The sequence below is a fragment of the Aplidium turbinatum genome, chromosome 15, assembly GCF_918807975.1.
Source record: "Aplidium turbinatum chromosome 15, kaAplTurb1.1, whole genome shotgun sequence".
NCBI classification, from domain to species: Eukaryota; Metazoa; Chordata; class Ascidiacea; order Aplousobranchia; family Polyclinidae; genus Aplidium; species Aplidium turbinatum.
Window position 1 is genome coordinate 17,147,262 of NC_137486.1, and position 56,230 is coordinate 17,203,491.

Genomic DNA, 56,230 nt, shown 5'->3' on the forward strand with positions numbered 1-56,230 from the left:
GTAAATAGCATTAAACTTGCAACAATGCTAAAATGATCACTTAGCGTTGTTGAAGTCTGGGCCTGGGCGAAGTCCTACAATAGAATCGTTGCACCACGCAATAACTGCTTTATCGGGATTGTAATCCAGTACTGCGGGACCATCTAACGACACTCGCACGAGTGTCTCCAATGTGGCTGATTTTAAAGAAGTTCACCACTCCCCTAGAATTCTTTTTAGCAACGAAAAACAACGTTCGACATGTGTTGACGCCGGGCAAGGTAATAAGTATTTCAATGATGTGAAAGACATTACTAAAAGAAGCATATAATTTTTGCAAAATATGATCAAAAAATGTTTTCCCCTCGGATGTCAACTAACCTAGTTCTCCTTTTTAACAACGATTCAATGTCCGACAACATCGAATCGACATAAAAACTACAATATTGCCAGCCGATGTAAATTAGCACTTCGGATTAAGACTTTGTTAAAATAAACGTCGGGAATTACAAACAAGACTTACAGCGCTAGTGATCGCAGATGGATATATTCCATCAATAACAAATATTCCCGCACAATACAACAGTGGCGATTATGACGGGCTGACCTAATTTTGCGTCACTCTTTGATACTACGGTACATATTTTCGATATTTAATCCACGATAATTCTATTGCGAAATTAAATAATTGGCTAGAAGAGACCGGCGGCCGAACTTGGCCGATTGAGGAGGTAGCACCGGCGGTCATTCAAGCACTACTTAGCGGCCATGGCCGCAGGCTGCTTTAAGGCTTGACAGTAGGTGACATCATTATAATATAGCATGATCCCCTTCTTTGTATACCGGACACTTGTAGGCTATCATTACTCAATACTTAGTGAGCTGATAGATTAGCCATGTCGCTATAACTTATCTTAAAACTTGAAAAAAAATGGCCTTTTAGTTAAAAAAGTGCCCTTTTTTCGTAATCCTGCCCCCCCAGTCAAAAATCGTTCCGGCGCCCCTGGGGAGGGCTGTCAATTCAACTTTTTTGTATCAACATTTGTATCTCTAAAACCACTAAGGCTGCGACTACGAGATTTCTTGACTTTTCCTAACTTTTATTCACCTCTATTGAGCTGAAATTTTGAGCGAATAAAGGTTATAAATTGAGAGATATAAGGCATTTCTCAGCACATCCTCTGAAATATTTCATATTCTATTGTTCAAAATTTTCCCACCAGCTGGATGAAAGTAATTAATTTGGCCCTCCTAACTGCATTTCACAGCGTGAAGGGAATTGGCTGTATGTTGCAATGCAATGCATGTTCTTCATTACCGGTAGGGTCAGTAGCGTAGCCAGGAATTTTGAAAGGGGGGGTTTTGACGACCCAACGGCGGGGGGTCTGGGGGACCTCCCCCAGAAAATTTTGAAAAATTACTTTGAATTTGGTGCATTCTGAGAGCATTTTCAACAAAAATGTAGTTACGAATATTCCTGTAAAATGGTGGTGTCTGGTGGCATAGCAAAAGGATAAGATCATGTTTTCTTCGGCATTTTTCGGAGTAAAGCTAAGTCTCTATATTTTCTTGTTGCTAATTCCTGGCTAAGATGTTTGGTATTGGCAAAACTCGCTCTTTTAATGCAATTTTGTTTAAAATTAAGCTATTTTTTTAGACTGAAAGCATCATTGTCAATATCGTGACGTCACACGCGTGCCAAAGGAGGGGTTGTAACCTAGGGTTACCATATTTGAAAAAGCAAAATTCCGGACAGTGCATGACTATTTTCATGAGACCATATATATGCGCTACCGAAATGCTAAAGCTGCAAACATTGTACGATACTCATGCTAAAGCGCCAGCTACCGAAATGAAAAGTATTGTCTTCTGTCACGAGCAGAATCTCACACCAGGCAGGGTAAGCACTCTTTAAATATAGCTACGGACCGTCACTGAAAAAAATCTCAACTTTAGAGTGAAAAATAATAATGAGAATTAGGTTGTGCCGAAAAAGGAAGAACAGCAATTACATGCTTAAAACAAATTAAAGACACGCTTGTAAATCAAGTCACTACAAATTTACTCTTCTGACCATGCATATTTTTCTGAAGATCTAATTCTCTTCAATAGGGCCTTGTGTAATTTCAAAATGAGAAAAAATCAGTAGGCTACAGCACATATCTTTGGAATTATATTGAAGAGTCAATATGCCTTTCATAGTCGCAGCGCTCAACTTGTTTCTTTCTTTAGTCCACTGACTTTGCATCAGTGAAAAGAGTCTCTCTACATTGGCATTGTGGGATGTAAGAGCAAAGAAAAACTGCACAATCCTTAAAATTTCTGAGTGGCATGTGATGTTTGTAGACTGATCGAAATATTTGCACCATTTCTTATGCGTTGGCAATTTAATAAATTCTTCGTCCTGTAGATAACTTTCCACAAACTGCTTCAAGTTACAGATTTGGTCAAAGCACTTTGCATCGTCCACATCAACCCCTTTACCAATCAGATATTCCAGGCAAGGCTTTACATCCTTCCAACTTGGTATCTCGTTCAAGGTCATCCATTTGAAACAAGCAAACTCTTCCATTGGTTTCATCCATTTGCACAGGTACTCCAAGCATCTCTCTTAGAGGTTTGCAACTTCGGAAAGAAAATTGTTACATTCATCTTCATATCCCTCTTCTCTTATTTCAACTAAAAGCCTTTTAACTTTCAAGGACATAAAATTTTCATTCTTCCTTTCCACAAGCACCTTATGAACCAGCTCCAAATTTTCTAGCACTTCTGCAACGGAATTGTTTTCTCTCTCAACTACTCGAATACGTCCATGAAACACGGACATTAGTGAGTGCATATGCCAAAGGTATAACTCGCTCATTTCATTCTCAAAGAACCGTTTAATAACTATTGGTGGATGTTCTTGTGACAAAAAGTAGAACTTCATGGGTGAAAACATTTGTAACAATCTTGAAATTCCAGGAAACAAGGAGAGCCAGCGAGTCTTGCTATGAGACTGACTTCTAAGTGGTAAACATCATTGATAAGGAAACCGCTCTGTTACATCATAATTCCGTACAACCTCGTAGTAAAAAAAATGCACACGGTACGAAATAACAATGTTCTGGATTGGCAGTGTGCACAGTACGATTGCAGATGCAGTAAAATGAGCTGGCTGAGCGAATTTTCTAGGACACCCCTAATTTACAGGATTATTCCCGCAATTTTAATTCCCCCAAAACGCCCATCATAAAATTCCGGACATTTGAGCATTTTTTTAAATTCCTCCCGGACGCAAAATTTAACCTTAAATTCCGGACATGTCCGGAATTTTCCGGACGGTATGGCAACCCTATTGTAACCCCCAAAACCCCCCCCTTGGCTACGCCACTGGGTAGGGTACTCTACCAAAAAATAATGTGTAAACTCACGCTACAATTACAGTCATAAGTCACCTCAACATTTCAACGTATATGAGCAGTTCTAAAATCCACATACGGTAGTTTAAATTTTCTGATATGCTCAGCGTGAATAATTTTACACAGTGAAACCCAAATTTTGAAACCGTGCCTTAATAAATAACAGAGATATCACTCCCATATAAAGCATAAAAAGAATCGACAGCCCTCCCCCCCAAACTGCAAACTGAGCAAGACTCCAGGAGCCCAACCTTCTAAGGGTTAAACAACACAAGAAAATCGGGTATAAAACTAAAAGTGAGCGAACAGAGCTAATTAAGATCATTTTTCCCACGAGGGCCAACATTTTTGCAGGGGAGTCTTTTCCCTCCTGCGCCCTTCCTAGTTACGGGCTTGAATATGAGTGCTTCCCATTGCAGAGGTAGACAGACCTCATTCGGGGGTTTGGAAAGCAGTAAATACGGCCTTGCATGATTTTTAAGCTATTGAATCTGTAGTAATTTTTTTATATTTTGAACAGTCAAAAAACATTAAACAGTCTAAAATAAGTGGGTTTCTAATCCACTGTGCCCTTCCCCCGGCTGGAGGTACGGGGAGCGGTTAACACGACCCCGGCTACATGAAAAAAATATCTGGTATATTCTTGAATATATATACCGTACCGTACGCATGTTGTTTTCAAGCTTTGAATTTGATCTGCGAAAACTTCTGAATGCTGTTCTGACAACGGTTCTGATCCTGCTTTTTCCGCGAAAATCAAGATCCTAGTCCTGCTGATCCTGCCAGATTCTGTCTGAGTCTGCATATTTTGCAAAGAACGTTTTTCGGTGTGCGGTTAGAGTTTCACAATTGATCAATTTTATTTTACCATCCCTGAAGTCAAAACAAAGACAGTGGCCTCAATAACATTCATTAAAAGATAGAAGTAGCAAAGCAACGACATTTAGACAGTGTTAAAAACAAGTCCAAAAACAGACATTGTTGCAACATCCAAGCAAGAAAAGCTGAATTCTGCGATATCAAGATAGAACATTCATAGTTGCAATGCAGGGTACGGTATGGGATGGATTATTATGGAAGACGTTTTTTCCATCTTCTAACCTGAAATCTTCTTTCGCCCCATCTTTCATTTCATCTCAAAAAGTTTCGGTGCAAGTATAGAATCCGCCACCCTGGTCAACATGACGTCACAAAACGGACGCAACTATTATTGGGAGGGTGAAAAAAGGGAAGGTAAAAAGCGGCGGAATGGAGGTGATAAGGCGGAATGGATATGGATTTTTTGACAATTTTACTGTGTTTTTACAATAAAAACATTAAACCAACATCGAGTGTTGAATATAACTACCTAGATGGACATAAACTTTACCAAATTGCATCGTTTGCAACTAAATGTGTTGTAGCTATCTAATTTCTGCTCGCATTTGAATTTATACAATAAAAGTACCAATCTAACGCAACTGCAAAGAGTAGCCTATGTCTTGCTTTATGCACGTGGAAAGTTTCAGGTTTATATCTTATCTACAAAACGGGCAATCGTCGTTCAAACGTAGCCGCTCGGCGACACTTTTTTCCAATGCATTGTAAAGGCGAATCGATCCTCATTCAGTACACGCCACCCCCTGTTTGCTGTGATCGGTAAATAGTGCTTCTACTAAACTTGCTGTAGTTTTTTTGTTTCTGCTCGGATTTTAAAAATTTTGCCATCGTTGGAAAGCACGATCATACATCTACACGAATCAATTAAGCAGTAGCACAAAATAAGTACTAGCTTTATCTTGTGATAACTTAAACTTCACCAAATTGTAACGATTCTCAGCAACCTAATTTTTGCAATAAATACATTAAATCTTTGCAAACTGAAAGAGTATGTCTTGCTTCATTCACCTGAAAAGTTTCAGGTTTATATCTCATCTACCAAACGAGCAATCGTCGTTCAAACTTAACCGCCCAGCGAAGCTTTTTTCCAATGCATTGTAAAGGCGAATCGATCCTCATTCAGTATCCGCCACCCCCTGTTTGCAGTGATCGGTAAATAGTCCTTCCACTGAAAGTGCTGTAGCTTTCTCATTTATGCTCGGATTTTAACAATTTTGCCATCGTTGGAAAGCACGATCATACATCTACACGAATCAATTAAACACAAGCCAAAAGTAAGTACTAACTTTATCTTGTAATAACTTAAACTTCACCAATTTGTAGCGATTCTCAGCAATTTAATTTTTACAATAAAATCATTAATCCTTTGCAAATTGAAAGAGTATGTCTTGCTTTATGCACCTGAAAAGTTTCAGGTTTATATCTCATCTACCAAACGAGCAATCGTCGTTCAAACTTAACCGCCCAGCGAAGTTTTTTTCAATGCATTGCAAAGGCGAATCGATCCTTATTCAGTATAAGCCACCCCCTGTTTGCTGTGATCGATAAATAGTGCTTCCACTAAACTTGCTGTCGTTTTCTCGTTTTGGCTCGGATTTTAACAATTTTACCATCGTTGGAAAGCACGATTAAATATCTACCCGAATCATTTAAATGCAAGCACAAAGTAAGTACTAACTTTATCTTATGATAACTTAAACTTCACCAATTTGCACCGATTCTCAGCAATTTAATTTTTACAATAAAATCATTAATGTTTTGCAAATAGAAAGAGTATGTCTTGCTTTATGCACCTGAAAAGTTTCAGGTTTATATCTCATCTACCAAACGAGCAATCGTCATTCAAACTTAACCGCCTAGCGAAGTTTTTTTCAATGCATTGTAAAGGCGAATCGATCGTTATTCAGTATACGCCACCCCCTGTTTGCTGTGATCGTTAAATAGTGCTTCCACTAAACTTGCTGTAGTTTTCTCGTTTCTGCTCGGATTTTAACAATTTTGCCATCGTTGGAAAGCACGATTAAATATCTACCCGAATCAATTAAATGCAAGCACAAAGTAAGTACTAACTTTATCTTGTGATAACTTAAACTTCACCAATTTGCACCGATTCTCAGCAATTTAATTTTTACAATAAAATCATTAATCCTTTGAAAATAGAAAGAATATGTCTTGCTTTATGCACCTGAAAAGTTTCAGGTTTATATCTCATCTACCAAACGAGCAATCGTCGTTCAAACTTAACCGCCTAGCGAAGTTTTTTTCAATGCATTGCAAAGGCGAATCGATCCTTATTCAGTATACGCCACCCCCTGTTTGCTGTGATCGGTAAATAGTGCTTCCACTAAACGCTGTAGTTTTCTCGTTTCTGCTCGGATTTTAACAGTTTTGCCATCATTGGAAAGTACAATTATATATCTACCCGAATCAATTAAATGCAAGCACAAAGTAAGTACTTTATTTATCTTGTGACAATTTAAACTTCACCAATTTGTACCGATTCTCAGCAATTTAATTTTTACAATAAAATCATTAATCCGTTACAAATTGAAAGAGTATGTCTTGCTTTATGCACCGGAAAAGTTTCAAGTTTATATCTCATTCACCAAACGAGCAATCGTCGTTCAAACTTAACCGCCCAGCGAAGCTTTTTTTAAATGCATTGTAAAGGCGAATCGATCCTTATTCAGTATACGCCACCCCCTGTTTGCTGTGATCGGTAAATAGTGCTTCCACTAAACTTGCTGTAGTTTTCTCGTTTCTGCTCGGATTTTAACAATTTTGCCATCGTTGGAAAGCACGATCATACATCCACACGAATCAATTGGCTACAAATCCAAAACAAGTACCATCTTTTTTTTGTGGTAACTTAAACTTCACCAACTTGTACCGATTCTCAGCAATTTACTTTATACAATAAAAGTATTAATCCGTTGCAAATTGAAAGAGTATGTCTTGCTTTATGCACATGAAAAGTTTCAAGTTTATATATTATCTACAAAACTGGCAATCGTCGTTCAAACGTAGCCGCTCAGCGACACTTTTTTCAATGCAATGTAAAGGCGAATCGATCCTTATTCAGTATAAGCCACCCCTTGTTTGCTGTAATCGGTAAATAGTGCTTCAACTAAACTTGCTGTAGTGTTCTCGTTTCTGCTCGGACTTCAACAATTTTGCCATCGTTGGAAAGTACGATTATATATCTACTTGAATCAATTAAATGCAAGCACAAAGTAAGTACTAGATTAATCTTGTAATAACTTAAACTTCAAAATGACAAAAACGGCTAGCATCTTGCTCTTTTCCTAGATGTGAGATGTATCAGTGTTGTCCAAATACCAACAACGATTGCTCGCTTTATAGATAAGACATGAACCTGAACTTTTCAGTTGCATAAAGCAAGACTTACACTTTCAGTTTGCTAAGGTTTAATGATTTTATTGCAATAATAAATTGCTGAGAATCGGTACAAATTGGTGAAGTTTAAGTTATCACAAGAAAAAGATGGTAGGCTACTTGTTTTGGATTTGTAGCCAATTGATTCGTGTAGATGTATGATCTTCCTTTCCAACGATGGCAAAATTGTTAAAATCCGAGCAGGAATAAGAAAGCTACAGCACTTTCAGTGGAAGCACTATTTACCGATCACTGCAAACAGGGGGTGGCGTATACTGAATAAGGATCGATTTGCCTTTACAATGCATTGGAAAAAAGCTTTGCTGGGCGGTTAAGTTTGAACGACGATTGCTGATTTGGTAGATCAGATATAAATTTGAAACTTTTCATGTGCATAAAGCAAGACATACTCTTTCAATTGGCAAAAGTTTAATAATTTTATTCTGTAAAGTAAATTGCTGGGAATCTGTACAATTTGGTGAAGTTTAAGTTATCACAAGATAAAGTTAGTACTTGTTATGGATTTGTAGCCAATTGATTCGTGTAGATGTATGATCGTGCTTTCCAACGATGGCAAAATTGTTAAAATCTGAGCAGAAACGAGAAAACTACAGCAAGTTTAGTGAAAGCACTATTTACCGATCACAGCAAACAGGGGGTGGCGTATACTGAATAAGGATCGATTCGCCTTTGCAATGCATTGAAAAAACTTCGCTAGGCGGTTAAGTTTGAACAACGATTGCTCGTTTGGTAGATGAGATATAAACCTAAAACTTTTCAGGTGCATAAAGCAAGACATACTCTTTCTATTTGCAACGGATTAATGATTTTATTGTAAAAATTAAATTGCTGAGAATCGGTGCAAATTGGTGAAGTTTAAGTTATCACAAGATAAAGTTAGTACTTACTTTGTGCTTGCATTTAATTGATTCGGGTAGATATATAATTGTACTTTCCAACGATGGCAAAATTGTTAAAATCCGAGCAGAAACGAGAATACTACAGCAAGTTTAGTGGAAGCACTATTTAACGATCACTGCAAACAGGGGGTGGCGTATATTGAATAAGGATCGATTCGCCTTTACAATGCATTGAAAAAAAGCTTTGCTGGGCGGTTAAGTTTGAACAACCATTGCTCGTTTGGTAGATGAGATATAAATCTGAAACTTTTTATGTGCATAAAGCAAGACATACTCTTTCCATTTGCAAAAGTTTAATAATGTTTATGTGTAATGTAAATTGCTGAAAATTGGTACAATTTGGTGAAGTTTAAGTTATTACAAGATAAAGATACTACTTGTTCTGGATTTGAGACCAATTGATTCGTATAGATGTATGATTGTGCTTTCCAACGATGGCAAAATTGTTAAAATCCGAGCAGGAATGAAAAAGCTACAGCACTTTCAGTGGAAGCACTATTTACCGATCACTGCAAAACAGGGGGTGGCTTATACTAAATAAGGATCGATTCGCCTTTACAATGCATTGGAAAAAAGCTTCGCTGGGCGGTTAAGTTTGAACGACGATTGCTGATTTGGTAGATCAGATATCAATCTGAAACTTTTCCGGTGCATAAAGCAATACATACTCTTTCAATTTGTAAAAGATTAATGATTTATTGTATAAAGTAAGTTGCTGAGAGTTGGTAAAAATTGGTGAAGTTTAAATTATCACAAGATTAATCTAGTACTTAATTTGTGCTTGCATTTTATTGATTCGGGTAGATATATAATCGTACTTTCCAACGATAGCAAAATTGTTAAAATCCGAGCAGAAACGAGAAAACTACAGCAAGTTTAGTAGAAGCACTATTTACCGATCACAGCAAACAGGGGGTGGCTTATACCGAATAAGGATCGATTCGCCTTTACAATGCATTGGAAAAAAGTGTCGCCGAGCGGCTACGTTTGAACGACGATTGCCAATTTTATATATAAGATATAAATCTGAAACTATCCAGGTGCATAAAGCAAGACATGTTCTTTTAGTTTGCAAAAGATTAATGATTTTATTGCAAAATTAGGTTGCTGAGAATCGGTACAAGTTGGTAAAGTTTAAGTTATCACAAGATAAAGCTAATACTTACTTTGTGCTACTGTTTAATTGATTCGTATAGATGTATGATCGTGCTTTCCAACGATGGCAAAATTGTTAAAATCCGACCGGAGAGAGAAAACTACTGCAAGTTAAGTGGAAGCACTATTTACCGATCACTGCAAACAGGGGGTGGCTTATACTGAATAAGGATCGATTCGCCTTTACAATGCATTGAAAAAAAGCTTCGCTAGGCGGTTAAGTTTGAACGATGATTGCTGATTTGGTAGATCAGATATAAATTTGAAACTTTTCATGTGCATAAAGCAAGACATACTCTTTCAATTTGCAAAAGTTTAATAATTTTATTCTGTAATGTAAATTGCTGGGAATCTGTACAATTTGGTGAAGTTTAAGTTATCACAAGATAAAGATAGTACTTGTTATGGATTTGTAGCCAATTGATTCGTGTAGATGTATGATCGTGCTTTCCAACGATGGCAAAATTGTTAAAATCCGAGCAGAAACGAGAAAACTACAGCAAGTTTAGTGGAAGCACTATTTACCGATCACAGCAAACAGGGGGTGGCGTATACTGAATAAGGATCGATTCGCCTTTACAATGCATTCAAAAAAAGCTTCGCTGGGCGGTTAAGTTTGAACGACGGTTGCTCGTTTGGTGAATGAGATATAAACTTGAAACTTTTCCGGTGCATAAAGCAAGACATACTCTTTCAATTTGTAACGGATTAATGATTTATTGTAAAAATTAAATTGCTGAGAATTGGTACAAATTGGTGAAGTTTAAATTGCCACAAGATATATCTAGTACTTACTTTGTGCTTGCATTTAATTGATTCGGGTAGATATATAATTGTACTTTCCAATGATGGCAAAATTGTTAAAATCCGATCAGAAACGAGAAAACTACAGCAAGTTTAGTAGAAGCACTATTTACCGATCACAGCAAACAGGGGGTGGCGTATACTGAATAAGGATCGATTCGCCTTTGCAATGCATTGAAAAAAACTTCGCTGGGCGGTTAAGTTTGAACGACGATTGCTCGTTTGGTAGATGAGATATAAACCTGAAACTTTTCAGGTGCATAAAGCAAGACATACTCTTTCAATTTGCAAAGGATTAATGATTTTATTGTAAAAATTAAATTGCTGAGAATCGCTACAAATTGGTGAAGTTTAAGTTATCACAAGATAAAGCTAGTACTTATCTTGTGCTACTGTTTAATTGATTCGTGTAGATGTATGATCGTGCTTTCCAACGATGGCAAAATTGTTAAAATCCGAGCAGAAACGAAAAAACTACAGCAAGTTTAGTGGAAGCACTATTTACCGATCACAGCAAACAGGGGGTGGCGTGTACTGAATGAGGATCGATTCGCCTTTACAATGCATTGGAAAAAAGTGTCGCCGAGCGGCTACGTTTGAACGACGATTGCCCGTTTTGTAGATAAGATATAAACCTGAAACTTTCCACGTGCATAAAGCAAGACATAGGCTACTCTTTGCAGTTGCGTTAGATTGGTACTTTTATTGTATAAATTAAAATGCGAGCAGAAATTAGATAGCTACAACACATTTAGTTGCAAACGATGCAATTTGGTAAAGTTTATGTCCATCTAGGTAGTTATATTCAACACTCGATGTTGGTTTAATGTTTTTATTGTAAAAACACAGTAAAATTGTCAAAAAATCCATATCCATTCCGCCTTATCACCTCCATTCCGCCGCTTTTTACCTTCCCTTTTTTACCCTCCCAATAATAGTTGCGTCCGTTTTGTGACGTCATGTTGACCAGGGTGGCGGATTCTATACTTGCACCAAAATTTCTTTTATCTAAAAATTTTGGGTGCTTCTATACTAGGCGGCCGATTCTATACTAGCACCAAATTTTGTTATTTCTGTGGTTGTATACCGGTATGCCACAGGTAAGCCCACAAACTACAGTACATGAGTACAGTATATGGTAAATTTGAGCTAAACATTTATTAACAGTATTGTTCTAACAATTAGGCTACTTACAGTCTGGTGTTCGAAGTTAAACAGACTTGTACAAGGAGTGCAGAGAGACGGAATGCATTAGAGTGTCTGTTTTCTGTGTTTTGTCAATTAAAGTTAAACATTATCAGAGGCAGCTCACTTAATGTCTATAAGTTTTCTTCAATGCCTCCAAATGTTTTTGCGGGTTGGCGGAGCATAGAATTGGCTGCATTTACAGTATATATGTGTTCTGTTTTCACGATGCTTTCTGTCTGGTATGTGTTTGTACTTTGTAATGGGGCAAGCTTACTCTCTATTCTATCGTTAAAGTTTTGTTTATATTGTGGTGGTACCTTGTTCTAGATAAGTGCATGTTTTTTGTTTTTTTTCGGTGCCTACAAGGAGTAGCTTCAATATAAATAAAAGTTGAGTTACCCGTACGGTATGTGTTTGATACAGCTTGACCGATATATCAATCAGCCGATATTTGTTGGCCGATATCAAGGGTACCAGTAGCCGATATCAGGGGTAGCCGATATATTGTATCAGCTATTTATCTATGATAAACATCGGCCAGCAAAAACTTACTCAAAACCAATCACGCATGCCTTTAGAAGAAACACACGTTGCTCAAACGTACTTGTAAAGAGCGCATTAAACTATCTCGTTTTAATTGCGTGCACACGGCTGCACACAATCCATTTTTCACACAGCACGTGGGTTGATATGTATTGCCTATCGGTATCAACCTGAAAAAGTGATATCGGTCGAGCTGTAGTGTACCGTATCATGTAGCCTACTATTTTTGTCTTAGACTTGTGTCAAATGTACTGTAGTCAGGCTGGTATGACGTGGACCGATACTAAAAATGAACTTGATTTATTATTATTGTCACAGTTGGGTGCAACCTAGTTCGTACCCTGAACAGTTCGTACCCTCAGTTTGTACCCTGAAAAGATCAAGAGAAAAAATTAAAAACAGCCGAAGTCGCTGATCGTAGTTTAATAGCACAAAGCCGACCTCGCTGATCGGAGTTTCCGCAAACAAACTCGAGGGTTAGGGTTAGCGGAAACTGCGGAAAAATGAAACAGCGAAAAAATATTTGCGTTTTACTGCAATTAGCGAGGGTTAGGGTTAGAGCATAGATTACGGTACTCTATGGTTAGGGTAAAGGTTAGCGGAAACTGCAGAAAAATGTTTGCGGAAACTGCGATCAGTGAGGGTTAGGCTTGATGCATAGATTAGGCTACTCTATGGTTATGGTTAGCGGAAACTGCAGAAAAATGTTTGCGGAAACTGCGATCAGCGAGGATTAGGGTTAGAGAGCATAGATTACTCGATTGTTAGAGTCAGGGCCAAGTTAAGGTAAGCAGAAACTGCAGAAAAACGTTTGCGGAAACTGTGATCAGCAAGGGTTAGGGCTAGAGCATAGATTACTCTAGGGTTAGGGTAAAGGTTAGCGGAAACTACGGAAAAATGTTTGCGGAAACTGCAATCAGCGAAGGTTAGGGTTAGAGCATAGATTACTCTATAGTTAGGGTTAGCGGAAACTGCAGAAAAATGTTTGCGGAAACTGTGATGAGCGAGGGTTAGAGTTAGCGGAAACTGCGATCAGCGACTTCGGCTTTGTGCTTACTTTTTCTCTTACTTTTCAGGGGGAAAATTTTAAAATGTTTGCAGCCATTTTTTTAATTTTTTCTTGATCTTTTCAGGGTACGAACTGTTCAGGGTACGAACTAGGTTGCATCCGTCACAGTTAGCCTTTCGGTTTTCAAAGCGCTCTGCTTGCTGCCACGTAATGTTATTGTTTCTTAAACTATTTGATTGATTCTTCACGTTTTCACACCATTAAATGATTCAAGAGTGATTTAGTGCATTTAAATGACTGAACTGAAAATATGGTACTTACGAGGAATCGAGGATGCTTGTTTCAATATGAATGTTGTCGACTTCTCGTAAAACAACCGTCCGGGCAATAGTCACGTTGGTTCTATACCAACCCAAAATCAAATTAAGTTTAATTCAAGAAATGTATTCCAACGGCAACTTTTGTTCAAGTTATTTTAACAATTTTTTCTTGTTTTAAACTGTGGTAGGCTAAAAAGTTAATAATGGAATTGAGACGGAATGATGGAAGACTAGAACTTTTCATTCCATCTTTGATATTTTCCATATTTTATTGCAAAGTTTGTCTTCCATTCTATCCTATTCCTTGCATAGTTATATAGTCACTGTTTTGGTACATTGACAATGTTTAGGTTGTGTGGTTACTGGTTAGTTTGGTTATGTGCCCATTTACAATTCACCGCAAATACTCTGATGTTTTCACAGCAATTAATCAATTTTAGGCGGATGACCAGATCTGGGGTTAATTTTAATTAGTAATTGTAACTAACAAAACCAATTGTTATATACTGTAGTTGTCATGCATGTATGAGTAAGGTGTATTGTGAGCAGCACACACTCACATTAATGACAATTTCTCAACTGGGACGACAATGTTGATTAAAGAATACCGAATACCAATGCCACTTAGTGTGGATGAATATAAAATTGCACAGCTGTATATGATACAGGTATGCTGAATAGTTATGTTCAGCCTAGGCTACTTGCCTAACTTATCTATCTTTTTTTCTATAACGTATCAGTGGATGAGCTAGAACTCCATTTGCTTCTAGACATTAAATTTTGCATCAGAAAGAAATGAAATAATTTTGTACTTAATACTTGTAAAACTTAACTTTACCATATGATTTTGCGGAGCTGGTGTACAAGTCTCCGCCCTGATCATAGGCGCCTAACTATTTTTTTGGCCGTGGGGGCGAAAGCGTGTTTAATCAGCAGCAACTTAAATTCAGCAAAATGTCACGCAGATGGATGACGTAATTATGTCGTCACACTAGGATTGCTTTTATTACCACACTCGGAGTTATCGCTACGTTCGACCTACCGTTAATTATTATAAATAAAACTTGACCAAAACACATGCTATGCGTCTGCGTTGGCTAGCGGTTGATGGTCTGTGACTCTTTAAGCTAAGCACAACATAAAGTTTAGCAACGAACTAGATTTATTAGCATGAAACAAGAGACGAAAAGGTTTACTAAAATGTATAATACTGTAAATGGAATTGAAAATACTAACTTGATCATACGCTTGAAAATGTACCTGTTGAAAGCAAAATCATTCATGTTTACATCAATCAAAGCGCATCAATTCAACAGCACGTCACCTTGATTAAATTTAAAAGTTGCTGACATCCGTAAACAGCTTTTGAAAAATAGTTACGGAGAGACGTTTGATTAAGTTTTCGACTTGACATTGCTTCCTTTTTACTACAATATCGCAACTTATGACTGACCTGCTTTCAATTCGCTGTAAAACGCCCGTTTTCGTGTGGCAGATGAAACAAAAGATGCGCACATTCCCGCCTTTGATCGGGTTTCTATGGCAACGGTCGTGTGTGCGCCATGCAGTTTGCGCGAGTCCGTTGTTGCGTTGATTATGCCGTGTGTGTGCAATGCGATTTGTACCAGCCCTTGTTGCGTTGGTTAGTGGTTACCTCGGGCCCAGACTTCAAGTTCATTTTTACAACGAGCGATTCACTGCCGCGACTATTCACTGCAGAGGTTTGGACTTTCGAAAGCGACATCGAGTCTGTTTGCAAGCGCATTAAGCCAAACGCACGCTGCGTCTACGTAGCAATTTATGTTGTTTTTGGGTGCATTCAACATCTGATGACATTGAATCGACGCAAAATGGTAGATTTTTGCTATGTCCCAGGCAGCAAATTCAGTCATTTTTACATTAATTCAACGTCTGCAGACGTTAAATCAATGTAAAAATGATTTTTTTTTGTCTGGGATGGGATTGTAGCATCGCTACTCGTTCTGGTGATCATTTATCACGAAGCTGTTGTGGTTTGCATTTAAAAAATGTTTTCCTGCTGCCGATCGCTAGTTCATCTATTGTTTTATGTATCAATACAGCATAAAAAGTTGCTCCCACGCAGAAATATGCGTGGGGGCCTGGCCCCCACGCCCCCACAGTTTAGGCGCCTATGGCCCTGATTATAAATGCTATGACGTGTAATACGTCAATAATTGGCAGCAACCAAGAGATAGGGTGAAATGTATTAACAGTAAAGCAAAAGTAAAGTGGTTTCACTTTATATTTTTGGTCGATTCCAATGTATGACATGGTATGTTTGACTAGGGCGCAGGCTGGGTCAGTGGGTCAAGGTCTTTTAGGTGCAAACAGTTAGGTGCCTGCCAAATAGGTGCGCTCACTATGGCGTGAGGATAGTTAGGTCCAGTGCACAGCGACGCCTGGTCATTTAGGTGCTATTCGACGTGTCAAATTACACTCATAATCATTTAACAGAAAGGCTTGATTATGTGACAGTTCTCCCACTGTGTTACAAAGTGAATTTAACTTTAAAACACATCAGTGTGCAGTGCCTGATTATGCAAGTGCGGCCAAGAACCCACTAAGGAAGCTCTTTTGTTTGAACAGATTTACGAGATGTAAGGATGAATATTTTAAATATACTGTTATGCCTCCCCTCTTGAGATAATCCTGCGTATGCCGCTGTCTGCAGTATTATCATCAAGCACCTAATGAAATACACTGTACTGGGAATAGCACCTAAGTGACCAGGGGTCTGCTACTATTCGGCAAGTCCGATTCGGCTTATCCAATTCGGCGAGTTCCCTATTCGGCGAGAGCCTTTTTCGGCAAGTGCCCTGTTCGGCGAGTTTTTGAAATTTTATTTTTGAAAGAGAATTATTGGGTACCGTAGCCTAATTATAATTGCCGTTTTTACATCGTTAAACGTTGAAATCGTGCAGAAAGGAATAAAAATAAAATGTTTGAACTAGAAATGTACCGATACCAATATTTTGGCCGATACCGATCCCGATACCGATATCACTTTTTTAGGCCGATACCGATACTGACACCGATATTTTGGCCGATACTTCGGTGTTACAAAAAGAAGCAATTTTGGTATTTGCAAGGAATTATGTCAAATGCTAAGTTTTACCTTATTTGCATAAAACTATTAAAAAAGCTTTCAATTGGCATAATTTATTAAAGATTCAAGAATCCAATCTCAACCACATTGTTGTGTCATAATGGTAGGTTGTAGTAATGAAAGGCCACCGTAATTGAGGACTGGGGTATAAGGGAAGAAACATTACATCATAATTGGGGTTTCTGAAAAATTAATGAAGTGTTTGCGCAAACTCTCCAAATAGGCTATCATAATTGATAATAAGATGTAAAATGTAAACCAAGTGATTTGTGTAGTCGTACAAAAACTATTCAACAAGTAATGTGCAACCTAACGGCGCTTGTCGTTCGGTTGAAAAGCTTTTGCCAGGCCAAGACTACCCAGGTAGCAAAAATGTATAATTTTGCATCGTTTTTACGTTGCTAAACGTTTAAAAAACTTGTGTAACTTGGTTGTTTTTTGTAAGCTGGTTCTATCAGTTTGTGATTAAATTTCCACCTTTCGTTGTAATAGACTCACCAAGCTTAAACAATGTCATGGCAGAATAAGTAGGCTCAAAATGAAAGCAATGGAACTACGAATCTTCACTAAACTAATCAAAATGGTCTTGTTGCGCTTAAGATGACCAAGGCCTATGAGAGAGAGGGTACGGCATACCCTTGACGGCCGAGAAACATATAGTTGGTTGGATGGTCTAAATGGCTAGCGTGGAAGCTACACCGTTATGGAAAGCGAATCGCAACAGCTTGCTGTACTAGTGAGTGCTCAGCCTTGTGCTGATAGCTGGGAAGAACGCTCCTGTCTTCACAATGAGGTTGTCATCTTAGGCGCAACAAGACCATTTATTGATTAGCTTAGTGAGGATTCGTAGTCCCATTGCTATCATTTTGAGCCTACTTACTCCGGAATGGCCCGTTTCGGTGAGTCCGATCTCTTAACGGGGGATTTTTTTCAATTTTTTTTTTTAATTATTAGGTACCGTAGCCTAATTATCATTGCCGTTTTAGGGTTCTTGGTTAGGGGTTAGAGGTTAGGAACTCACCGAATCAGACTCACCGAATCGGACTCACCGAATAGTAGCAGACCCTACTTACTCTGCCATGACATTGTTTAAGCTTGGTGAGTTTATTACAACAAAAGGTGGAAATTAAATCACAAACTGATAAAACCAGCTTACTAAAAACAACCAAGTTACATGGGTTTTTTAAACGTTTAGCAACGTAAAAACGATGCAAAAGTATACATTTTTGCTACCTGGCTAGTCTTGGCCTGGTTTTATCCTCTGCTGAGAGTAAAAAAGAAACACAAAGAAAAGAATGATAAATATTGGAGAAATTGAGTCTTCTTCACAACTTAAGAATCGAACAACGTAAAACTGCTGAAACAAAACGTTTTGTTTGAGTGAAAGAATCACTGTAAGCAAACAAATCCAAAAGGTGCGCGCATGAAGTCATGGGAGTGTGAGGTATCAAAAATTTGAACAGGTTTTTATTTTTCTACATCAATGTGATGTTAGTTACTACTTTAAAAAATCTATATTATATCTTTGCTTCTGCAGAAAATCCGCAGCAAACGCCTTTTTTACATGTTTAGTATCGGCCACAGTATCGGCCAAATTTTGCCGATACCGATACTAAAAAAATGGCCGATATCACCGATGCCGATATATCGGTACATCTCTAGTTTGAACTATTAAATTAAAATTCGTTATGTCAGCTCCTAGTTGTGTTGTTTTTATTTCTGACCATCATATGAAAAACAATACACGTCAACATAGCAAAGGTAGAAGCGACAAAACGCGAACGTTAAAACGTGCTTGTGACCGAATTAAGTTATTGAGTTGAAAGAAATTTGGCACGGTCGCAACACCTTCAGAAAAATTTAAGAAATGAAGGGAAAATAAAAAAAAAGAAAATGTTACAAAAAAAAATCATGTTTAATGTCTATAAGTTAGTAGCCTACTGTACTTTTGAATAGTTAAAATGATTAGTTTGGATCAACAAATGTGTGGCCTACAGCTTGGATTGAAAGGAAATTATCGGGTACCGTAGCCTAGTTATCCCGACCAGCAGAAATTGCCGTTTTTACATCGTTTTAACATCGCTAAACGTTAAAATTGTGTAGAAATAGGGAACTTTGCTGACTAGGATACGTTGAAACTGGGAAACATTTACAGAAGCCCTTCGATTTGTTCCAAGAACTTATTTAGCCTAACAGTTCATTTGTACATTGATTCAACATCTGAATACATTATCTTAAAAATGCATAATCTTAAAAATGCAACGTATCGATACTATCGAAGGGCTTCTGTGAATGTTTCTCAGTTTCAACGCAGGCATTAAAACTCGTGTTTTTTTCCGGCAGCTATCGTGGCCTACCGAGAGCTCCTTCTCGGCGGCCAAATCTGCGTGCTTGGAGGCCAAAATACAAAAGAAAATCATTTTAACTTGCAACAATGTTAAAATGATCACTTAGCGTTGTTGAAGTGTGGGCGACGTCCTGCTATAGAATCGTGGTACCACGCATTGAATGCTTTATCGGGATTGTAACCCGGTATTGCGGGACCATCTAATGACCCTAAATTGTTTTAACTGCTTGCAGCTCAGTAAATTGTTTCAACTGCATACCGCCTTTCATAAAACCTGACCATTTATTCCGTTATGATGTCACCATTGAGGGTGTGAAGTCACTAACCCACAGCGTTCTCAACTATGAAGACACGTGTTTTACCCACGAATGTCAACTAACCTAATTCTCCTTTTTAACAACGATTCAATGTCCGACAACATTGAAACGATATAAAAATGACAATATTGCCAACCGATGTAAATTAGCACTTCGGATTAACACTCCGTTAAAATAAACATCGGAAATTGCAAACAAGACTTACAGCGCTGGTGATCGCAGCTGGATATATTCAATACAACAGTAGTGACTATAATGCGCTGACCTAATTCTGCGTCACTCTTTGATACTACATATTTTCGACAGTTAATCCACGATCATTCTATTGCGAAATTAAATAATTGGCTAGAAGAAGCCGGCGGCCAAACTTGGCCGACGGAGGGGGTAGCACAGGCGGTCATTCAAGCACTACTTAGCGGCCATGATCGCCGGCTGCTGTAAGGCTTGCAACGTATCCTAGTATTCAAAGTTCTCTTCTCTACACGATTTCAACGTTTAGTGACGTTAAAACGATAGGCCACACATTTGGTTAGCCTTTTCATTCTGTTATTACAAACAATGTAAAAATGAACTGTTAGGCTAACTGGGTTCTTGGAACAAATTTTTGCTGGTAGGGATAACTAGGCTACGGTACCCGATAATTTCCTTTCAATCCAAGCTGTAGGCCACACATTTGTTGATCCAAACTAATCATTTTAACTATTCAAAATCAAAAATACTAACTTATAGATATAAACATGATTTTTTTTGTAACATTTTATTTTTTTGTATTTTTCCTTCACAACTTAAATTTTTCTGAAGGTGTTGCGACCGTGCCAAATTTCTTTCAACTCAATAACTTACTTCGGTCACAAGCACGTTTTAACGTTCGCGTTTTGTCGCTTTTACCTTAAAAACAACTGAACGGACATGACGAATTCAAGCACGTTTTAGTGTTTGCGTTTTGTCGCTTCTACCTTTGCTATGTTGAGGTGTATTGTTTTTGATATGATGGTCAGAAATAAGAACAACTGAACTGACATGACGCATTTTAATTTAATAGTTCAAACATTTTATTTTTATTCCTTTCTGCACGATTTCAACGTTCACCGACGTTAAAACGATGTGAAAACAGTTAGGCTTTGGTACCCGATAATTCCCTTTCAAAAATAAAATTTCAAAAACTCGCCAAATAGGGCACTTGCCGAAAAAGGCTCTCGCCGAATAGGGTACTCACCGAATCGGACTCGCCGAAACGGGCCATTCCGGTGACCAGGGACTGCAGCTAAATATCTTGACGCCACAATGTGTGCACCTATTTGGCAGGCACTTACAGAGTTGCCAGATTTCTGTCAGAAAAAGTAGCGAAAAAGTAGCAAAATGGATTGGAAAGTAGCCCAATTTCGCTGGGTGGCGCTAACCAGAAGAAAACTGGTCACAAAATTGGTTTTAACATCACTCTATTAGCTTTATTGTGCTACCATTGTTGCTGACTTAAAATATTACGGTATAAGACTGTTACAGCTAGCCTCCGTTAGGCTAATAAGATTTGCTACATTACTACCCATTACACCTCTAGTCTTCGTCTTATTAGCTTAGCTTGTTTTATTATTATCGTTATCCTGCATTGCGGGAAAACGGACTTGAAAACTATATCTTGTCTAAAGTTTACTAATTCAAACCTAAACCCAACTCTTAACCATAAAAATGAGTCTATCACAAAATTCACACTCCAACAATAGCAACTAGGCCTACTTGAAAAAAAACCCTGGGGAACTTCTGCCTTTCAACAAACACATAGAACCGGATAGAGGGCAGAGGCTACAATACTCGGCCAACTGGGTAACTCAGCAAGTCGCCCCTAGGCTAGGAACAGTATACATGGTCATCACGCCATTTTTACCAAAAAGAGAAAGAAGAGATAGAACATAAAAATGCTCGAAAGTGAGGGACGTGATGCAAGTTGATTATTCTGTGATTCTTTCCACTTTCATCTTTGTTGGGCATTATAACTTAAGAGAAGTAAAAAGTAGCCCAAAAAGTCGCAAATGTCAAAAAATCGCAAACCTTCAAATTCAAGTCGCGAAGCGAATTAAAAGTAGCCCAATTCGCGATAAGTAGCCCAATCTGGCAACTTTGGGCACTTAACTAACTAACTCGCAAAGGACAAAACAGAATGGAGATCCTATCAACCTTGTTGAAAGACTGATCGAAGCCAGCGGATGCCAAACGATTTGGCTACACTGGCGGCGGAGACAGTTACAATAATAATAACTACCTACATCTAAAAGATGTGCTCCGCAGAGACTTGTACACCAGCTCCAGTTTTAGTACGTTTTTAAACTTGTCTACTGTAATACCAGTAGTCCAGTACTAACAGAAATGAAAAACTAACCTTTGTTGTTGTATTAAATATATTTGGGTCGCAAATATGTCTTAAAAGCTTAAAGAATAGGCTAAACGTTTCTCTTTTTGAAAGAAGAGGTTGTAAATTCATGCAATGATAGCTCACATCTTCATCTAGTCATCCAGATTAAGGAAGTATTCTGTGCAAAAAGTTGGAAACCATGCTAAAACTATGCAATATTGTGCAGAAAAAAAGTAGGGAAGAAAGTCAAGGAACAGGAAGTGGAGTTGAAATTATTAAAAATGAGCCATACTCTAATGGACCTGGTGGAAACGGACAGCATACACAAAAGATTTATCACATTGGTAAACACATTCCAGGTTGGTAACTCAGCAAGCAATCTTTGTTCTTTTTGCATTGTAAATGTAAATGTTTAGTCTGTGGGCCTAGATGTTGAATACATTGATTCTATAGATGTTTAAGCAATGTCTATAGATGTTTAATCAATGTAAAAAAGAACAAATTTGGTTAACAAGAAAGTGTTATGTTTCTCGGCAGCCGATTTGTAGCAAGAATTGACAGCGATAGACACGTGTTTCGCCCATGAGGCTGGGCTCATCAGTATAGTTTCAGTTTCTCACTGCACTGCTGCTTTCAAACCTACTTAATGGCTCACACAGTAGATTGAACACGAATATATTTCACGTTTTGTGCATTTGTTTAAGGTTGGCTTGTATCTCTACTGCCTAAAAATGCTTTAATTGTTGAAGAAGAAGCATGGAATGCATACCCATACACGAGAACACGTTTTACCTGCCCTTTTGTGGAAAAGTTTTCCATTGATGTTGAAACTCGTTTTTTAAATGATCCTGGAACTACGGAAAATGTTTTTAATTTATCACCTGCTGATATGCGGAATATGGTTTCAGGTATATGTAGCCTACTGTTGAACACATAGGCGCCTAACTATTTTTTTGGCCGTGGGGGCGAAAGCGTGTTTCATCAGCAGCAACGTAAATTCAGCGAAATGTCACGCAGATGGATGACGTAATTATGTCGTCACACTAGGATTGCTTTTATTGCCACACTCGAAGTTATCGCTACGTTCAACCTACCGTTAATTATTATAAACAAAACTCGACCAAAACACATGCTATGCGTCTGCGTTGGCTAGCGGTTGATGGACTGCGATTCTTTAAGCTAAGCACAACATAAAGTTTAGCAACGAACTAGATTTGTTAGCATGAAACAAGAGACGAAAAGGTTTACTAAAAGGTATTGTCTGTAAATGGAATGAAAATACTAACTTGATCATACGCTTGAAAATATACCTGTTGAAATTAAAATCATTCATGTTTACATCAATTCAACAGCGAACAGCACGTCACCTTGAATACATTTAAAAGTTTCTGACATCCATAAACAGCCCTTGAAAAATAGTCACGGAGAGACGTTTGACTAAGTTTTCGACTTAACATTGCTCCCTTTTCACTACAATATCGCAACTTATCATTGACCAGCTTTCAAGTTTCAATTCGCTGTAATACGCCCGTTTTCGTGTTGCAGATGAAACAAAAAATGCGCATATTTCCCGCCTTTGATCGGGTTTCTATGGCAACGGTCGTGTGTGCGCCATGCAGTTTGCGCGAGTCCGTTGTTGCGTTGATTATGTCGCGTGTGCGCAATGCGGTTTGTACCAGCCCTTGTTGCGTTGGTTAGTGGTAACCTCGGGCCGAGACTTCAAGTTCATTTTCACAGCAAGCGATTCACTGCCGCGACAATTCTCTGCAGAGGTTTCGACTTTGGAAAGCGACATCGAGTCTGTTTGCAAGCGCATTAAGCTAAACGCACGCTGCGTCAACGTAGCAAATTATGTTGTTTTTGGGTGCATTCAACATCTGATGACATTGAATCGACGCAAAATGGTAGATTTTTGATATGTCTCAGGCAGCAAAATCAGTCATTTTTACATTAATTCAACGTCTGCAGACGTTAAATCAATGTAAAATTGACAGATTTTTTTGTCTGGGATGGGATTGTAGCATCGCTACTCGTTCTAGTGATTATTTAGCGCAAAGCTGTTGTGGTTTGCTTTTAAAAATGTTTTCCTGCTGCCGATCGCTAGTTCATCTATTGTTTTATGTATCAATGCAGCATAAAAGGTTGCTCCCATGCATAAATATGCGTGGGGGCCTGGCCCCCACGCCCCCACGGGTTAGGCGCCTATGGTTGAACAGATTATATTTTGAATTGATTGTGGAAATATGTAGTCTTGAAAGAAAAACGTTTTCTGATTCTTTTGTGATGCTTTTAAGCAGTAATAATGTAAACTTGATGCTCAAGACTGCCAGTTTGATGTTTCAAAGTTGTTAGCTTTGTTAATTAGAGGAACTGTGTTAAATTTGTCAAAACTTTTAAAAGTTTAGTATGTCATGTCTCATGGCAAAGACTAGTCATCTGGTTGAGGTAAAATTTTAGGTGTACCGGTATTTTTAACTACAAGCATTATTTGTGTCAAGTTTTGGCGAGTTTGCTGAGGTAGTAGCAGTTTGCACTAGCTTTTGCAACACAATCAAGACCGCAGCCTCAAGCCAAACAAAAGAACCGCATGAAACGACAGTACGACACACTGACTCCAACGCCATTGATCTTAACACATGAGTAATTGAATATTGACTATGGAACTGTTTTTCGAAAGCGAGTGCATACCGAGCTACTACCACAGCGAACTTGCAGTATCAGGCTAAGATCATTAGCATCTACATTTTAATAAGCAACAACCATGAGCTGCTAAATGCGAAACTCAATCTATTGCATTTTAAGATGTGTTGTACAGTGTTTGTTAAATTTTGAGCGTTTATCATGTAGTGTTAATATCGGGTCTGCTACTATTCGGTGAGTTCCTAACCTCTAAGCCCTAATCCTAACCCCTAACCCCTACCCCCTAACCCTAAAACGGCAATGGTAATTAGGCTATGATACCCAATAATTTAAAAAAAAAAATTGAAAAAATCATCGAATAGGGATCGGACTTACCGAATCGGACTCACCGAAACGGGCCATTCCGGTTAATATCGGTACCAGTAATTAAATTTTTGTATGAATATTTGAAATTAGATGAAATTGACATCGTAAAAGAACAGTCTCCAGATTATGATAAAAGAGAAGATCCCAAGTTGTATAAGTCAGTTATAACAGATCGTGGTCCACTATGTGAAAATTGGTTGGCAAATATTAAAAACTCTCCACCAGAGTCTCAAGGAAACATCATGTGTGCATATAAACTTTGTAAAGTAAGTGTGTTTATTCTCACTAATATTTTATCAAATTGTGTCGTGGTATTTACACATGGCTTTACAAGGCTGTGTTTTATTAGGCTGGCATGTTTAGACAAAGTTGTAGTGAAATTCTTGGTGATATGTCGAAAGGAATTGGTTGCATGATCCCAGGCAAAACCGTCATTTTTAATGTTTTACAGTCATTCAATGTTTGCACATATTGAATCAATGTAAAGATGGTGGAATTTTCTGTCTTGGAAGTTAATGGCACAATTTCACTTGTATGTTTTTTATCCACATGTTTGTGTGTGTTTTCAGGTAGAATTTAAATATTGGGGGATGCAATCCAAGATAGAAAAGTTTATTCACGACACAGGTAATTTTTGGAGCTTCAAGATTCTTGCAAAAGTGCTTCTGTTTGCACCCAGCAATACTTGAAGTATACATGACAGACCAGCAATGAACTATTTCAACTTGTTACATTAATCTGTATGTTGTACTCGTTTTCATATGCCACATTCTGGTCCGGACCCGCTTGATTTCTGTTTTGAATGTCATGTGCTACAGCTAAAGTGAGTCTTACATTGGCTGTGTAATTTAATGTGTTTTGCAACTCTGTAATGCAATTATGCACTAAACTTTCTTTGATATGCTTTCTTTCATATTTTCAGGGTTACGAAAAGTGATGTTGCGGGCGCACAAGCAAGCGTGGTGCTGGCAGGACGAGTGGTATGGTTTAACGATTAAGGATATAAGAAAACTGGAAAAGGAAACTCAACTTGCTTTACGGCTCAAATTTGGCGTACATGAATCAATGGAAGAACGTTTTACCGATTCCGAGGTAATCTAGTTATTAAATCAATTATTTATTTGATAAAACAATGTGTCAAGGTTTTTACGCTTGTGTCAATACTCAGTGAAATATGATGACATAATTGAAACACTTGTAATCATGATGATTCAACAAAAGAAGGGGGTGTATGCTTTTCTATGCTATGTTTGTGATCTGGCAAACTGCATAACCATTAACAAAAATTTTGACATTAACAAGTTTAAAATTTTTTCCAACTAATGAGTTTCATGCTCGATATTTCTACAGCTGTCCTGCAAATGTTGTATGTTTTCATTAAGAAGCATGAGGTTTTAAGAAAAATCTCGTAAGCAACTGAGTTACATACATGCATGGACTTGAATGACAATCTAAAATCACTGGTTGGATAGAATAGCTTTAAACTGCAGCACTTAATCTCTGTTGCGCCTCTATCACGGCGACATTTTAAAAGCATGTCAAACCTACTTTCCGATGAGGCTTTCTAAGTCCGATGGTAAGTGTTGCCATCAACCAAATGCTTTCCCGCAGGACGATACCACGCCAACGACAAGCAACGATTCGAAAATGAATGGTTCGTCCAACGAAGCAGCGTTTGGTCCGTCTTTGATTTCTCGGCAAAACAGTAAGCTCTAGCATGTGCATTCGACACAGTGTGCTTAGTTTGTTGAACTGTTTCAGCAAACGAAAAGACCTTTTAAATTTATACAAGCTGTCTATAAAAACTAAGCGTCCGCAACGGTGAACAACTGTTCGAAAAGCTATTCCGGTTATTATAGTTTATTTGCGTTTGTAAAATCCGCCCCTTTATGAAAACGTTTCTATATCCTGTTTCAAACAACAAATCAACCGTTTTTTACATTGATTCAACGTTTTCTGGCGTTAAATCAATGTAAAAAACGCTTGATTTTTCTGCCTGTGCACGTAGCATCAGCGTAATGACGATTGCACGTTAAAATAGATTTGTATCAAGACTTTAAGCAGCAATAGATTTATTTTCTCATTTAATACAGCAATCAATATATTGATTAGGATTTTGCATTTTTTAACTAATGAGTTTAATGAAATTTGACATTTTATCCCTGGGTTATCCGAAAAGCTACGCAAATTATAAATTTTTATATCTTTCCGAGGTGCCTTGAAAAAGCTGACAGTACGAAAACCTTCAACAACCTCTCTGCTGTCGATTCGTAGCAAATTCAGCAACCAAGAAGGTAAGAACGTTAACGAACCCCAGACAGCAAACCAATGCCTTTTTTACATTGATTCAATGTCTGCAGTACAAAAAAGACTGATTTTCTGACTAGTATGGTACTTTTCAGAGTTTTGTGCTAGTTAATTTTTTTCTCTTACAAGAAAGATTATTTCGCCCATTTTACTTAGTTATGGCATTTTATCGCAGCATATTTTTGGAGAATGTTTTTTTTCGTAATTGATTCTTTCAATTAGTTTTTATTCTAATGTTATATATAACGTCGTGGCGTACTTAATGATTCTAACTTTAATGGTGTAACTGAAGTTGTGTTTTTTTCACCACATTCAGGTTGGGCGTGCAGCAGGTGCAAGTTTTTTTCCTGTAGCGTTTGTGACACTATGCTCTGTTAAGCAATGCTGTTCCGCTGTTTACACAGCAAGCTCTTCGCAAAATTACAGCAGCCCTTATTTTTCAAGGATCGCTTATTGAAAAGTGTTTTTTATGATTTGCTACACCAGAAGCTACGCTGATTTTGAAGTCACATTGATCTGAACAGTCTTGTCGTTTATGTTCAGCGTTCGCTTTTAAAAGCAAGCTCGTCTTGTTTCAGGTCGTCTGGTTGAAACAAACTTTTTTGACAGCAGCATAGAAGGCATTCGACGATATAGCACCAATACAAGCTCCGATGATGACGAATTTTTCGACGCCACAGGTACACAGGTTACCTTGTTGCTGTGGTAGGTAGCCATCCAAACAAATACGATGCGTTGTGTACGACATATTGTGTGGCGCACGGCCACATATTATAACTTTATGTGGCATACCCTTGGTATCATAATCATCCATTCGTCTCTTCTTCAGTAGATGAGCTGGCGATTGTCTTCGCTAGCAGGGGTCCGTCAATTTTTGCAGCTCTTTCGCCATGTTTCCCGATTGTTGGGACCGGGTAGGATATAAAGTGCAAATTTACTATTGATTTACTTTGATCAAGCACCGGCTAGGAAAGGTTGGTTGTAGAATGCAGAATGATGGGTTCGTACCTTTATAAGTATTTTCATACGTTCTTGCTGGATTGGTCATGTAGTTCATGTTTACGGACTTGAACGGAGTGAACGTTTTAGCGGTGTTTGTGCTCGCATTACGTCGCGAAGCCTTTTTCTCAAATTTTAAATAAAGCGACTCAATATTTTGCTGAAGTTAAAAGCTTTTTATTTCATGATTAAAAAATCTTTGATTTTAATCGTAAAGTTGTTGTGGATTAGGGCCATTTCGAATATACAAAAGTATCTTTTTTAACATTGTTTCAATGTGTGGAAATCCATGCAATGTAAAAGAACGATCTTTTCGTAGCTGGTTAGCTAAATCAGGATTCTCTGAACATGCTTTCATCAGCAAATTGCGTTTGGCATTCAAAGAACCTGAAGGCTGAAGCGTTGACTTATCTCATTCCACAGCAGAAGAAAACATTTTTTCGTATTGATTTTATTGCTTAGCTTGCCGTGCATCAGCTTGAACAGCTCTGATTATGTTTGTTTAATTTCTAAGACCCTTTTAAGAAAAACATAAAACTTCATTAAACAAAAATGGCTCGAATATAATTGCAATTTTACTTGACCTTGTCTATGTGAAACCTTGTTTTTCTTGCTACGGTACTGTGGATGTCTGTGTAACCTCCATTGTCCAAGAAACCTTTACAGCCTGTTATTATTAGTCAAATAGACCAATAAATACCCAATAGGCTACTTGGCTTTGAGCGCTCTTAGTGGAGGCGATTATATTTATTGTATAGTTACAAGTGGTATGCAGTATGCACTGTAAAGCACAGTTTTGAGCGAACAAGTTTAATACATCCCATTGTTTCATAGACGAGCTCCCGCGAGGTTATTCCCCAGCAGACTACAACCTTCTCCCATCCACCCCCACTGCCTGGAACTCACTGGAGGATTTAGCCGAACCTGGTCTGCACGGTAGGATGGCGCAGAACTTTACAATAGATTTGTGCTTGGCGGCTTACTAGTTAGAGTGTCCGCCTCTGAATCAGTAGGCATGGGTTCACATAGAGGATTTTAAAAAGTGCTACTGGTTGTTGTCCCTGTTTGGCACTCAGCAAGAAATAGATTCAGGGTAATAATGTATGTTGTAGGTATATCTCTGTACGGCAGCGCCAACACTGTCTGCTTTGTAAAGCTCTGAGAGCAACGCATATGTGCAGTGGATACAGCGTTGTATGAAGCACATACATCAATAAATTATTACTATCATCACTTGGTCAATCCAATGTCCTGTATTAATAGTGATAACTAATGAAGGGGTCAGTCACACTCAGAGGCTTTCACTTGCAGCTAAGTATGTGGCACCGAAATACGCAACGAAACTGTATCGCCCCAGCGTTCACTACAGCAGCTCCACCGTGGAGAAGAAGGACTCTTTTCACATCATTCTTCTAGCGGAACACCGCATCTTCGCATCCAGCAAGATTGATATGATAGAGAAACTTGCACTTAAGGACTGAGCTCTTGTCGCCTACACATAAACACTCCTTGAGAGCTTTGCGATGGCGTTTGATCGATTAAGCTCAAAAACAAAGCTGGAATGCCACTTGTTGAAGCCTTGTGGTACCGGTAGTCTTGTCTTGTCTCACTTGCGTAGTCACCACAAAACAAATTCGTTTTAGATTTGATGCCAAGTGATCTGTCTTATTCTATGTTGTTTGTGAGAAATCTTCGAAATTTGATTCATCAGCATAAATAATAAATGAAGTTGATTTGGCGTCAACTTGGCTTGTCGCCGCTTAATTGCAAAAAATAAGCATTTTTTTTTCGCTCTAGCGCAGTCATCTACAATCATGAGCTGAAAGCTTTTGATTTACTGCTGGTTGAGTCACTGAGTCAGCCACAAGTTGCAATATCTTTTCCCAGGTCTTCCTGAAAAGAATGTAGAGCCAGATGAAAACCAACCGTGCATATGCAATGAGATGTACAACAACCACGAGGTAATAACTTTAAATTATTCATCAGACAATCTTTTTAGTTTAGCAGGCAAAAGCTGCCTCTCTAACGTCGCTCCAGCGTCCGACGACCTTTTAACGATCTAGAAAGAGCAACCTTCACTGTTTGACATTGATCAATTTTTAATATGAACATCTTGTCACCTCTGTGACGAGTCGTGTTGTGTCAAACCTCAGTTAATTCTTTTGTACACACCTGAAGATCAATATGTCATACAACCATGTTGTTTATTTTTTCATGAGCTTTTATTGAGGTCACTCGCTGTACTCTATAGTCTTCTCAAAATCCAGTTAGTTTATATATTTTTTCAGTTAATTTAACTTAGGATTTGCTTCAAACTGTATTTGTTTCTATAACTTTGGTGTTTAAAGAGGACAGCATCAAAATTAACCTAATTTTCAATTTATCTACTATTGATATTGTTTCTTTTACGTTAAAACACGTAAAAAGTATCAAAAATATCGGTCAAATTCAACTATGCTTTGTTTATTTTTCCAGCCCGGAACAGATGTGGCCTCGTCTTGTAAAATAAATATTTTATTTCTGGTATTGCACGGCGGCAATGCATTGGAGCTGTCAAACCAGGGCATGCAGTCTAACAAACAAGTAAGTCCACCCGCCAACCATTCCTTTGTGGTTAAAAAGCTACTGAAATGAGTAATAACTTTTTAACGCGTGATATGATTATGCAGTAATATCCAAATATGATATGTGAATATTTACAACTTTCCCAAGAAACGTGGGCATCTGCTAGCTGCCACAGCGCAACCAGCTACAATTATATAGCCTCTTGTAGTAGACTTATGGTGTAACTTTTTTTGGTAATGGTCTGTGGTCATCATTTTAAATTTCCTTTTGCCTTTTCTTCTATTTCTTTAGAATTTTATCTTTAGCCATTAATATAATTGGTAACGCAATTTGATTTCACGCTGCAGTTACGAAAATTCTTCCTTTTCACATGGATTCAGCGGCTGCAAAATATTGAATCAATGTGAAAAAAACGGGTTTTGCGAGCTGGTTTTTTTGGTCGTGCTTACCCGTTGTCAAGGTTTCGGGCAATGGATTTCTCCTCTACTTACCAAAGTTGGGATTTTTGCGTCGCTTAACGTTTCCGACATAAAAAGACAAACTTCGTCAACCGGTTGTGTTCAACTGATGTACGATCACTTTCCTCATATCTTCTGCGCGGTCTTTCTTTAGGTGAACTCTAAATTGATCCCATGCAGAAATGTTTCTAAACTATTACCCGTCGAGCAAAAATTGCCTTTTTTATGTCGCTACACGTTGAGATGATGCAGAAATGACTTTAGTTTTTATTGGTTAAAAAATGTCGAATTATTTCTGTCCTACTTTATTTCCAATTTTTTTTAAAATAGCTCTGTAAAAGGTTATAAAATTATTGAGTCACACAGCTATGCAAATAGAAACCTTACTCAAAAGTTTCTTAAACCATGGGCCTCAAATGATGTCACACTACGTCATTTTAAGTTTGCAAAACAAATTTAAACTAAAAATAGGTGGTCTAAACATTGTACAAACAGATGTGCCCATGAAAAATTATTTTCTGACACGGAATCACAGCATAAAAAAAGTAGGAACCTTGCCTTGCACGACCTGACCAGGAACATAGACAGCAAATCTCTCGCATTGCACCGATCTCCGATCTCCGATGTTGATTTGAACTTACATTATCTTTCGAAAATAAACAGTTCATTATCTTGTATATTGTTGTAGAGCGACTTCCACACACTGGAAACAACTTTCGAAAGTGTCATAAACGCCCATTACAAAGTAGCTATGGGCAGAGCGGCGATGCGGTTGGTGGCATGTCCTTCTGTTTGCAACGAAGCTTTCAAGTTGTTACAAAAGTAGGTCAAGATCGTTTCAAAAAGGTGTCCCCCATTTTTGGCGATCGTGATAAGTTTACAAAGTTTCATTGTACAGTAGATGTTAACCGTATCTAACTGCAACTGTTTTAAAGTAATCTTTTTATGGGCACGGCTTATTACGTCGTTCAGAGCCGACCACCAAAAGTGGTCGTTTTTACATCAATTCAACGTCGCTAGACATTAAAATGATGCGAATTTGAAAACTTTGCTGACCGAAACGTAACCTTTATAACAAAAAACATCCAAACGAGTTTGCTTTGCCCAAAATAGCGACCGATAGGTTATTGACTGCGGTGTCAAGTCTTTCGACTGCTGGTTCACTTCACAATCGTGTCTCTAGTGAAGCTAAAGACAAGACCTTTGTAATGTTATTATCGTGTTTGTTGTACTCAATGTTTTGCGTTTACTCATATATCCGGGTTGGCATTGCGTGCTTTTGCGACGCTGGTTTAAAATGCATTGAGCAGAGCATGTACAATTGTACAGTACATTGTACACATGTCCATTCATTTCCCACGATACGCGGTGGAAATGTGTGACTGATAAAAATTCACGCTTCCTTTGTGACGTCATTTTTACGTAGCCTATGCACTCGCACAAATTATCCTTTGAAATTGAAGCTTTTATAACTTTCGAAAATGAAAACTTTTGGTAGGACGTTTTAAAAAAAATTCTTTTTCTATTTCAGTTTAAGTCCATTCGGTCATGACTACGCGATAGCCGGTGAAAGAACCCTCTCCAGCGCCTTGGTATCTCTCTTCGCGACTTCATCGCAGTCATATCAAGATGCTGTCACTTCTCTCGTTGTATCTTGCAATCTGGTGTACGGCTCATTTATTGATTCGATCCAAGGAAAAGGCTTCGATGGACAGGTTGCTGAAGAAATGATGCCGTTCTCTGCATTATTTTACCATCTTGCAACGTTACTTTGTGTAAAAATTGAATATGGTTTTAAAATATTGAGCGTTTTTAATCTCAGCGCTGTAATATCTGCAAATTTTTCTGCAAAGAGCTCTCGAAAATAATTAAATTGCCTTTTTATGTATGAAATGTAGATCACAGCCATTAGATAGTTTGGAACGATAGCATTTTTACAGCTCAAAACCACCAAAACATGTAGTTAAAGCTTTACCATGTCACTGTTTATCCAGATTTAACCGAGACGTGTTTTTCCCGAAAAGGATCACTGCAGTTTAATTGAAGTTGTCACAATGTCACAGTTAGGTTAACACCACTGAGAAACTAGGCTGCAATTTCCTTGCCCTGTATACGAGCAAACCTTCTTTCAAATTAAGTAAAGCTAAATATTTTCTTATAATTCAACATTACAAAAGTTGCATCATTGCAAGCATGCTGTAATTTAATATGGCTCAAGCAAAAATAATTTACATTTTGTCTGCCGGTGTTACAGCAAAAGCCGTCATTTTTACATTGATTCAACGTCTGTAGACGGTCAAATGTGGTATCATCACTTATTCTCAGGTATGCATCATCAGCGACACAATCGGAAGCGTAATGGGATACGACATGCTGTCCAGATGTTCTGTGCCACCAAGCAGCGCGTACAGTAGTCGCCGTGGCAGTTCACTCAGCAATCACGAGGTTCAACTTCTATTAGGTTTTAACTTAGCCAGCAAAATCGCTATTTTTTATCGTTTTATCGTCGTGAGAAGTTGAAACGATGTAAAAATAGCAACTTCTATTGACTGGGAAAAAACAACTAGCGGTGTCATTTTTTATGAGTTTCGCTTTTCTGTTTGTGTGGATTGCACTTTGTTTTCCTGACATTTTAATTCAACAATGTTCAAATAGTAGAGTAACAATCTTGCAGTTGCATGGACGATTAAAGAGGTGGTAATTTTTTCGCTTTTAATTTATCAGCGATTAAGCTCCGATGATTTGTGGAAGCATCCAATCAGTGGTTCTTCACCGAAGGTTCTTGAATTCCTTTAGAAGCCTGTGGACAGTTGTTAAGGGGTCCGTGAATGTACTGAGCTTAAAAAAGTTTAATTTTTACATATTTAAGAACAATTTCAAAAACTGTACTTTGGGTCACTCTCAAATGTTAGAGTCCGCAAACTTAATAATTTTTTGAAAGGGCTCCTGGACCACATAAAGGTTGAGAACCACTGATTTGAAATGTCTTCGAAATCTTTTGAGTTTATTTCAAATCTTTTCATGTTCCACAATCGACATTTTTTTCTTTGCATGATCAACTCACTAACAGGGTTGCTTTCCAATTATATTTTGGTATGCTCTTTCTACGTGTTGGTACGTTAAATCAACATAAAGTTGTATGAAACCTTTCCTTCCTGATTCTAAGGAGGACGACGATGACCACCCTTCAAGTGTACCAAGCTCCCCTAGTTTAAAGGTGTCACCCCCTCAGCAACAATGGGACTTCGGTTCCACTTCAAACGGAAACAGTTCTAGAAGGGGTTCGGCCATCTCACTGGGAGGGAACTACCCTTCTCAAGGCACTGACACTTCTCTTTTGTCCGTGGTATCGGCACGACACTCACCACAATCCCTGGCACCTCAGCGAAGGTCAAGCACAAATTGCTGTCTGGACACTCAGGTTAGCGTTGCCGGAAAAAAAGGTGCTTTTGTGTTGTGGTCCGATACGTCCTTTGTTTCCAAGATCAGCGCCACGTCCAAGCAGCCTTGGTGTTGATCCAAACTTTAAGCGATATTTTGCCAGTTCGATCGGCAACCACTGAGGTCATTGTAACTTTTAATCAAAATTTATCAATAGGGATTAACGATCTAAGTCTCGCTTATTCTGTTCGTTATGAATCACACAAAATCAAGAATGCATTAAAGATATCCGTGAAATATCACTTCAGTATTATCACCCATATCTTTCACGTTTTATGATTTGATAATTCCAAAAATGGTTTTTCTTTTAAAGTTTGCATAATTTTATTTTCATTTTTATGTTGGACTGATTACTCGTTTTTGTCACTCAAACATGTTTTTTAAAAATCCATAACGTTCGATTTATTTTGCTTTTAAACATAAAGACAATGCATTAACGACGGAAATTTTCATTTTTCTTACTATTTATTGGCTCCAATATATTCAATATTTCCTAAACACGCTTGTTATCCGCTAATATTCTTCCGACGAAGGTGGTTTTAAGAAGAGAATACCTTCCCAATTTTGCAACATCTATGGCTCGTTGTCAACGAGAAGCGAGCTTCGAATTCTAGTCATATTTTAACACAAAGAAGTTAAACATCCTTTGTGTTGCGATAGGGTTTTATTTTGCAATTAGAAAGCTGAACTTACAGTAAAACAGCACTGTGTTAAACGTATTACAAGTAACTTGTCACTTTGTCAGTCTATTGTTGATTTTATTAACATTTAGTGCTTATTTTTAAATTGTGGTAAAAAGTAGAACCCGAATTGACTTCACACAATTTAAAGCTGAATCTTTTTAACTTCTTGCTCCGTCTTCACCAATCTTTGGAGTGTTTCCCTTCACGTAATTTGTAGCCCTTGATCATTCTTCTCGGGTAGCAAAAAGAAAATATGCATTTAATTTTTCGCTCCTTTTTTATATTTTAATTTTGTTAATTGATGTTTTCACTAACTGTAGTCCCAGTGATCTGCAATCATTGCAATAAGTTTTGCTTTCAAAACCAGTAATAATTATAGAATCAGTTTATACTGCCCCCCCCTCCAACAAATCGCTTGAAAATTTTAGTGGTGTGGTAGACTTCCTTGCCTTGCTCAAAACTTTTAGAACCTAATCAAGAAATACTGACGTCATCTTTGTTTGTTGTGCAACCAGCCATGATTTGTCTTCACAGAAAGTACCAAGTTGTTATGGCAACGATAGGCCGTCCCACCAGCCACTACCGACGCGTCAGTTCTCTCAAATGACCACGCCCGATACCTCCCTCAAACTCGACTTCGAAGTAACAGAGTTCTTCATGTTCGGTTCGTTTTGCTTTTATTTTTGTCAGAATATTTTTATTCCTGCCCGTGGCAGTCAACATCATTTTTGCGATTTTCCTTGCAGTAATATATTTTAATTGTTTACAAAGCGCTTCACAACGAATTTGGGATTGCTTGAACCATGTGACAATTTAAAGGGCTTTTGTGATATTAAATTGTATTTGCAGTATGAAGACGTCAGGCAAGTCATTAAGATTCTGGAAAGCTTCTCTTGTGAAGGCCACAAAATTTACAAATATTGGCCGAAAAACAAGAAATTGATTTTAAAATTGAAATTTACTTAATGGTACTCGGGCCTGAAAGCTTGATAACAATTATTTAAATGGATCCGCATTTACAAAAATTGTTTTATTTCAATGTTTTATCCGATGTAAAATTATTTCAGGTTCCCCATTGGGCTTGGTACTTGCCATGAGACAGTTGTCTTCATGCAATAATTCGACCCTGACGTCACCAAGTGCGGTTGGCCAAACTCACACTCCACCGAAACCGGCATGTCACCACATCTATAACCTTTTCTACACAGCCGACTCGTCCTCATCTCGGATTGAGCCTCTTCTTGATATGAGGTGGATGAGAACGATTTTGGTTTGTTGCTGCAATCTGATTCATTGCAGAATTTTTGAACGCCAGATGCTAGTCTCCTGTTCTGTAAGCATAGTTTTCTCTATGCTTATAAGTAATGTATGCTTTATGATTTCTTGTATGATTTCTCTATGCTTGTTTGTGCCGCTGTACATCTCCTTTTTGTTATTATTTTTATTTATGGCGACAACGGCCTCCAGTTATTATTATAGGTTCGCACGTTGGCAAGGCTTTTGTGTAGGTTGCTATGTTATTGATATTTCCTATTGTCTGTTTATGTGTGGAAGGAAGCTACTGCGTGATATGAACATCGGTTAGATTAGTTTTTAGCCTTTATTTCTACCATCTTGACATCAGCACAACAGATTTATTAAACTGACACCATCAAGCAAGCCGAATAAAATATCTGATTTTATCGAATCAAATCTAGAAGAAATTTGAAATTCTCAAAGAATTTTTCACAAGTTCTTGTATTTCAGGTTTTGTCGATTCCCTCCCGTCACTGTCGTCAAGTATCAGACATTTCCTCTTGGAAACGGCCAATCCATTGCCATAGGTGGGTGGCCTGGTTCTTTGTCTGCCGGAATAACATTACCAAAGTCTTTTAAAGTTAACCTGCAATCGGCTTTGCTCACCCAACTAAAACAAATCACTTTCGCCGGGGACAGTGCAAGACGCGTTTTTTTGATAGTCATAAACGTATCATTCCAATAGAAAACTCACGCAAACTTTTCATGGACTCATCCACGACTTTAAGTTTTCTAGCTACTGATGCCCGATTGTGCTCCAGTCATCCCTGACAGCATAGTGCAGTGTTTCTTAACCTTTCTAGCGCTCGTACCCTTTGAGCTTTCATGAAATTTTCTCGTACCCCCTGTCTACAATGGCCGACGGAAGCAAATAAAATTGTAATAATAGGAATTAAACTCAGTGTATTTATAACTTACGTGTTGAATGCCGAGAGCTCTGACGTAACGCACGTCACATATGCATCAAAAACAGTCTTGTAAGTTCAACAAGATTTATCTGTCAATCTACGAATGGCTTTTTTGTTGCTGCTTTTCGTCAATGATTAGGATTGAAACGAGATACAGTACTTGCTTTGAGATAGACACACGCATATTATCTCTTGGATCCAAACGATTGCCCGACTTAGTTTTGATGTTTACAAGAGTTAACCCAGTTTCACATGGGTAGGTTGTCGCAAAAAGCACAAGGATTTCTAAATTTTTTTTTTCTAACTGGGGAAATGTGTTGATGAAGTTGAATGAGTTTCGCTTTTAGCAGCATGATCGTTGCTTACTTCACAGTGTAGATTCAAACGATCTGTTATAGCCTGATGCTGCGGGTTCTTTTTGGGTTCCAAAAAGCGGGTTCCAAAAAGAACCCGCAGCATCAGGCTATAACAGATCGTTTGAATTTACACTATGAAGTAAGAAATGTGTTGAGTTGTGCACACCAAAAGGCATCCAACTGCATTGGATCAAAATTCATTTTGCTTTTACTACTAGCTTTGATTTCAATAAGATAGTTTTTCATTTGGTCATTATTATCCATAGAATGTAGGCTAAAAATAAATGGGTCTTGGATCCATCCCTGAGAAGTAGAAACCTCTCCAACATATAGACATATAGAAAAGTGACTTGTTACGCATTCTTCACACTAGTGGCGTACCGTGACCACTTTGACAGGGTGTTCAGTGACGGCAAAGCAACAGCGGGGGGTCTGGGGGGCCTCCCCCAGAAAATTTTCAAAGTTAACATTGAATTTGGTGCGTTCTGAGAGCATTTTCAGCACAAATTCTGAACATAAACAGAACTGACAAAAATAGTGTCGGAATGGAGAAGAATACAAAATAGATATTTATTTGACAGCGCCTATTGAATGAAAGACTTAATAATATCAAACATTAAGTTGTATTTCTAAAGTCACATACTTCAGTTCAGTTTTTATTTCCGACCATCAAAACGAACAATATTACTTGCCATAACACAGCAGGAGTCTGAAAAAACGCGAAAGTTAAAGCGTGCTCGAGATGGAAATGATTTACTTCATGCAAGGATTAGGCACGGTCGCAACACCTTGAGAAATGTACAAGTACAAGCGAATTAAAAACAAACAGGTGAAAGTTCAAACAAAAAACAATAGCAAAGCAACTCGATAATAAACAAGAAAAGAAAGTCGATTGCTATGTTGGTCGGCTGTACTTTTCTCCGCCGTACTCCTTGGTAAAAATGAAAATGTTTAACACCTCGACTACAGAAGGAAAATTCATCTATAGCATAATTCGATTCTTCTTGTTTGTGCAATAAGTTTTTGAATTACATCGTCGTAGAAAGCTTGCTTTTGCTTCAGTTCTAGCAAAAGTTCCTTCTCTATTGAAAGCAAGCTGAGCGAGCTCAGTCAGCTTGCTTTCAGACAAGCTAGTCCTAATTTACTGGCACTTGGTGCATAAAAAACATTTTATCTTATCTTGTTTCCAACTCTGATCACCTCAAATTCTAATCCAACAAGCTAAAACTTGCTATTGCCTGGGATTCCCCCAATGACGCGCCAAGGTGTGCAGATCAGCGAGTGAACAGCCTGGCTGAACTAAAACCACTGCTGTTTTCGCTGCCTTGTGACGTCATTTTCCTTAATTGTTTATTTTAAATAGCACTCGCCAAGCCGTCAGTGCACACTGCACACCCAGCTTAAAGGTAATGACCGAAAAAAATTAAAGGCAATGACCTCAAACGTTGAAGTATTAAAATTAGAAGGGGACGAGTTTTGCAATTGAAAAGAAAGCAATCAGCATGCAGCAAGATGTTAGAATATCATGAAAGAAAAGAACATCGACAACCGATAGAAGTTTTCTTTTTTTCTGGTTTTCTTGGGGTGTTCAGTGAACACCTTGAACACCCTGAATAGCCTATACGCCTCTGCTTCACACATATGCCTAAATAGCGTATAATTCCACACTGCATGTCGTACCCCCTGCTTTGGTGCTTCGTACCCCCAATGGGTACACGTACCCCTGGTTAAGAACCCCTGGCATAGTGAAAGATTTATAGAAAGTAACCTCTTGTTCCGCTCATGCAGGCGACTTACTGACTTCTAGCAGTCAAACGTTCACCGATTCATCACCACCTAACCTACGTCGGTCGAGTGAATGGAGCATTACGTCAGGAACAGCTGTCGATCAACATGTTGCCGGAAGTCTTCAAGAAAGTAAGTTGAAATTGCGGTTTTTGGTGGTTCTGTGATTTTATTTTGGAATAAATTTCTTCTAACACTAATTTTTTTGCCATTGAAGGTGAGTTGATTGTAATCTTTTGTTGGTCTTTCATTTTTGTTCAACTAATCTTGTAAATGCCTTTGTTTCTATCACCTAACCCGAGAAAGTATTTTGTAAACTAACCAAACTAGTTTCTTGTTTTTATTGGTTTTGTACTGATTTATTTTATTTATTTTAAACTCCAGGCCTGACTAAAATAGTTATCACTGTCATCTACGTGGCATTCCTAACTTTGCCAACTACGGCAATAATATTTCAGCTTCAAAGCCAAAGTGTGTTATGCCCTCTTTTTGATCATCTAATAAAAAAAAAATTGTGTGCAGTAGTTTTGGATTTAATGCCTGTGCAAACGTATAGAACGCTTCTTTAAACATTAGAGTTTGGCCTTTTGTAGGAAATCTCAATTTTGGACATAGCACACTTTGGTATTCATGCAGCAATATACGCTGTTTACACTTTCAGTAGCCTGCTAACTTTTATTTCTCTTTTCTTTCATAATATTATTACATTGTGTGTATTGGGGCATCAAATGCATTTTAATGCTACTAACTTGCATCACATTCCATCAGCCATAATTTCTTTATTTTTTCGTTGACTCAACGCTGCGAGACGTTGAATCAACGAGAAACACGCAGTAAGATTGTTGGCTTTTGTTCATTTGCATGTTAAGATGACGTACTGCATGATACCATACAACTCTCGGATGATGCTGTGTTCAAGTCAGAAGCAGAATCATGTATCCATGAAGGTAATGCGATGGTTTTGCTATTTCTTATAAAGGTTTCAAGTCCCTACCCAGGCAACAAAAGGTCATTTAATGTCTGCGGACGTTAAATCAATGTAAAATTGACGGTTTTTACTGTCTTGAGTAGTTTCATACCGATTAATATAGAAACTCCAGTCAAGTTTTGAAAACACGGTTGTTGGCAACAGCTGCATGTCTACAGTATAGGTCGCCGTGTTTCGATTTTCTGCATTGAAATGTCACTTGTGAGCTTGCTCAACTTACTTGCTGATGTTGTAAAGTCAAGCCTGGCCACGAAACATTCAATGTTTGATCTGTTGTTCGTCGTACAATCACTGTGAAAATAATTATAAATGTTCTGGATTAGTTTGGTTTTCCATAGACAAACAAAACAAATTAACTTTTATTACAAAGAGATATATCATTCATAATAAAAAAATTCAACTCGTTTGTTTTCGACACGTACGTGTGTCCTCATCAGGAATTACTGAAATCTGCAATATACATAAAATGAAAATTATAAGATAAATCTGACTATGCGCCATAACTAACACTCCGGACTGAAAAGCACAAACTGAACAAGTGATACAAGAATGATTACCAGCAAATTATACGGCGGGAAACATATCATGCGATGTCAAGAACAGGCATGTGACAAACGATCAAAACACACACAAAAAGAACGGTGAGCCACAGGCAAATAACTAACTGCCTGTTGAGAGACGGATTATTACGTTTGATTCTTAAGGCATCTATCTATGATCTTGGTCTGAAATTCAGATCTTCCTAGAGAGATGATTTAAAATTGTTCAATCAAGACATTGTCAGTGTACGTTACACAAGAGGCGATGTGCTCTTTAAATTGGAGATTTGCAATCTCTTTGGAAACTTTCCTCTGTCAATTTTGGTAACTGGGCCTGCGTCGGTCGTTCAAAGCCACTACAAGTATGTGAAACTCTGTATTAAGCTTCCAAAAATTCTTTCTCAGTCCGAGGATAAAGATTCTCACAAGCAATCTTTGCTAAGGAAGCGCAGTTTAGATTAGATTCTGCTGTACATCAAGTCAAGTTGAAGAAGTTTGTTTATTCAAGAGCAATCTTTCAAAATTACGGCTATCTCAACGCCAATCGTACGCCATAATGGATTTGTAACTTGTCATTTAATCTAACACGTTTTTACTTAGCCTGTTGATTACAGTGATTAATTCTTACGCTACCGCATAATTATTTTTTTCTTGTTTATGAATTAGGTTTGGTTGCTTGCGCATTACGCGACGTGGGTATTTGTTTTGATATGAGTAATTTTCTTTCCAGCATTTCTATGTACTTTGGATATACAAACCCCGTTCCATTCTGCCCATACCTGTGCTGACAGGATAAACGAACCTTCACCGCTTTTTCGCGGGTATGTGGAGTCGGCGAAAAATATTCGATTCCGATTTCTCGTTTTATAACTGCCTGACTCCGGTTTCAATGTTGCCAGATTTTTTTAAAATTCAATTTCACTCAAGTTGTTATTGAAATTGAAACGGCGACTCTCACAAAAACTGACACGAACAAACACTTCTACTTTATGATGAAGCTTTAAAGCGTAATACGGAGAACAAGAAAAAAAATAGTGCAAACAAATATTTTAGTGGTTATCGTTTTGTATCAAATCGGAGTCGTTCATTTTTTAACGACTCTAATTCCAGAATTCCTTTTTCCTTGAGTTTATTGAACTCTTGAACTTTTTATAAACTCTTGAATTTCTTGAACTCTTGAACTTTCCCTGAACTTGAATTTCTTGAACTCTTGAACTTTCCCTGAACTTGAATTTCTTGAACTCTAATTTCCAGAATTTTCAGATTCTAGAATTTCAAAATTTCTCCGACTCCACAGCCCTGCTAAAACACAAATGATGATAGATTTGTTAGGTTTCAATGAAAACTACCCAGCCAGAATATCAGTGATTTTGGCATTGATTCAACGTGTTTAGACGTTGTGAACAAAACGACTGATTTGCTAGCTGGGTAGTTGAATTGTGCCGGTTGGTATTCCCCTTCCACTAAAGACACAGTAGAATTAATTTGATGTTGTATCGCCAAACACCAAGCGTCGTCGTCGTGTGAGCCTCTGGGGCCGAGGGTCTATCTTTTTACCACCCCAGATTCACGATGTTCCCGGACTACACTGGAAGGCTACTAGAGAGCAGCCAGTCTTTGGTTTCATCATCCATGACACGCAGACCTTCCACTCCGTTAGGTGGCTTGAAGATGGAACAGTCATTGATGATGTGGTCTGCGGTCTGTTCCTCGGCACCACATTCACAGGAGCAGGAAGAGGCCATTCCCCATTGGTGCATGGTTAAGCGGAAAAGCCCGACGCGTACGGAGACGGTTGAGGTGCACCCATTGTATTAAAACGCGGTTTTCTAAACCATAGATTTCTAAAGTTTCGTCATACTTTTATCTGCTCAATACACGTCACGTTCCCATTTCAAAACTTCCGACGCTTAATCAAGCGTAACGAAGCACGTGACATTTTAACATTTCCCCCTTCCGTTTCCTAAAAGTAATTCACACAGTTTAAAAATAAACAAAAGCACTCATTGACGTTTTTGTTTGATAAACATCGTTGTTTTACGTTAAATTGGTGTTTTCTTTAGTTGCCAAACGTTGGTGGGGTGAGAAACGGATTGACTATGCTCTCTTCCATCCCAAGGCTGTGTCCGGGTTGGCGAACGTGGCCCTTCCTCACATCTTCCATTCCAGCTTCTGGGAGTCGGAGGACGTGGCTGCCTTTGTTCTTAGACAGGTCAGTACATCTCGATTCAATTATAACGTCGATAATGGATTCTAACAAAGTGCTAAACTGGACAGTACCAGGAGTACAAAGCACGATTTCTATGTTTCAATTGTCTATAATAAATAGTATGACATAATACAATATGCTTTTCTCAAAACAAGTTATTGAAAACATGATGTTCCTTCACGTGATTGGTTACTTTTGCCGATTTTTTATTAACCGGCATTCCGGTTCAAACAGGTTGTAAAACCGGATCACACCCACGTGAGGTTGACCAATGGCAAAGACGAGATGCGATTCACTCCAGCCATGCCAAGAGAAAAGTGGACGAAACGTCGAAACCAAGTCAAATTAAGGGTAAGCTGGTACCCTTTCTCCTACCTACACAGTGCAATGTATCATTTGTTGCTTTAAATTCTTGGTTGTTTTAACGTCAAGTTATGCTTGTTGTCCGTCACAGAACTCAACACCGAATCACCGCGCAAGAGACAGCATCGCCTTGGAAAACGACCCTCAAATCATTAGCGCTAAGTTCATGTACGGTCCTTTAGACATGTATGCGTTGAATGGGGAGAAAGTGGATATTTACGTGATGTCCCCAGTAAGTATTGCAGGAAAGTAACTGGTTTTGTCGACATCCTGCGCTTGTTTTTATTTTCTATTTTCGAAAGCATTAACTCGATTTTACATGATTCTCGTTTTAATTTCCATTTATCGGACGGATACTGCAGCCCTTGCCAATATAGTGAACAATTCGGTTGGGCATGCAGACTTACAACTCTCAAGCATTCCGTTTCTCCAACAAATGAGCTTTATGTTTCCCGGCAGCCGATTGTAGCAAGACTTGATAGCGATAGATACTGTGTTTCGCCCATGAAACTCGGCTCGTCAGTATTGCACCACAACTCTTTTACCAGTCAGTTTAACTCTTATCCTTGTGGAGAGAAAAGTGCCAACAAAACCAGCAAGCGCCAGGAGAGAGGACATTGTGAAGAGCTTGTTATGGAAAGAACTGAAGTCATATTTGAATAAGACCAACTCAAATCACTGTAAGCAAATGTACAACGAACCTTAAATGCATTGGTAAGATATCTACGCCACAAAAATATCTTTGGACACTTAATTACCATTTTCAGGTACACATATCTTGACAATGTTTTGACTGTTTAGTGTTGATCATACAAATGCTTTCAATGCTCTGAATTGGTTTTATTCAAATGTGACTTGTGCTTTTCGTATTCACCTCTTGACGTCGATTTGGAATCCAGACACTTGAAGTTTCTGTTCTTGCTTTCTTTTTTTAGCCACCATCGTCTGAATGGCTTCTCCTCTCGACGGAGATAACCAGCAACAGCGGGAAAGCAAGCTATACCATCCCGGAAAACAAGCGGCTGAGCATCGGCATCCATCCCGTCAAGATGGTCGTACGGTTCGTCGCATAATATCCTTGATTTTCATTTCTTTGCAGAGCAGGCACCCCTCTCTTTTCCATTTGCTCTATTGTTGTCATCTTCAAAATTGAAGAGCAGGCACCTGTTTTTAGACAACTCTTCTTTGTGGTAATAATGTTAAGACTTAATTGTGGTTGAAAATGAAATGTCGTTTTGGCTATCATCATTACCACCGACTTCACACTATTACGGCGAGCACAATAAGTCTTCAGGTAACACTAAATTTATCCGCCCCAACATTATAAATGTCAATAACTTTCATTCATCCAGGGGCGACCACACGATGACTGACAGCTACATGGCCGTGCTTCCCCCGGACACCGACTGCGTCATCTTCAGCGTGGACGGATCCTTTACTGCCAGTGTTTCCATCATGGGTTCTGATCCCAAAGTTAGGCCCGGCGCTGTCGACGTTGTCAGGTCAGTAAGGGGTTCATCACTTCATAAATCACTATCGATAGATTCCAAGAACGACAAGTGGTATTTGTTAAAGATGTTCTCATGTGTTGTCAGACTTGTTACCTTTTTTTTTACAGAGATTTCTTTTCCGCTTGATCTTCACTTGTTCCAAGCGTATTCTGTGGTTGTTGATAGCCTATTTTTTTTACCGCTTGAAAGTAGAGCTGTAAGTAACCCATCTTGCAGTGAAGGACTACTGAAAAGATCTCTTTCCATTCAGCAAAATAATTATTAATTTATTGACCAAGAAAACGTGTTTTTTTTTGCTTTTTTTGATCTTGCAACGTTGATTGGCGAAACTCACCTCGACCAATGCTGGTTGCTGCATTAATTAGGTTCAATTTCACAATATCTCCGCAACCTTAGTGAAGCTAGCGCTTTGATGCAGGTTCTGGCAAGACCTCGGCTACTTGATCATCTACATCACTGCGAGACCAAACATAATGAAGCAACGTGTGGTCACGTGGTTGTCTCAGCATAACTTCCCCAAAGGATTGATCTGGTTCGGCGATGGACTGACGCCAGATCCGCTGAAGCAAAAGGCCGCACTGCTCAACACATTGAAAACTGAGGTAGTGTATTGTGCGAGTCTCCTGCGAGTTAGCAGTTGTGAACTAAGGAAGCGACAACTGAACAAGTGACAACTGAGCTACTGAGCTAGCAACATTTGAGCAAGTGGCTGAAGTTGATAAATGGTGAAACTGAGCAAGCCATTACTTGGCATGTCACATTGTCACAAGTCAGGAAACTCAGTTTGGCAAGCGATGACTAAGCAAGTGCGACGTGAGCACGTAAATCTCATTTGCTGACTTGGCAGTAGCTGAAATGGAATTGCTGAGTTGAAACACTTTCTGAGTTGTTGCATGCTGAGTGGTCTGACAAACGTATTGTGCAGTTCATAGACTCCATTGGAATAACTATGGATTAATAATCCTCATGCTGGGATAATGGGAGAAATAGTGTGGTTTTGACATAGCAATCAATGCGTTGGCTGTGGTTTTGTCATTGCTGGTCAATGGTAGAACTGAACTTTCAATTTCGTTTGAACCTCTGGGTGCCGAGGGTTTTATCCCTTTTTGTCCCAAAATGTCCATGTTTGGCATACCACATGGAGAGGTTATTATAGAGCAGTTGATCTTCGATCTCACCATCCAGGAGGCGCGGTTCTTCTCCACTTGGAGGATGAAAGATTGTCCAGTCGTTAGTGATATGGTCTGCGGTCTGTTTTAACGGAAGACAAAAAGCAACTTTAATTTTCATAAGTAATGTGACAAGTGACAACTGGTAAACTCTAGTCATAACTCTTGAAAAATGATGTTTGGCTAGTGTTGACTTCAAATGTCGTTTTAAGTACAAGCTTCACTATGCTGCCGGGTATGGGTCAAGCAAGGACATATGGGTCTACCAGCATCTTGGCATGAAGTCAAATCAAATCTTCATCGTTGGAAAAACGTCGAAGAAGCAAAACACACAAAGCTGCGTAAGTGGAAACGATCTCGTATCAGTTGATGCTGTTAGTGTAGATTTCACAACGGTTAAATTGCTTCTGTGTGGTGGGTCAGCTTCCATCAAGGAAAGACGTCGAAACAACACACCCGACTCCGGAAAAGCATATCCACAGCTTGCACAGTCTGCCTTTTACATTGATTGAATAAGTAGACAGGAAGGCAAGGAAGCCAATCTACATGTTCACTTTCAGGCATGCCTTTAAGTGTTCTGCCAAAGATAAAGTTACATGATCTTGAGCGGTGTCGAACCAATGCCCTTAAGCATTCTCTTTGTACTAAACTTTTTGTAAGCATTCAGCAGCATTTGAATTCGTTTAGGTTTTGAGCGAAGGCTATTCTACTCATCTGAATGAGTTGAAATCTTCTGAAGACGTTGTTCCTGCCAAATTCAACGCCCAGGTATGCCCTTAGTTGTAAACTTATGGAGCGTATTATTTATATGTTAAACCACAAACCAGCCTGCTCAATACCAATTGATCGCGTTTATAGATTAGCTATTCTCAGTGGATAACATGGCGGACTGGCACCCGCACAATACATCAATTTGCTTTGATTAATGGCCTGATTAAAAGACTTCATTGCCGGAGCCTCGTTTTTTAGATGTTCGTAAAACCCCAAGCGCTTGCTTCGGTCCCTCAGGCCTTTGTGACCGAAGAAAAGACTAAATTATTGATATAAGTTCCGCTGGCTGCACTTAACAAGTTTTGTGGCATCCTGTTTTTGAAGTCAGGTTTATTTTTAAAATAACAAAAAGGAAAAGAACAAACCTCTTTACAGCAAGTGAATAAAAAAATAACAGTTAACCTCTCAAGTACATGTAGCTCCACACAGAGTGAAATTTACATGCCTTTTGACTCTTTTTTACTTCTTTAAAAGTAATGTCTAAAAAGACATTACTTTGGGCCAATCCTATAGATGTTTGCTGGTACACCCCTTCATTTTCTTTGAACTCTTTACAGCAACTGGTACTTAGAAGTCTTATTGGAAAATTACCAGATACTTTTCACAATTTACAAAATCTATTTTATTCACTTTTCAAGCTCAAGTATTTGTCATCACTGGTATCGTGTTGCGAAATTATTCAGTAGGCTACACCATGTGAACGTATTTGTTTGCTGGTCCATTCGTTCTTACGTATAAATTCGATAGTTCGTTTCTTGAACGTATCCGTGTGCTGCTCCGTTTCTCCGAACGTATCCGTTTGCTGCTCCGTTGAGAAGAGCGCTGGAGTTGCGAGTGGAGGGTCGTAGAAAACAAGGAAGACCAAAGAAAACATAGAAAAAGCAAGTTGAGGAAGAAAGCAGCAAGGTGGGCTTGACAAGAGAGGACGCGCTAGACAGATCGATTTGGAGGCAGGGTGTGAAGACGATTGCGGCACTTGGAGGTGAATCCGGCCACCCTCGGTGACGGGGACATCACCGGATTAAAACTGGACTACTACTACTACTACTTATCGGTTTGCTGCTTCGCAATTCAGACGAAACCCAGCTTTTGAAACAAAAATGTTGGACACCTATGCTGTTTCAGACGATTTCGTTCCGTTATCGTTCTTTTTAATTCCACATCTATTTAAAGACACTCCTTTAGTTTGTGTTGGTAGATTTACACGTCAACGCACCGCATTCTCTCTATTCCAACTCGGGACGTTACATTACGGGACGCGAGGCTCCGATTTTCCGCATTAAAAGGTCAATTTGACAATTTTGGCACGTCTCGCTACAAGGTTACTTTCTACAAAAAAAAACAACTTAAATTGCGGTAGTTAATAATTAACTGCACTGCTTCTATATCACATGTAAAAAGTACAATATCTTGTAAATCAGAAAAAAACGTAACTAACTCTTCTAGTGTTGCGGATGTAGTTTCTCATCACCTTGATCTGAAATCTTAATTCCAATGTACATTTGGCTTCCAGATCATGTTGCAAAAAGGATGCATAGATCCGCCTGTGCATTCCATCTCACGCAAGCATAAATCAACCACCATCAAGAAGAGATGGTCCACTATGAAAAGCCAAATTTCTCACTGAAACAAGAAAAGGCAATGAAGAGTTTTATGGCAGTGCAACCATTGAGCTTTGAGATGCAGTTTTTGGTTACAAAATACAAATATACTGACGTTACTGATAGCGTGTGTTGTCGTAAACTTGTATATGATGCATTCACTGTATGCTTATCTTGCACAAAATATGCCATGTATGCTGTACGTTCTAAAGTTACACACTTCATCAAAGTTTTTACTTCCGAATGCATTTACCGTTTGTTCCATTTTTTGTTTGTTGTTTGTTTCTTTTATATCTTCCTGCACTATGATAATGACCCAGTCAATAAAATCCGTCATTTTAAAGTAATTTAACGTTTACAGACGTTGAATCAATGTCAAAACGACGGATTTTGTTGGTTTTGGACTTTCTACTTCAGAGCCTCATTATTCGGAATAGCAATAGTCAAAGACGACATCTCTTCCTCCATTTTGCTATGGTCTTCACCCCGAAGCATCAGGGTCGACCAAAGACAGCTCTATAGATACTAAAAACCAAGTCAATACTTGGCCGCAAATCAGTCAGTTTTTCCGTCTACAGTCGTTTAATCAACTTCAAAATGAATGATTTGCTGGTTGAGTAGATATTTGTGTCGGCCAAAGCATTGTGCGCAATACCGAGAGGTCTAGGGGGTACTCTTAGACTAGGGCACGAGATAATGTTAGGGGCCGAAACCTTTTCAAGGGGGCCGGAAACATGAAAAAACCACAGTGTATGCTTTGGATACGCTGCATTTTTTTAAGAGATGTGTTGATTTGAGGCCCAAGAATCTCATTGCCCAAACTATTGTCCCAACGGCCCTGATTGTGCGTCCTAAAGGACTTGATTGCAAGCGCAAAGTATAAAATGGTAGCATTATGTATGATGGTATATACTGTATACCGTTAAGGTTAGAAAGACTATGTTTTTTAATAATAATCATGTTTCTGTTGTTATATTACTCTCAGATCAAGCCACCCCGAATAAAGTTCTAAATGGTTCGTACTTGCGCGTTTAAACCACTTTCAATCAATTTCGTGATAACTTCTATGCACTAAGTTTATCTAAATTGCGTGGCTGGATAGTGGATACACATAATCATAGAAAACACTCAGTCCAGTAGCGCAAATAAGGGCTTGGAGCAGGGAGATATCATACCTGAAACTTTTCAACTGACTACCTTTTGATACTTACATCGCATTTTTGACGTAAAATTACCCAACGCAACAACGCAAATGTAAGCAACCAAGGAGAAGGCCGTTTATACAGTCTTTTGTAATCGAGACGATTTGTCAGTTTTTCGCTTTGCTTGACCCATGAGGTTTTGGTAATTGTTTATATTTTTATCTCGGCCTCGGCTTCTTTGAAGTCTTCTTCCAGAATGTTCCAGTTTCTTTCATTTTGCATGGCTCGCAATTAGATCGTGGTTCAATAAGATGCTGGTCCATCTTTTCTTATTTGTCTTCCCTCCTTTTCCCACTGTGGCCCTGCCATGCTGTTGCTCTAATAATTGCTCTCCCGTCTCGTTTTATTGATCTTAGTCATAATGTTCGGCTTCGCTTTCTTCTTAACCAGGTATTTGGTTCGAGAGCGCACTGTTGGCCAATTTTAAAACCAATCATTCATTTACAAAACAAAACCCAATCGTAAGAAAAATTGTTACTGTTTTGTCTATAAGGTTCCTGCTTTATCGCGTTTACACGAAGCATGCTTTATTCAACTTTGCTGCCCATCAATGCCCTTCTGCTATCAGACACATCAGCTGTGAAAAGTAATTTATTCTCGTTTATTTTGTATCTACGTCACTCCGGCCGTCACAATCAGCAGTTTGAAGATTGCGCGCTGTATTTCAAGTATTAAAATGTTTTTATATTTCTCCTGAATTGTAGAATATCCTGAAGAAGACGTTGCGATAACGTTCAGAAACAGCTTTCGCTTGGTTATTTTTTGCTTATCTTTCATGTTTAATAATTTTTAAATATTGTTAAAAGTGAAGTTAATTCTTTTGAAAAGAATTAGTTTTACTCCGATGCACTTTCGTGGCGGTTGCTATAACAGAAAAAGGTATGTGGTGACTGACGTCATAGAAAAAGGTATGTGGTTACTGACGTCACTGGTTTGTTAGAAATAAATACCTGTCAAACCTATTAAGCCTCAAACCAGCCTATTCTACCAAACAGTGATGTTGGATGGACTTCTCTTTTGACATATGTTTCATGGTAAAAACTACAAAGTAGTCAACGCGTTATCCTTCAACTTTCGACATGACATGTCGATTTGTCGCGCTATTTTTAATAGCGAAGACTCTTGTTTGTTTGTTTCTTAAAATTTGTAAACCGGCTGTCACAGTATTTCAAGTAGACTGTTTGTTTAAACTTTATTTTTATTTTTTGATGTAATTTGATCATTATGTTGCATTTTTATCAGACCTAAACCCGAAAAGTCTTTATCATTTTTACTACGTAGCTTTTTTCAGTCTGATAAGTAGCCTGTTTTAAGGCTATGGAGTTCAATTAAAACTGTAATTCCTAACGCTTTCAAAAGGTCACAATAGGCTGTGAAAAGGAAGATATAGCTTGCTCGATTTTTAATTGTTACAAACTTGTCAGAATCCTTCTGACTCTACAATCCTACTCTCTCGTGTTGCCAGATTTCTTGCAATTTTAGACGCATTTCCTGCTGTCCAAACTTGTTTTCACTGACTTATCTTTGCGTTTGCGACTTAGCATACATGTCTAGTGGATATCCGCCTTTGTGCATGCTCATTTCGATCAAACTGTAGGCTAACTTGCATTCAATTATGTTTCGAATTCAATTTTAAGTATTGTGCTGTTTGTAACTTGGTAAGCTTATTTTTAAAGCTCTTGATTACGTCATGTTACTACCATATGTGTTGTCGATTAAAATAAATTTTGCTGAGGAAATTGGGACGATTCCCTCCCCCCCCCTAAAACACAGAAAAGTGACTGTATTCACGGTGTTTTGCAAGGTCGGATGTGTGTAGATTTACAGTTACACATTATTGTGTTTCGTTGAAATCGCACCCTCCCCCTACTTGCTGGATCCGTCTCTGGGCTAACTTACATTCAGAAATCATTCGAATTCAATTTTAAGTATTCTATTGTTTGTAACTTAGAAAGCTCATTTTTAAAGCTCTTGATTGCGCCATGTGTTGTCGATTAAAACAATTTTCGCCGAGGAAATAGACTCCTATAGACACGACTATCATCTAAGCTTATATCACTGCTCTTCAACAGGCGTTCTGTGGAACATTTAGTGGAATTCCACGAGAGTTCTTTGTTTTTAGAGGAATTAATTTCTTGTTGCAGTATATGCTACTGATGCGTCATTCTGAATTTTCAGATCGCTGTGCCATGTTCACATTCCGAGTAGGCGCCAGTTAGTTAAGTAATACAAAAAGTTGAGTGCAGTCAATAGCCGAAAAAGAAACATTGGTAGACAGTTGTTCATTGTCTTGTAGACATTCTTAACCCATAAGAAAAAACGCAGCCCTTATAGTGTTGTGGATAAGCCAAAATCCAATGTAGTTTCGTATCCCCACGATTTTTGGTTTTATCTAAGTTACCACGAGTCCAAATTAAATCGCGCTGACACGCTAACAATGTACTGTAATTGCAGTTGTTCTCTAATGCCTTATATTGTCTACATCAGGGCTACTCAACTAATTTTAGCAAAGATCCATTTTGACAAGTTGAATATTTTTGCAGTCCGGTGAATATTTCACATGCAACTACGAAAATTAAACAACCAGTAGCCTGCGAGCACCGAAACACTTTTCAGGTAGTGTGTTAACACATCTTGGATTTTGTCTGACACAAAGAAATAAAAAAGGAAAAAAATGTATTATGTTTCTTTGTAGTGTGGATCACACATCAAGAAAACGGCAAAGCGTTGGGGGGTCTGGGGGCGATGCCCCCAGCTCCTTGGATAATCACAAAAAATTTCTTTTCCCAAATGAAAATCTGTTTTAAGAGGCCCTGAAATGTGGCAATGAAGTTATTCTTCCGGAAGCCCGAGGTCCACCTTCAACACCCAGAAGGTCTGGATTCCGACCGCGGTCCGCCAGTTGAGTAGCCCTGGTCTACATCATTATTTCTAGATCTAATTTGAAAACTCCACAAGCGAGCTATGAAAATTTGACAGAATTGAACTTCAAAGAGGCTTTCTCTCTTCGCATAAAGATTTCCACTGTCGGTGCCAATCTAGAAGAAATCATTTGAAAGATCAAAGTAGAACCTGTGCACAAGTCAAGTTAATTTATTTTGTTTTAATAACGCCACATTTTATGTTTTAATGTGTCTGGTATTTTGTGTGATGACTGTTAAAAATTTGAATTCTATGGACTTTGAGTCTGATTGCAAATAAATAATAATAATAGCAGCACATTTTAGCGCCTTCTCAAAGGAAAGGCTTGGCACTCTTTCGTTTCTTCTGTTCAGTGTTTGTTAAATCCCATCCGGATGGCTGTAGGCCTATTAAATCCCATCCGGATGGCTGTAGGCCTAAAACTTAAATTTTGCATTCTACTTTGGTATTCTGTGTAAAAATCTAAGTCTGATCGAAAAAAAGCAGATATAAAAAATAAACAAGTTGGTGATGGTTTGAAGTCTGCCAGACAGGATAGGGAGACTTACTGGACAAGCTCCCTGAACACAGCTTCACAGCAAGTGTCTTTCGACAGCCTTGATGGACGCTCCAGAAGGAAGGGCCACATTACAATGCTGCCACAGCAAATTTGGAAAAAGCACAAGATTTAAGAAAAAAAAGCACAAGAGTTGGATACAAAAGCACAAGATTGCAAAATTGAACCTTTTGCGACCTATTTTGTGCCAATTTGACGAATAACATGACTCTGAAATCAACAGTTTTCAGAAGATACATGCTTACTAAATCACTGTCTCAAGATTTTAATTCGTGATCTTTATCTTAATATCATAAATCTTACACAAGGCTACGGTAGCCTACATATCGATCAGTTTTGTCTTCTTGTATCGAACTTTTAAAATCAGGATCATGCAACCATTGACGATTAAAAGGGTGTTTATACCACCTTTTTGTTTTGGGACTTCGTGAATGATTGTCATTATTTGATGCTGAATGCTGATGTAATCTTTTCGCTGCTGTTGTAATCTAGCAACACAACCTCAGAGTCTGGCGACGAGCAGGTATCGTACTCTCTTTAAATCAAATTTTTAGCTCATCTTGTCAGGCTTGATAACTCAATGTGTAAAGTTGGTCAATATGCCTAAGTACGGTACTAGAAACCTAGTTACTAAAACTTTTTAGTGCCAGTCCTTAATTCTCTACCAAACTCAAGCCATGGTAGCAACGGTTAATTTGACTTTGATTAAAAAACACAAGATTTAGTCAAAAATCGATCGGAAAGCACAAGATCAAAAGTAAAAACACAAGATCTTGTGCTAAAACACAAGCCGTGGCACCACTGGGCCACAAGGCTTTTAGAGTAATTATTTTGCAATATCAGTTTTGTTGTTTTATGTCGTTTTTCATTTCTTTATAGAGAAACCTAGGAGAATGCACTCTTGCGTGAAAAACAGTATCATAAACAAGCAAAGAAAAAAAACATTTTAGAAAAAAGCAATTTGCTTTTTTCAGAAACCATCTTCTTTACTTGGTTAGTTTTTTAAATGTATCTACATAACGATTGGTGAGTTCCTTTTATTTAACGTAGCTTCAATGATGTAGCATTGTAGCGAGTTGAAACATCAAAAACAACAAATAATGGACTTGTGCAGTGCAAAATAAACAAGCTTAAAAATAATTATCATAATGTTTTCCACGTTCAAATAGTTTTTTTTCTGGAAAACATAATTTAATCACAAGCGCATATTAAACTAAAGTGTATGTCTTCAGGATATTTAGCGCAACGTGTATACGAGTGAGAAAGCTATTTTTTGTGTTTTTTTCCAATGAAGAGGGTTTGTGAAATAATGATGGTGGTGATGGTGTTAGGGAAAGTGGTGATGGTATTAGTGATGGTAATGTGTTAGTGGTGGTGATGGTAATGTGTTTGTGGTGGTGGTGGTGGCGATACTGATGAGCCCAACCATATGGGGGAAACGCGGTGTCTATCGCTGTCAATTCGTGCTACAATCGGCTGCCGAGAAACGAAATTGAGGAAGTTATTTTTTTGTTTGATTCAGAGCATTTTAATGAGAAACTTGTGATGTATGGAGTATCATGATGTCCGAATTAGAAATTGTCACCACTTTTACTGCATAAAGATTTGTTGAGTTTTATGTGCAATTTTTGATTTATGAAGCAAAGTGCACCGTTTGTTTCCAAAGAGCTGCCTGAGTCACAAGTAAAAGAATTTTAATTTTCAAACGTAGACTTCTTTGATACTTATGTCCTTGTGTTTAAACTTAAAGTAGCTAAGAACAGCTGATACCAGCTAAATGACAAGGATTGAAACTTAAAGATTTTTAGTTGACATACCTGGGGTTGACTAGGTTTTAAGCTGGCATCCGGTATTGTAGTTTTCACGTCTTTTTCCTATGCTGAAGTGTGGGAGGCTTAAAAACCTACGGTACCTACCATACATAACCTCATTGTTGTTTAGCACAATAGGTGGTCGTCAACTATCGTAAATTTTAAGATAAATCACGAATTATATTTGTAAATTGTAGTGATAGTTGTATAGCTGAATGTGACATTACTTACAATATGCATACGGTAGGTGTAAGAGTAAGTTGGTTTTTGGATGTGTAAAAGAATTGTTGCCCGAATAACAGTCAATTGTGCCCAAGTGATTTTTGTGACAAATCTTATAGGCCCCTTACACTTTTGCACTGCTACCGACAGTCTTTCATATTAATCTGTTTTGTCACATAGGCTACAGGACAATGCATTCTTGACAATTGGGAGCTGGTATACAAGTCTCCGCCCTGGTCAAAAATACCACAACGTCATGCACTGAAATTGACTAAAGATATAGGGTGAAACTTCTTTATAATACCTTTGCTTAACTGTTTATACACTTTATCCTATATATATCGTATGTCTTGGTTGATTCCAATCTGACATATATTCACATCATTGCATTTATGACCAGAGCAGAGACTTGTACACCAGCTCCGACTATTGTTCCTGCAATAAAAATTAAGATACAAATGTCAAAACATCACAAAATGATAATTGCGGATAAATGCTGAAGTCAAGTGTAAGTGACTGATCATGTGAGGCAGAGGTTCTCAAACTGTGCATTGTGCAACTGTGCATCGTTATGCCCTGGTGCATCGTTTCAATTTTCTAAGGCATTGCACAATGATTGAGAGGATAAGGTTCTCGTCACATTTAAGCCTTTTGCGCTAACGAAAGTAGGCTGGCCAGTTCCTTTGTCTTGGCCATCTTTCTTTCAGCAATTACACTCTGGTAGCGATAAGTAGTATTTATCAACAACCAGCTTAAGCAGGATGTCAAACCAGTTTTGATTATTAGAAAGCCAATGTATTATCTGCTGCACTATCCCAGTATAGTAAAGC

At 38.3% G+C, this 56,230-nt stretch overlaps 1 protein-coding gene across 1 annotated transcript; it reads left to right on the forward strand.

Moving 5' to 3' along the window:
- Positions 1-14,042: 14,042 nt before the first annotated feature.
- On the forward strand, positions 14,043-51,898 carry LOC145783880 (membrane-associated phosphatidylinositol transfer protein 2-like). Its single transcript, XM_082595638.1, has 29 exons — positions 14,043-14,262; positions 21,959-22,091; positions 22,437-22,640; positions 24,829-25,004; positions 25,308-25,365; positions 25,661-25,830; positions 26,350-26,443; positions 26,952-27,032; positions 27,624-27,725; positions 28,879-28,980; positions 29,932-30,005; positions 30,520-30,627; positions 31,756-31,889; positions 32,599-32,782; positions 33,393-33,512; positions 34,234-34,488; positions 35,726-35,855; positions 36,259-36,442; positions 36,938-37,014; positions 39,540-39,668; positions 43,127-43,275; positions 43,507-43,623; positions 43,727-43,867; positions 44,571-44,695; positions 44,988-45,137; positions 45,565-45,748; positions 46,528-46,656; positions 47,003-47,083; positions 48,600-51,898. The coding sequence occupies exons 1-29, from the start codon at positions 14,185-14,187 to the stop codon at positions 48,711-48,713; spliced, it is 3,783 nt and encodes a 1,260-aa protein (XP_082451764.1). The 5' UTR covers positions 14,043-14,184; the 3' UTR covers positions 48,714-51,898.
- The last annotated feature ends 4,332 nt before the right edge of the window (positions 51,899-56,230 follow it).

Bases quoted from the DNA above. Each gene is read 5' to 3' on its own strand.
- LOC145783880 (XM_082595638.1), top strand. From the start codon at position 14,185: ATGTTGATTAAAGAATACCGAATACCAATGCCACTTAGTGTGGATGAA. The intron at 37,015-39,539 runs GTGGGTGGCCTG...CCGCTCATGCAG, and splicing joins CGGCCAATCCATTGCCATAG to GCGACTTACTGACTTCTAGC. The intron at 45,749-46,527 runs GTAGTGTATTGT...TGTCGTTTTAAG, and splicing joins TCAACACATTGAAAACTGAG to TACAAGCTTCACTATGCTGC.